Genomic DNA, 72,089 nt, shown 5'->3' with positions numbered 1-72,089 from the left:
TGGATAGCATTGCAGAACTACTTATACATATGTAAGCGGGTGCGTTCTGGTTAACAATATTAATAATTTACGTATTAAAATTGTAAACATAAAAAGTAAAAGGCTTTATATGGTTTTTCATACGCACTATGGAGGTGGTGGCATGGCAGGAAAAAAATATATGAACAGATAACCTACTCCATGAATATGTGAAAGTTACTTTAGCACAAGTATCTACAACTACTAACTTGGAGGTTTGGTCGTGGGGTTTATAAGTCCGTGAAGTTCATGCTTTCAAAAAGCTCAAAGTTTTGATTGAACGAGGATCGAATTATTATGCAAAGTTAATACAACAATACAAAGAAGAAAACAATACAAAGAAGACATCATACGAAGTGGAACTTTTCTACTATAGAACACAGACACCTGACGTTACATATTTTTCTCACAATAAAAAATATTTACGTCCATCAATTATGATTCCCTCTATTTCTTACGGAATTGATTATTTAAGAAATGAACTCAATGTCTACCCAAGTTATACTCGTATAACCTGGGTTGGGGCAATTTACGCTTTATAATCCGCGAAGCGGATTATAAAAAAGCGTAAATTGCTCCAACCCAGGTTATACGAGTATAACTTAGGTAGATATTGAGTTCATTCCTTATAATTTAATTTTCTGGAATTTGCTGTACAAATTGAGTCCGTTTTAGCAAAATTGTAACTTTATCAATAAAAAGTAAAATGATTTTTTCACCTTAATTAACTGAAGAAAATACTTTATTTAGGCAAGTAGGCCTATATTTAACGTCATCTGTCAATTTTTTACTTTAAAAATAAGTACTGGTACCAAGATTTCTATCATGCGAATTCATCTATTTTTCCAAAATAAAGATATTCTAAAGAGTTAAAACCCATAATAATGCCAAATCTTTAAAGAAAATTGACAATGGGTTACTCTAGATGCGGTAGAACCATTAGTGTTATTCAGGATCCGCCAGGCAATGCCATATTTTTTCCCAGATCAATTGTCTACGTCGGTGCACCACTTGTATTCTCTGTGTGTATGATTGAAATATTTTTCAAATTTGATAAGACTTAAATCACTCAAAACTTTGAACATTTCTAATAGATTTGTTAGCACTAGCTAGAACCCCCAGTGTCCATAGTGCTTGGATTAGCTGGTTAGTGACCCATACGCATGTGCACAAAAGCGCACACCATGCAGTTATGTTACAAAGCTAGCTAGCATACTACAGAGGGTGTTTAAGGATCAGAGGGTGCATATACTACATAATCACAGGCAGTGCATAGAAAAATTGCAATGAGAGAGAGAGAGAGAGAGAGAGAGGAAGGAGAGAGAGAGAGAGAGAGAGCGAGCGTCGGAAACAAAGAAAAAGAAAAGAGGAGTGAGCACCCCATTTTCATTTATTTAAATTTAAATTAGTAAACTATCAAACTTTATTTAACTTTACACAATCCTTTTTTAACGTATATTTTTTCTTTGCTTCCGACGTCCAAATGAAATATCATTACACAACTGTACAGTATGGTGGAAATAAAATGGAGGTATTTATAAACATGCATATTACATCTGCTATATACTAGTATACCGTTATACAACAGCGACATAGGATAAATATTGCATGTGAAAGCATTACATACGTACATGCATTACAGGAAAGCTTGCATTTGTGCAAATGATGATGTGTTTTTTTTTAATGCCTGTGTGCAGAGAAATTACCGAGTATAGAAATATATACTCTATAAAAAAACATCCCATAAATGAAAATTGTACTTTTCCTATATCTGTACGATGACAATACGTGTGCTATTTCATTGATCTCTGATCTCTTAAACTCTGATCACTGAATATATCTGTATGAAATAAGGTTGTGAAAAATGACGTCACAGCGGCTTGAAAACTCTCCACTTGCACACTAAAAATGCACCTCTTAGCTGGAGCTGAAACACGGGTGCGGATCATGGATCTTCAAACTTCGAAGTCCGATTTCTTTATTTTGTACTTTCCAGTTCGATTTCCTCTTGTGACATTTATTTGTATGGGTAAAAAAGAACGTTTTACAACAAATTAAAAGTACGTGTGGTTATTAATAAAGACTGTATGTCTTATATTACTTACAAGGCGCAAGGTTTGCTTTAGATTTAGAAAGTTCGGGAAAACAATGTACCCGTGACGTAGTATTTTACAACGTGACGTCGATGAGTGGTAGTCTGCATGAGGAAGGTGCTGTAAGTTCTAGTGTTTACATCGTGGCGTTTGTCTGGTCATTTCGCGATTTAAAAACATTGTTACGATTGTGAAAACAAGTGTTGCTGTTTGCTGTCGTCTTGCGGAATACGCATCGGTATGTATTCGGTTGCCGGGGTGTCATTTCTTTGGCCGAAGTCTTTATTTAATGGGGGCTGAAACCGTGCGTTGTTGACAATGTGTACCCTAGATTTTAGACCTCGGAAGGAAAATGTTGCGATAGCAGTGGAGTCGTAGCTTTAATTTAATGACGACATTCGAGGGATTACGGATTATTACCGTTTGACTGCAGAAAAATACGGAATTAAGCGAGAAAATACGACGCATGCGCAGATGGGTTAGTTGCTGCCAGGCAGCAAAAATTGACTAACCCCCCTGAGACACCCTCATATACAATAGCATGACACTAGAAACACTGCATAAATAGCAAATTATTAAAGAAATAACAACTTCGACTGAAAAAGAACAATAAAAATATGAAATTAAAACATGAACTTAACCAAATAAACAGATTAGCCATTATTTATCTTTAATTACTTGTATGAAGCATCCTGTATATACATTCACCCAGTTACTTGGTTAGACAGCATGTACTACAGTGAAAACTGAAATTTTACAGCAAAACTAAGTAAGTGATCAGGTACTACACCTGATATCAAAATTTACTTAAATTCCAGGATTTATAATTATTCCAAGTTCAAATAATTCCCTGTTAACCCTTACATGTATACCCTCCCCCTATCTTTTGATTTTCATAAAAAGCAATAGTTTGAAATATTTTACGGTACCTAATATTATGAAACTTGTGGCAATTTCCTTGAGTTATTTCTCACAATATTTGGAATAATCATCATTGATGCTAAGAATTGCTCCTTTTTGGTCAATTGGATGATTTGTAGCATTTTTATTTAAAAATAGACATGCCGTCCTGCATGTGGTTTCTTGTTTCCATGAAAAAGGAAGCTAACAATCATATTTAGTGATTATCTTAATATCTATTCTGATTTCAGTCTCCTTTAATTAAACCATGCTAAAACAGTAAAACCTACAAGTGTGATGCCTGCCTTAAATTTAAAAAAAATCAAACACACCATGCAGGGTAGCTGGAAACCAATAAGAATTTCATGAAAAATGTTCAAACTTTGCATGCGGTTCTACATTTTTGATGCATATATACAATAAAAGGGTAAAGGCATGAGACACATATTTTTTTCAATGTGAAAGCCATGGGACATGTCAATTTTTTTAATGGATATTTTAATTTGTTCAGGTCCCATCATTGTGATAAATTTTGCCTGGTCCCTCAGTACCCTGTGTGTGTTACAGTGTTATAACTGCAGTAGCTTTCCACACACTTTACATGCAATATACCGTATATATCTGTGTGTGTATGTCAAGAATATATATTATGTATATATTATGTATGTTTTTCTACATGTACATGTACTTACTTGTATATGTTCATATAAAAAACCAGTTTTTTCTTAATTTTTCTTAAACAAATGGATTTAATAAATTATAATTTAAATTATAATAAAAATATTTACCTGTTGTATCATCTCATCCAGTTTAAGATTTTCTGTCCAAAATGACTTGATTTTAGCCAATGAAGGTACATTTTTTACACAACACTCTCTCAAAATATAGAGAATAAATGAGAGTGTTTCGTCACTCTGAAAATGTAGGGAAAAAGTGTTTTAAAACAAAATGTCCGATATAAATGTCAATATTGAACGAGAGAGAGAGGAGAGAGAGAGAGAGAGAGAGAGAGAGAGAGAATACTTACAACTCGGTGAGTTTTAGAGCTGTGTAAAACACTTAAAAGAAAATGCAACTTAGATTCGAATGGAAACCAGTCGGATGGCTCGGACTCTTGGTCGTTCGTAATCCTTGTATCGATTTCTTCATCATCGTCATCGTCCAAAACTTCGTGTTGCATTTGCTTTGAATTGTTTCCCTTTGTTTCATCAGAATCTGAAGTGACGCTGTGATCTTCAATATAATCACAACAAGATGGGCCATCGCTGTCTATAGCATAGTCTGTAGAATCAGAACTTGTCAGATCAACATCGGCCTGTGATCGCTGATCCTGATAAATATCGCTAACTGAGAGAGTTTCCTCGTGATTTGTTAAATCTAAACAATCTCTGTGTTTTTTTGTTTCACAGTGTCGCTTGTAGTTATTAAATCGGTCAGTGGAAAAATCGCAGCATTCACAAATGAAACGTTCTTTTTTCTTGAATTTTGTCCGATACATATTTGACAGCTCATCGACGTCAATCTACTCCTTGAAAAATATTAACCCTTATCTGAATATTTGAAACGTTTTAAAGAGTAAGATTCTCGTTGCACGAGATTTGCAGACGACAACTAGGTCAAGCAGACAATACTGTCAACATTAAGAAAGGGAGAGTGGAAGTGTCAAATTAAAGATATGTATGAGGTATGTATATACTATTTATAAAAAAAACATCAAAAAATTCATCAGCAGGATAATCAAATTCATAGTTTTAGCTGTTGTTTTACGCTGAAGGAATATGCATGCCTTTGTTTACTGCATAAGCTCCGCCCATAGGGAAAATCCAAGTTAAAAATAAACGATATATATAGGATCTATTAATTTATCAAAAAGCAATAGTGAAAAACACCCATACTCAATTTAGTATTTTCAACACACACGTAAAACTTAATATGTTTTACGGTGCTACCGTTCTGGCGAGCGCAGCAAGAATTACACATACATGTACCTTGCATCAACGAACGTCAAAGAATTTTTGAGAGATTATTTCTCTACAATAAGGCCTAGAAAAAAAAGTTGCGTGTTTAGGGTAGCCCTACCTAACCTACAAAAATTCCCCGATCCTACCATTTTTAGATGTCTGTTTTTATCAGATTGTGATTTTTATATCATTTCTATTAAAAACCCATTTTTAAATATGACACAAACAAACACTCTTAGGATTCATGCATAAAAAATATGATAAAAAAAAAAACCGACCTACCTAACCTTATTTTTTCATCAGTGTTACCCTAAACACACAAATTTTTTTTATAGGCCTAAGTAAACCGGGGCAAAAATACTAATTTTAATGGTCATGATACATTCAGCGCAACCCCCTATCCCTCTCCAGAGAGAGAGAGAGAGAGAGAGAGAGAGAGAGAGAGAGAGAGAGAGAGAGAGAGAGAGAGAGAGAGAGAGAGAGAGCCTGGTCCCTGTTTGTAGGTGTGTAATTTCCCACTTTTAAATTCAATGGTTTGACTATATGCAATATTTACATAAATTTTTTAACTGTTTATTTTTTCTCTTTATTCCTTTTTATTTAGTTCAAAATATCCTATTGAATTTTCCTCCCTACTCATATACTTACCTGCGTACTGTACATCATACATGCATGCGCAATTAGCTTAAAAATGAATCGATATGACAGTAAAGTATGGCTCTTGCTAGTATATATTTAAATAATCTCTATATTAAAAAAAGAACAAATCATATGTCAATAAGACAGGTATCGCAGTCTATACTGAAATAGCTAAGACACGCATTACAGATGTTTGATCCACCTCTAAATTTATCGCGGGAAATATAGCGCGAGAGCACTGTGACGTCATTCATAACTTTGTTCGTCTTTGTTTACATATATTGACTCAATACGAAGTTATGGAAGCAAGTAACAAATCTCTTGAGTCTCGCCAAAGCATATGCGGTACTCTAAACGTGTCTTCAAACCTTAAGACACCGTAAATTGCGAGTTAAAAATCGGCCATTTTTGGCATAGCACCACGGGTGAAAACATTAGAGAGCATTATGGGACGTAGACAAAAAATTTTGTTTGATGAACTGTAGGTTTAGCTCGTTCTTTTTCCCGCGCACACTGGTTCTTAGAGCTCGCTTCGCTAGCCGGCGCTGCGCGCCGGCGAGCTGCGCTCGCTATTACTACTGAACATATATTTGGTTTTAAGTATAATATGTAAACGGTGTGACCGTTGGACCGAGCGCAGATTTAACACAATGTAGTTTGATTTTTGTATGATAAAACGCACACAGTAGGATCCGCCTGCCTACTCATACCATTTGTCAAAGTTAAACTAAACGTCGCGTGCTCAGTCTTCATTATGACGTCATATTTCAGACGTAAAAAGTTTTGTCTTCGGAAATAGCCAAAGAGAGAGACGTGATTCCAAATTTTTTTTTTATTTCTTCTTTTATTGTTCATCAATTTAATTCATATGAATGCCGCTGTAATAAAATTGCATACTTTGTTCAGTATCTAAAAGAACAGTTCCTTGACGTTAATGTTTTTATTTTCCATCTGATAATTTGATAAGACATACATAGAACAAGTCGTGTTTCTTGATTGAAGCACTACTAAAACTTATCTGGTTTCCTTTTTAATTTCTTTTAATTCAAATTAACTTCTATTGAAACACAGGAACTTATTTAATCGAGTTTAGGGGCAATAAACATCGATAAGTACCAGTCAATCAATGATCGAACTAACTTTTTAAAAACAAAATGGCTGCCAATATGGCGGCGCCCAGGGCTGGAAGAAATTTTTTTTGGCCTTAGTACCCCTGATTCATCTTTCATTTTTCACTGATTTTCTTATACATACGTGTTACCATAAATCCGCGCTTCGCGAGGCGGGCTTCGCCCGCCTCTCGCTGCGCTCGGTATTATTAAAATTATAGGATAGCCAAAAAAAAATAGAGAACAGCGAGACAATGTTTTCGGACTCGGAGCCCCCGAGCCCAAGACTATTAAGCAGACATTCGGGTGCCTCGAATTCCTGCCATGGCTGTGTTGAAAACACAAAACTTCTGAAACAAGTCTGTATGTATATATATTTATATTAAAAAAGAATTACGGATAATTTTTTTCTCTCTATCCCCCCTCTCTCTCTCTCTCTCTCTCTCTCTCTCTCTCTCTCTCTCTCTCTCTCTCTGTGTCTGTACGTGCGCATAACTCTAAATATTTCATTCATCATGCATGGAAAATATCTCCTTTTTTCTGAAAATAGTTTGATTCAAAATTGTTGTTTTCAATGAATTTGATTTGTTTTTTTAATTTATTATAGTACAGGAATTAAAAGAACTAAAAGAGGAACTGTCTAAGAACACAAATAAGCAAAGTCCAAACACTACTGGATTTACTGTAGAGAAATCACCCATAGAGGTATATCTCTCTCTCTCTCTCTCTCTCTCTCTCTCTCTCTCTCTCTCTCTCTCTCTCTCTGTTTTTCTCTCTCTCTCTCATATAGTCTATGATCAAAACAAATTGAATTAATAATTTCTTCATACTCATTATTTATCAAAGGCCCCTCTTGTTGAACACCTGAAGAAAAAGTTCCCTATCATGCTATTCCCAGTCAATCCAGACACAGAATTAAAAGTAAGTTAATGAAAAGTAAATTAAGCAGGCAATTATATTAAGTAATCAGCTGATAGGCATGTCTGATAAATAACACAAATTATCAATTTCTATGAAATGTATTAGTTAATTATTGTTTTATTTGTGCATGAATAAATTACTTAAAGTGAGTACTCTGCACTACATTTACTATAATCTTTATTACTACAGGCTAAAGTGACAGTACTTCTTCAAAAGAACGGGGTAACCGCTGATCTTCCTGTAGTTCTCAGAAGTGTTCGAAAGTATGCGGCAAGAAAGTTCGTTGACTTCAGGGCACAGACCAAATCCAAGGTCAACATTTAAATTTATTTTACATCATTTTAGTTTTTAGCCCATATTGAATAAATGCAAAAGGGATCACTTTTATGAACAAAATTTGAATTCTTAAGGGTTCTCAAATTTGTTCAGACAAATGGCCACATTCCAAGGAATGATAATCATAATAAGAAACAGTGATGTTGTGGATCATCTGCAATAAAAATATAATTAGTAATGAAGACATGTTATAAAAGTGTGTTATGCTTGTATTTCTGTAGAACCATAAGCTTGTATAGTAATGATTATTATGTCATGAATATGATGTCTAAGCTGCTGAGAAGTTCATACAAACAAATTGGCTTGATGGTGTGTTGTAAGACATTTTCATAAATAGATTTGGTTTTTTTTAGTTGCTTTCAGAAAAATTAGATGTGGGGGCAATGCAGTTGGCAGAACTGGCCAGGACCATCTTTTCCAAGTTCACAGATGCTGTGAACTTGGAAATTATCAAGATGACCATCATTTTGGTAATTATTATTTATTTATGTTATTTACTATATACACTGTATTAATATATGTCTGATCACCAAAATTGCTGTACCTTGATCAAATTGACTACGACATCCAACATTAAAATGCATGAACCAAAAAACACAATGTATGTATACTTGTTAAATATATTGATTTTTTAAAATCTATTTTCAGCGCTCCTTCTGCCATGAGAAGAAGCTCCTTAAAAAACTCAGAGGTCGGGAACCAGTCTCCTTGGATTTCTGGGTTGAATTGAAAGAGCACAAGGAAAGGATAGACTCAGATGAAGATCCTCTTAAATGGGAGAAACTCCAAGCCCGAGAGGAAAAGCGGATTGAGAGATATGAGAAGCTTTAGATGTATGTACAATACACAGTACAAAATATTACATCCTGTTTCATGATTATGATATCATATTAGTATCTTGATATATATTATAATTATCCGTTTGAATTTTAGGTGCACGAGGTTGACTTTGAGAGTGAAGATGATCATGACTGAGAGTGAAGGAGAACAATTTTTTATTAAATTTTACGTAGGAAAAATAAAATTTATACATATAAGATGACATTTGTTTTTTGTTTTGATTATACATTTTGATGGGATGTAAAATGCTTTCTTTAACCATGATAAAATTGAAACCAAATTAATTAATTTTTTTACAAAGAAATCATTGGAGAGGCTAAAAAAAATTCTAAGGTATGAAAAGCATGCCGGTGCATGTGTACTAGTTTACATATGTGAAATTCACGTGAATTTCACGTGAAGAATTTCACGTGAATTTCGTGTGAGTGCTCTTTTCACGTGAAATTCACGTGAATACACAGGCAATTGTGCCTCACGTGAAATTCACGTTAATTTCACGTGAGGCACAATTGCCTGTGTATCCTGAAGATGTGGATGTTTTCAGCTTTGGTCTTCTGAAAGCTAAACAAGGTTCCTTAGAAGTGAAAATAAACAATGGGAATCTTACTGAAGCTTGTAAGCACCATTTCAACTCCTACTTGGCTCAACATATTTCAAAGGTTGTACAGAGAAACAGTTCAGTCACGGAAAACGCCATTATAAACACATCTGAAGGGTACATATGCCATTCAAAGCTTGAAATTGACTCGTTTGATAAAAGGGTCAGCGAATTTTCCGCCGTTCAACTTGGGTATCCATTCTGGTGCTATACAGACAACAACACAGCTGTGGTGGTAGAGAAGTCATATGTAAACTACATAGTTATCTTTAATATGTAAACGGTGTGACCGTTGGACCGAGCGCAGATTTAACACAGTGCAGTTTGATTTTTGTAGAACAAAATTTATTTGAAACGCACACAGTAGCATACATGCCAACTATCCCGATTTTTGCGGGATTCTCCCGATTTCACGTCGTCAAAAATACAAATCCCGATATCCCGATCGGGATTGTCAAAATACCCCGAAATCCCGATTCTGAAAAAATCCAACCCGTTTTACGACAATAAGTCCCGATTTCCATCTAAAATTTCAAATCCCGCGCTGCTTGTCTACGCTAACCAATCCAAAAGCGGGATTATGACCGCCATTGCTGTTCACCTGTATCGCGTGTGTGTATATCGGGATGTGTGAATTGGTGTAATTACCTGTACGCTACCTGTGTCTGGGTGCTTGCAAACCTAATGAGGAGCATGTTTTGATAGTAATTAATCGGGAAGTATCGGGATGGATAGCGAAATGTCACACTTTTTACACAAACTTCGACAAGAATGGGGTTACACCACCAAAGAAAACGAAACTTTCATCCCAATATCGGGAGGCAGATTCCCGATTTTCGTGATGACTATCGGGATCGTAATTGGATGACAACCATGTATATTGCCGTGCAATAGGTATGTTTAACTTATATATAGTACAACTAAATATATCTATTGACAGGGTACATTCTATTGTGTACACATGACACAAGGAGAGATTGATAGCTAAATTAATACATTATCTACAAGAAGAATATTGTAGATATGGTAAACTTTATGATTAACAATTGTTTTTTATTTTGAGGGATTTTAGGGTAGACCATGGTGGAATGAATGATGTTACAAAGAACACGAAAACAGCCATCCATCAAGCCACCTGCTGCTACCAACTTGTTTGTGAAATCAAAATTGGAGCAAGATGAAGGTAACTAAATTTTTTAATAAGCTAGTATATAAAATTTCTAAAGAATTTTAAGCCAGGAAACAATTATAAATACTTTCTTTCACTTTCTTTAGCAACTTGACCCATAAATGCTTTTTAATATTTAATTTAATTAATTATTCATTTTATTTTGTAGATGTCACAAGAGCAGAGGTCCTGTTTGCCAACTGCGTTGCAGAATTAAGTGCTTTTTGAACTGCTAAACCATACTATTTATTGTTTGTGGAGATTTTAAAGATTGATTTAATATATGAAAATAAAGTTATGAACTTTATTTATGATTTCATATGAAAGAGGAGATTGTTTGATAAACACATTAGGATAATGATAAATAGATAAAGAAACAGATGAATTTCTAAGAGTTCAATTGTTTATACAAAGCAATTACACGACAAAATGCCGCGAAATTTCCTTCAAGGAAAATGTCGTCGCGCGTAAAATCCCCCATGGAGATTTTCAAAAGTTGGCATGTATGCAGTAGGATCCGTCCGGTTGCCTTCTCAAATCATTAGCTAAAGTTTAAGTAAACGTCGCGTGCTCAGTCTACATTATGACGTCATGTTTCAGACGTAAAACGTACACGTTTTGTCTTCGGAAATAGCCGAAGAGAGTGACGTTATTCCGAATTTTTTTTTTAAATTTCTTCTTTCATTGAGTATCAATTTGATTCATATAAATAACGCGATAACAAAATTGAATACTTTATTCAGTATCTAAAAGATCAGTTAATGTTTTTATTTTCCATCTGATAATTTGATAAGACATACATAGAACTAGTCGAGTTTCTTGATTGAAGCACTATTGAAACTTATCTGGTTTCCTTTTTAATTTCTTTTAATTCAAATTACCTTCTATTGAAACACTGGAACTTATTTAATCGAGTTTAGGGGCAACAAACTTCGATAAGTACTGATCAATCAATGATCGAACTAACTTTTTAAAAACAAAATGGCTGCCAAGATGGCGGCGCCCAGGGCTGGAAGAAATTTTTTTTGGCCTTAGTACCCCTGATTCAACTTTCATTTTTCACTGATTTTCTTATATATACGTGTTACCATTAATCCTCGCTTCGCGAGGCGGGCTTCGCCCGCCTCTCGCTGCGCTCGGTATAATATTTTTTATCTATTGCTTCTATCCACTTGCAATAGAATCTGCATTTTATATAGAAGATAGGAAAATGGTTCAAGGTTCTTATTATATGTCCGAGTCTCCTTAAAGTCCATCTGTTGCTTATAAGCGAATTCTTTTCGCGGGAAATAATAAGTACGTGGCAACGGTGCGTATAATAATATTTGTAACAGTCCTAACAAGTGTCATTTATGAAATAAAATCTTATGTTTATAATGATTGTAACTGTTTATTAAAGTCATCAAATGATAATCAAAGTTTTCAGCATGCTGAAAATATCTATAGCAATTGCATAGTATGTATAGCGTTAGGATTATTTCATTTTCTGGTGGTCAATATTTGTGTTCTGCTGAATTCTAATGGAACTTTGGATGACTTCATTTTTTTTTACTTCACTAATTTTATTAATTGTGGAATGTTTTTGAAGACAGTGGAAGTCTCCATATTTTTATCAGAAGATGAAAAACAGAGAAAACAAGACGAAGAACAAAGTGATCAAACAAAACACATGGTATCGTTCAAAATTCGAAAATTATCCCTCATTCTTTCTTATTCCTTTTGGTCCAAAATATTTTTTATTAATAGTGTCGGTCAATATGAAGATAAAAATTGCAAATGTTACAAATGTTTTTATGAAATATGTAAAAATTATATTATATTTCTATCTACAACCAATACTCTGTTTTCCAATTAATATAGGCCTTGTGTTATGCAGTACGTTTTGTCCTTTAGTTTCTAATGTATATGTATTCTTTGTCAAACGTTTTTTTATTATCAAATGTATCAGAAAATGTACTTGTGAAGTTAATGAGCAAAACGAAATCAACGGAATTGAAGATAGAAGCGCAGAATTGGGGAACAATGACAATGAAGAAGATAATGGGAGAGGAGAAATTGAGGAAAATAGTTTTTCGAAAAAGAATGATTGTAGACGTAAAAATAAATGTTGTATTTGTTGTCAGTTTATTTATCACATATCGTTCATTGCTATTCTTACTTTGATTTACATGTACTCATTCAATATTTTCTTCTATGGTTTGAGCTATGTAATACAATTTTTTATTTTCACATTGTTTTTGGCGGTGCCTCATTTTCCAATTCAATTTTATATATACATCATTTTTTTCACATCTGTCGTTATATATATTTCTAGGTTTGTTTATCAATTTATAAAACTTTATAGAAGTCTTTTGGAGAAAACTCTTGAAATTCAAGAGCAAAACAGTATTCCAATCAAACATTTTGACCAAGTCGTTTCAAAACACTTCCCACTTTCTAACGAACTGTTTTACTTATTTGTGAAAATAATGCTCTCTCTCCTGTTTTTTGCTATCATATATGATACCATGCAAAATGTGGGTTATATAACATTTGGAGCACAGCCAGATTTGACTACCATAATCTCTCTAATTTTTTTGTTTGGGCCACCACGCCTTGTAGAGGCATTATTAATGACAGACTTTACAAGCCGTGTTCACATGAAGGAAAATGAAATCAAAGAAGAACTCGACCGGATTAAGGCCAAAAACGATACTGAAAATAAAACTTTTGAAAAAAAGTTTTTTACTGATGAGGAAAAAGAACATTCAAAGTGCGCAAAAGGTGTATTTAATTGGTTCCGAGCATTATATCCGGATGATTAAAAAAAATTGTCAATTAACAAACCAAAAGTACTTAAAGACCACTGTGAATACAAGCCAAGGTACTTCTTGTTGCGGTGGTTATGCATGTTTTTCTGTGGTTGTTGCAATTGTCCTTTAGACGATAAAGGATATTGTAAATGTTGTGCCATATTGGAAGAGTCAAAAAGTGACAATGTAGAAGTAACCTGGTTAAAAATGCAATGTGTCTGCATTGAAAATGAAGAAACTAAAGTACAAAAACTAAAAAAAGACTCTGAAGAAACTTTTCCTAAAAAGCTTTTTGAAACTGAAGATGAAGACGAATTGAATACTGAAGCTAAAAACAAAAGTGACGAAAAAGATAGAGAAACCACTGAAGCTAAAGAAGTTGTGGAACTTGATGACATAAACCATGAATTTCCTAGCAATGAAAATGAAGACCATTTAATCTCATCTTACTACGAAGAAGAAGACACACGTCTTTGAGCAATGTCAGTGTTCTGTATAAAGGAAACTTACTGACCCCCAAAAATGAAACGTTTGATCATATATTATCTTTGGAAACCTTATAACTTGCATATATGATACATATTAAGAAATCGTTTTAAGTCAATGAGACGAAGAAGGGGAGCTTGTCCTGTACCTTTTGCGTCATTCCTAGCAATGAGAACAGTTAAGCTCGTATGACAAAAAAAAAATTCTAAGTGGTTCTTATTGTTATCCCAACAATGCTAAGTATGTGTATAATAAAAGATATTGCAGTAGTCTTCCCTGTCAAATAATCCATATTTCAATGAAAAAAAAATGTACAAAATTTTACAAGATCTTTAAAAACAAACGACACAAAAGGGTACCGCGTTATTTCGGCTTGTAATAAAATTCATTCCTGAAGTCGAGGCGGCAATGATTGTATTTGGACTTTGACATCTCTCTAGATAAAGGCCGTAATGTTTTGGCAAATCAAAAATTAATCTGTGTTCGTTTTGTTAACATATATTTTTGAAATTTGCTTAATGTTTACAATCGATGCATAACTTTTGAAAAAACTTTATCATTCGGAGGAAAAAACCAAACGGTTCCCTCTCCTAAACATTCCCATGATTCAGATTGTTTTGGGATTTTTTAGTATGCCCATTAAAAATATCATTTTTTTTTACTTTGAATATTTCTAACTTTGAAAAGAGACCGATTCTGCTGGTGTAAATGAGTGAGAGTCTATAATTTTCTAAGATAATTGGTTTGTATGGCATATTTATTGATACTGTAATAGGTAAAAAATCGGACCATGCAGCTTAAATACCGGTCTTATCATCACCATACTTTCGATGCAGGTATTCTTTGAAGTACAATTTTAAATTTATGCTGGTCCCGGTCCTATCTTTGACAAACTTGGATAGATAATGCATAGTGTGATAGTTATGCACTTAAACACTTAAAATACTATATCCAGGACATACGTTTCGGATGTTGGAGGAGAAAAATATTTTTGAAATACGTAAAAAGTTCCAGGCTTTATCTTGGTAAATACAAGTTATATCGTGTTCACTCTTGCATTGTTGATGTAAGCCTGTCTACGAAGTATATTACTCGCTTTAAACACGGAGTTAGATACTTGATATTATTTAAATGCTAGAGCAGAAAAATGTTGCCGAGCGGTTAAAAGTGGGTTTGAGTCTTGGAGTTGGTTGTAGAATAAATTAAATAATGGTCATTATCTATCCTGATGTTCATAGAAATCAAACGTTTGATGTGTAATATAGTAGTACGTGTAGCTTCAGATTACCCGAAAGCAAATTTCTTCTGGCAGCAGGTATTACTATTAACGGCCGCCGGAAAATATTTTTTGTTGTCGATATTGAAATGAAATAAATATGATGAAGTGTTCTGTTTACGTTTGCGTCAATTTGTTTGATTTTGATATATGGTTATGGTGTTCTTATACAGGTGATGCCTCATTTCAGTGAGCTTTGTTTTCTTTGACTTCATATGTTTAAATCATGACAAATTGCTACTTATTTTCAATCAATTTTGTAAACTTGTTAATGTCTATGTGCTTTGAAAATAAATATTTAAGAAAAGTTTTCAAATCTATACTTGTATTGGATTTTGATTTAATCATGCCCATGTCCTCTTTACAAATAAGCAATTAACTATAAAATCGTTAAAATGAAAAACAAAACTGAAATTGCTTTAAAATACAATGTACCATATTTTCCTAGTTTGTTATCCGATTATGAATAGCAATTGTTTTTAAGAACAAAAAGAAAATTTCAAATCAATATGATAAAGAACATGTACAAAAAAGAGCAGTATGAAATAATATAGGATCATTTCAAAGTCCAGTAATATATATTGTAACGAAAATATTGTCTAAATAATTTATTAAAACCTGGCATAAAAAAAAACTTTTACGCATTCTGCAGGTGGGCCCTGTATGCCGGGGTTCTAGGATGGGTAGTTAACGAAAACTATATCAATACAGAAATATCTTCAAAAACTAATAGATATGTACTTTTCTTGAAGTTCTTTTAGGTGTGTTTTTTAACGAAGATATGGAAACCCTAAAGGTAACAGATTCCGATTCTAACACCCGCTTTTATATTTTGGCATATGAGAGGGAGATCTCCAATTGCAAAAATGTAACGGAAAAAATAAAAGCAAGCCTGGATATGGTCTTCAACCTCTAAATTTGTACGTTGCATCACGTTGAGCTACGCCCCTTTTACCTAAGAATTTAAATAGTTAATAACCTCTAACATAATTATCAATTATGTTAGCGAAGATTACATGTATAGTTTAAAAGTCATTGATGACCATTTTTCTAATCGGCTTCGTCCGAATTGGGCATCCTGTGAATTTACCTATTTACACTCACGTTACGCTTTCTATGCGATGACAGCTTTGTGTAAATTTTTAATTTCATATTTTGATGCATTTCTCTTTAAATTCAATTTTTTATACAGTCACATAATTATTCAATCATGTTTTGCCTAACATGCGTAAGAATTCATTCGGAATAATCTAGCATCGTCTACTAAAAGTAAAGTTAAGCTTGTTTGGAAAACAAAAATGCTATTTAAAGCATTATATCATAATAACATTTCATGATGCTGACACAGGCACGAAGCATCAGGGGGTGCCAGGGGGGGCCTGCCCCCCCCCCCCCCACTTTTTCTCGTAGCAACAAATTTTTTAAAATTTACATACAGAAAATTGAATTATCATGGAGTTGCCCCCCCCCCCCCCCCCCCACTTTGTTGAGGCTGTGTAAAAAATTGATATGAAGATAAGGAAATGAGGAGTTAAAATGAAGTTATATACTACGCCAGCCCCCCCCCCCCCCACCCCACGGATTAGGATTATGAAGATTTTGGAAAAGTTTATATTTTCCTTTGGGTTTTTTTTTTGGCTTGTCCGGATGAGTGTGCCCCCCCCCCCCCCCCCCCCACTTTTAAAAACGATGCTACGTGCCTGTGACAGTTAATATCAAATGCCAATTGTTCCTTAAAAAGATATCTATTTACCGATATCTTTACGATCTCCAATCGGAATACCTCGGATGTCTCACATACTTAACAATCGTTGAGTGTGCGATTCATTCGAGATGATCTGGTTAAGGACACAGAACACAATTTTTTTCCCTCTTATTCCTTTATAAAACAAAAAATCATATAAAATACTCCGACGGCTCAAATCTAAATTTGGCATAATAACAGACAAACATTAGTCCAACAACATGTCCAGAGTACAGGAAAATCAATTGAGAGGGGGCTGAGATATGGCCCCTTCAATACCCCCTACCCTGCAATATCCACTTTCACTTCGGAATATTTGTAAACAAATAGTGGTAAGTGACCGAGATAGGTAAAGTTAGCTACTAGTAACTGGCTACTAGTAACTGGCTACGAGAACTAAGAAAAGCTAGTTTCTAGTAACTGGCTACGAGATTAAATAAAAGTTAGCTACTAGTAACTGGCTACTAGTAACTGGCTAATAGAAGTAAGAAAAGCTAGCTACTAGTAACTGTCTACGAGATGAAAGAAACTTGGCTTCTAGTTACTTCTTACTGTCAATGTAAGAACACATACCAAGGATTTTTATTTGTGTTCTTAAGATGTACATTGCACTATATCACTGCCAATTGTCAATAATATAGATTGTACAATGTATATATAGATTGAAGATATATGTCAGGCATGCTAATATCAACATTCTGTCAAGTCAGCCACATTACACTACGATACAATTACTCAGATATCTCTCTTTATGTACTCAGCTACTTGTGCATTTCGTTACAAATATCTTTATTTTTTGTCTGTTTTGTAAATATATCTCAAGTAGCTGTATATATAGACTGAAGATATATGCCAGACATGCTAATATCAACATTCTGTCAAGTCATCCACATAATATTACGACACAATTACTCAGATATCTCTCTTTATGTAGTCAGCTACTTGTGCATTTCGTTACAAATATCTTTATTTTTTGTCTGTTTTGTCTATATATCTCAAGTAGCTGTACATATAGATTAAAGATATATGCCAGACATGCTGATATCAACATTCTGTCAAGTCATCCACATAATATTACGGCACAATTACTCAGATATCTCTCTTTATGTAGTCAGCTACTTGTGCATTTCGTTACAAATATCTTTATTTTTTGTGTGTTTTGTCTATATATCTCAAGTAGCTGAATATATAGATTGAAGATATATGCCGGAATGCTAATATCAACATTCTGTCAAGTCATCCACATAATATTACAACACAATTACTCAGATATCTCTCTTTATGTCGTCACCTACTTGTGCATTTCGTTACAAATATCTTTATCTTTTTGCTGCATGTTTTGTTTATATATCTCAAGTAGCTGTACACATATATTGAAGACATATGCCAGACATGCTAATACCAACATTCTGTCAAGTCATCCACAAAATATTACGATACAATTACTCAGATATCTCTCTTTATATAGTAAGCTACTTGTGCATTTCGTTACAAATATCTTTATTTTTTGTTTGTTTTGTAAATATATCTCAAGTAGCTGTATATATAGACTGAAGATATATGCCAGGCATGCTAATATCAACATTCTGTCAAGTCATCCACATAATATTACGACACAATTACTCAGATATCTCTCTTTATGTAGTCAGCTACTTGTGCATTTCGTTATAAATATCTTTATTTTTTGTCTGTTTTGTCTATATATCTCAAGTAGCTGTACATATAGATTAAAGATATATGCCAGACATGCTGATATCAACATTCTGTCAAGTCATCCACATAATATTACGGCACAATTACTCAGATATCTCTCTTTATGTAGTCAGCTACTTGTGCATTTCGTTACAAATATCTTTATTTTTTGTCTGTTTTGTCTATATATCTCAAGTAGCTGTACATATATATTGAAGACATATGCCAGACATGCTAATACCAACATTCTGTCAAGTCATCCACAAAATATTACGATACAATTACTCAGATATCTCTCTTTATATAGTCACCTACTTGTGCATTTCGTTACAAATATCTTTATTTTTTGTCTGTTTTGTCTATATATCTCAAGTAGCTGTACATATAGATTAAAGATATATGCCGGAATGCTGATATCAACATTCTGTCAAGTCATCCACATAATATTACGGCACAATTACTCAGATATCTCTCTTTATGTAGTCACCTACTTGTGCATTTCGTTACAAATATCTTTATTTTTTGTCTGTTTTGTCTATATATCTCAAGTAGCTGAATATATAGATTGAAGATATATGCCGGAATGCTAATATCAACATTCTGTCAAGTCATCCACATAATATTACGACATAATATCTCAGATATCTCTCTTTATGTAGTCCGCTACTTGTGCATTTTTTTACAAATATCCTCATTTTTTGGCGGTTTTGTTAATATATCTCAAGTAGCTGTATATTTAAATTGAAGATATATGCCATACTTGCTAAATTAACATTCCTTCAAGTCATCCACATAATATTACGACACAGGTACTCAGATATCTCTTTTTATGTAGTCCGCTACTTGTGCATTTTGTTACAAATATCTTTATTTCTCCCCATACGTTTTTCGTGTGCACGTAAAAAGATGAAGTGAATGAAAGAAAATAACCAGTGAAATTTAAATTATAAGTAAATTTTGCCCCCCCCCCCCCCACCCATCCCCTTACAGATAAGATTTTTACAATCTTTATGATTTTAATTTTTTTTGTTTGTTCTTCAATATTTAAATTAAAAACTAGATATCTTTAATCTTTAATCTTTATGTACAGAAACTTGAGTAACATGGAAAGTGTTAAAAATGAAGATATTTGTAAAGAAATGCAGTAGTAGCTGACGAGATTATGAGTGATATCTGAGTAGTTGTGCCGTAATATCATGTGGATGACCTAATAGAATGTTGAAATAAGCAAGACTGGTTAATATGAGCAGTCTATACATAAAGCTACTTGAAAAATGTTGACAAAATCCTAAAAAAAAACAGAAATATTTTAACAAAATGTTTTAGAAGCTGATGAGATTTAAAGGGATATCTAAGTAATTGTGTCATAATATCATGTTGGTGACCTTAAAGAATGTTTAAATCAGCCACACTAGTAGATATCTTCATTTTTTTACACAGCTACTTGAGGTTTATCAACTAAACTGTTGAAAATGGAAGTTTTTATAACAAAATGCACTTGTAGCTGATGAGATTGAGAAAGATATATAAGTAATTATGTCGTAATATCATGTGAATGTCCTAATATAATATTAAAATGAACATGACTTGTATATATCAGCATTCTATATACAGCTACTTGAGATATATTGACAAAACCGCCAAAAAATAAAGAAATTTGTAACAAAATGCACAAGTAGCTGACCACATAAATGGAAATATCTGAGTAATTGTGTCGTAATATAATGTGGATGACTTGAAACAATGTTGATATAAGGATATTTGTAACAAAATGCGCAAGTAGCTGACCATATAAAGAGCGATATCTGAGTAATTGTGTCGTAATATTATGTGGATGACTTGAAAGAATGTTTATAATAGCATATCTGGCACATATCTTCAATCTAAATATACAGCTACTTGCAATATATTGACAAAACCGTTAAAAAATAACGATATTTGAAACAAAATGCACAAGTAGCTGACTACATAAAGAGAGATATCTGAGTAATGGTGTCTTGATATTATGTAGATGACTTGAAGGAATGTTGATAATAGCATGTCTGGCATATATCTTCAGTTTAAATATACAGCTACTTGAGATATATTGACAAAACTGCCAAAATATGAGGATATTTGTCATAAAATGTGCAAGTAGCTGACCACATTAAGAGCGATATCTGAGTAATAATGTCGTAATATTATGTGGATGAATTGAAGGAATGTTGATAATAGCATATCTGGCACATATCTTCAATCTAAATATACAGCTACTTGCAATATATTGACAAAACCGTCAAAATGTAAGATATTTGTAACAAAATTCGCAAGTAGCTGACCACATAAAGAGCGATATCTGAGTAATTGTGTCGTAATATTATGTGGATGACTTGAAGGAATGTTGATAATAGCAAGTCATGCATATATCTTCAGTTTAAATATACAGCTACTTGCAATATATTGACAACCCCGCCAAAAAATAAAAATATTTGTAACAAAATGCACAAATAGCTGACTACATAAAGAGAGATATCTGAGTAATTGTGTCGTAATATTAAGTGGATGACTTGAATAAATGTTGATAATAGCATGTCTGGCATATTTCTTTAATTTAAATATACAGCTACTTGAGATATATTGACAACCCCGCCACAAAATAAAGATATTTGTAACAAAATGCACAAATAGCTGACTACATAAAGAGAGATATCTGAGTAATTGTGTCGTAATATTATGTGGATGGCTTGAAGTAATGTTGATAATAGCATATCTGGCATATTTCTTCAATTTAAATATACAGCTACTTAAGATATATTGACAAAACCGCCAAAATATACGGATATTTGTAACAAAATGCACAAGCAGCTGACTACATACAGAGGGATATCTGAGTAATTGTGTCGTAATATTATGTGAATGACTTGATAGAATGTTGATATTAGCATGTCTGGCATATATCTTCTATTTAAATATACAGCTACTTGAGATATATTGACAAAACCGCTAAAAAACAGACAAAAAATAAAGATATTTGTAACGAAATTCAGAAGTAGCTGACTACATACAGAGGGATATCTGAGTAATTGTGTCGTAATGTTATGTGGATGACTTGACATAATGTTGATATTAGCAAGTCTGGCATATATCTTCAATTTATATATACAGCTACTTGAGATATATTGACAATTGACAGTGATATAGTGCAATGTACATCTTAAGAACACAAATAAAAATCCTAGGTATGTGTTCTCACATGGACAGTAAGAAGTAACTAGAAGCCAAGTTTCTTTCATCTCGTAGCCAGTTACTAGTAGCTAGCTTCTCTTACTTCTCGAAGCCAGTTACTAGTAGCCAGTTACGAGTAGCCAACTTTGATTTTATCTCGTAGCCAGTTACTAGTAGCTAGGTTTTCTTACTTCTCGTAGCCAGTTACTAGTAGCCAGTTACTAGTAGCTAACTTTACCTATCTATGTGACCATATAATCTCCGCCCATGTGCTCATTGGATGGAATCCCGATCCCGATAAACGTGTCTATCGTATAAAGGAGGATAAAGTTTTGAACCGACACACGAGCACAATGGATGAAAATCTGAATTTTGCTAAACATAATTGCCGTTACTATGGACTTTTAAAATAGAAAAAGAAAAATTGTGTGTGTGTGTGATTTTCTATTTCCAAAGCAACAAAACACCCTGTTTGTAAAACAAAGGAAGTACCAATAAAAATTTTGAGATCTCTCTCTCTCTCTCTTTCTCTCTCTCTCTCTCTCCGCTGATTATGAATTTAAGGAACAAAATATGCTCCCGCAATCGAATGTTGAATCAGATGTGGATATTATAAAAACTATGAAGAATTATTAGTAACTTTGAGGTCACAAAATCTTACCAAAATCAATAGCATCAAAACGTACGTTTTTTCAACGCTTTATACAACCATTCCCCATGGCAAATTAAAATCTAGGCTTTTTTATATCACTCGCTGTGGCCTTCAACTCAACATTCAGGTATATTGACGACGTATTGTCAATTAACAATTGTTATTTCCATACTTACGTCGACTCGATATATCCCAGTGAACTTGAAATGAAAGATACCACATAGTCTGCGTCATCAGTTTCATATTTGGATATTTTACTGGACATGGACATTGATGGTAACCTAACAACAAAACTTTATGATAAATGCGATGACTTCAATTTTTCTATAGTGGCGATACAATATTTTTGTTATTGAAATTTTTATATGATATATTCCTTAATTATATCAATAAATACAATACCGCTCGCATAATTTTGTGTGCAATAGACATACAGCTTTTTTATAGCTCCACGGCCCGTCAACCTGAATGACCTGTAGAGCTACAGTTCTACAGCTACTTTATAAAGCGGCGACAGAATGCTGAGGGACAGTTATGACGTAAAACATCGACAACTGGAGATCGCTGAAATACAGGATAATCCAAAGTGCCTGAATAATGTTTTCGAGACCTTTTAATAAAGCTTGATGTCGAGTTGATGTAAAGTTACTCTTAATGCATGTCCTCTCTGTAGTGTAAGAAGTCCCCTGTGATTGGACTACACTGATAAAGTGTATTTTCCCTAAGAAAAGAGATATAACTTCGGTACAAAATAATTCCAAAATAACAGAAAACCGTTTGACTAGATTCATTTTTTAGACCACTTTGTGTTGTTTTTTCATAAAGGCATGTAAAAAATACTGTTGTTGATGAAAACAAAATAAAGTGGACAGAATTACATGCAGTTAAGTTCCCATGCAGAATGTTCAGAAATGGAAAACCGGTATCCTGTTATTCACTGAAACATGCATTACTTATAGTTCAGGATTTATTCAGAAATTCAAAAGTCTGACTGTTAACTCACAATTAATACAGACACCAAGCATACAAGGGATGAAAACTGAGCCGATTTTAATTTTTTTAATTAAGGTCTTCCGTTTCCAACTGAAGACCTTATAGTGATTGTAGATTTTTCTTTCTTTCTTTCTTTCTTATTCTTCTTTTTTCCCCTTTTTTGTCCATAAGATTTCTCAAAAATAGCTGGATAGATATTCTTTAAATTTTCAGGACTGATAGAGAATGATATTATCTCGAGTTTTTTTTTCATTTTTTCAAAATTCGTTTCCGGTCGTCCGATTCCTGTCCCGAGACGACAATCGCAACTTCTCGGGCCTTTCCGGCAGGCTCGGAAAAACACTTTGAATGTATTAAAATTACCGGATGTTACAATTTTATACAAAATGGAGTCGCTACCCATTAACATAAGTATCGGCTAGAAAGCCTTATGAGTCGCTTCTGTGTTATATTTTAGGGTAAATCATTTACTTTAATGAAGTCTAGCTTACATCTCAACAGATCGTAAAATGTGTTGTATTTATATCATATTTTATAAAAAGGGGGGTTGTCATGGACGCCTAAGTAATACATTCGAGGTGTTTTCCCGAGCCCCCCGGAAAGGCCCGAGAAGTTGCGATTGCCGCGACGGAAAGCTTGTCACCTCGGAATCACAAAAATGATAAATGCTTGAGCATCTAGACTTTGTAGGATCAAGCTGTAGATGTGTTTAAACAATTTTGTTTTGTTGGTCGTAACTTCCGGTCGTCACCGAAAGCACCTCAAAAAATATTTATTTTACGTTTTTAATTTTTTTTTACACAGAATTAATATATTAGTATAAATCCTTACATATGTCATATATGCGGTGTTAAATAAACAAAAACATTCTACTTCCGGTGAGATCTCTCAACTATCTCAGGTAGCTTTTTCAAAACAAATTTTGTACCCGCGAGATCTCAGAAAATGTAAGTGATCAAGACACGAAACTTTCATTGATAATAGACATTTGATTGAAGATATGTTTAAACGGTTTCATTTTGTCGACCGTCACTTCCGGCTCACCGGAAGAGTTCAAACAAATCAAGCAGTTTATCAGTAATTATAGTTTTAGTTACCTCGATAAGCAATAATGTACGATAGGCAAATATACAAGAAATATCAAATTCAGTTGTCATTGAGCACTTCCGTTTGTCTGTTTCCTGTCCTGCGACAAAAAACCTTGTCTCCACGAGATCTCAAAAACGGTAAACACTTGAACATCCAAACTTTATGGGATGATAGATCTATCTTTGTTAATGTGTTTAAACTATTTGTTTTGTTCGTCGTAACTTCCGGTCGACACCGGTCGTAATTTGTTCGTATTTAAATCATATTGCATAGAATGAATATATCAGTATAAATCCTTACATATGTCATCACTGCAGTGTTAAATAAACAAAATCATTCCACTCCCGGTGAGATATCTCAAATATCTCAGGTGACTTTTGGGGGGAAAATTTGTCTCTACGAGATATCAAAACCTGTAAGTGATCAAGACACAAAAGTTTTTGTAGATGATAGAAATTTGAATGAAGATATGTTTAACTGGTCTTATTATTTTGTCTTCCGTCACTTCCAGTCCTCACTGGAAGGGTTCAAGCAAGCAAATCATATGGTGAGTAAGTTTTACTTTTTTTCTTTGACTGTTTTACTTTGATTTATAAAGAGTCATGTACATTTAAATAATTATACGTTTGTCCGTTCCATGTCCCATAACAAAAAACCCTGTTTCCATGAGATCCCAAAGACGGTAAAAACTTGAACATCTAAACTTTGTGGAATGATAGACCTATGTTTGTAGATATATTAAAACTATCTTGTTTTGTTCGTCATTACTTCCAGTCGGTACAGAAATTACCTCAAAAATTGATTTTTTACGATTTTTTTTTAAATTTTACATGGCATGAATTCAGTTGTGTAGAACCTTTAATAAGTCATCTATACAATGTTAATATATATATATATATATATATATATATATATATATATATATATATATATATATATATATATATATATATATATATATATATATATATCCGGTGAGTTATCTCAAATATCTCAGGTAGTAATCTTTTAACAAATTTTGTACCCGCAAAATCTCAGAAAATGTTAGTGTAAGACCCGAAACTTATATCGATAATAGACATAAGATTGAAGATGTGTCTAACAAGATTCATATTTGTTTTTACCGTCGTTATTTTTTGTCGTGACAGAAAGTAGCCCAAACGTTGGAGTTTTGTTTTTTTTTTTTTTGGGGGGGGGGTTGTTGGTTGTTGGTTGTTTTTTTTGTTTTGGTTTTTTTTTGCATTTTTGTTGTTAAAAAAGCAAGTAAGCTTTAGGAATTTCCTTCACAGTGTATATCATATCCATTATTTTTGCTTCATGAAAGATGCAATTTTCTTACAGATCAATAAATATTTATAAGAACGGAAGACCTTTTTGTTGCTATAGCAACAAGAGTCTAGTTTTTTTAAAAATGTATTTATCTGGGCCCCAGGAGGGATTCATAGTTTAACAAAAAATATATACACGTAGGGAAATGTTTTCAAATCGTCTTCTCAATAAATACAAGTTACTTTTAGTTATTGTACTATGTATAAGCATCCTCATATCGTTATATTCACAACAAGGTCACATGCGGTGATCTTCTTCAACTGTTTGTAATTATGCATAGTTCATTACCGTCTTCCTTGGAAGACGGTATAAAGAGTTGAAATAATTTACAGTCTCCGGGTTGTGCACGTCCTTTCCTTTGTGATTGGTAGAAAATACATGATGTGAAAATTTACATTTATTAATTGGTTGAAATATTGTTCGGCGCAAGGGAGATAATTTTCTGATGATCTTTTTTATGTACGACTTAACAAATTTCGTAGATTTCAAATCTTAAAAAGTGAGAAAACGAAAAAGCAATACAAAATTGCTATGAATGAAATTCAGCTTTTGGTTTTCAGGTCCAACTTGTTGAAAGTTTGTTCTTAAGACGGTAAGCTTTTTTTAAAAAAAGCTAAACTTGTTTTACTTGGTACGTTTAGGCCTAGGATGATAAAATTGGTCAGTTGAAGCATTTTAGATCTTAGAATATGATGTTAAAAAAAGTAGGTTTCTTTATATGTTTTGTTTAATATATTGTTAAATCTTGGAATATATGGAGTTTCATATTCAGGGTGGAATAATACATCATCACAAAATTACTTACCTCTGATCGAAGAGACATTTCGTTTTATTAAAAGGATTTTATCGACGGCAAAATTTAACTTACTCCAAAGCCAAATTGATAAAGTGTCTACATCCCGAGTTCGAGTCCGGCAGAATCTTAGGACCTACATAAGTCCTGCTAAAGTATGTCTTATACCGTAACATAAAGCAAACTTAGCAATGTCTTAGCTAAGTCATGCTTATGTTAAAAGTAAAAACGTATTTTGCATTTCTTTTGTCGAATTTGAATGTATTGGTAATCATATTTTTATAGATACATGTGCATGACATCTTTGATATCAGATGGGGGTAGATAGAAATGTACGGACACAAAATTCAAGGTGGCACGAGTATACATACACGTATCTATTTTTTTTAAAAGCTCAAAGCGATGGATCTCGGGCAAGATATTCAGTCTATTGATGTTGCTTCTTTATTTTGACGAATATTCACTATTTTAGTCGGTCTCTTACACGGCTTGATGCCGTTAGAACTTGATATAATTATATAGTGGATTTTTTTTATCTTTTGTTCTACATCTGACCTCACCAATAAGGCAGTTCACATACTCCGAGTATAATTTCTTCATTAAGTCAAAATATTAAATTGAGTCAATCGTCGTCTTTAAAATCGCTGAGGGTTTTTCTGTCTTCGAACGTCCTTATTTAATTTCTCAAGTTTCGCGAGTTTATTGTATATATGTTGTTACTTATTGTAAACCGACCATTACGTGTTTACAACCTATATTCAGCAGCCCACTTGAATACTATGGAAGTATGTATGGAAAATGTTATCGATCATTACGACCACTGTTAATATTTATATCGATCAAATCAAAATTTTTATATTGGTGAATATTAAGATATTGATTCTGTGTAAATATCATAAATGTGATTAATACTCTGTACTCATATGCTGAATTGAAATAATAAACAATATAACTTCTAAATGTGTGAAAACAATACTTAAGACATACTTAAGTCACCTCTACCGGCCGCCTTAGTTTTGGGTAAATTGTCCTAGCTAAGCTCTCTTCTAGTTACAGTCTAAGAATAGACATAAGTCCTACTTAAGCACAGTCTTAGACTTAAGTACTCTTTATGTAACGAGCCCCTGGTGCCTTCTTTTCTGTAATACCTTTGTGTGCAGTTGTGTTGCTCTATCAGACAATGATTCCTGCATCGAAAATTCACTCTCACTTAAACCTGAACAAAAGAATTTTGCTTACCTCGTGCAAAACGGATATTATATTCCTGAATTCAATATTTAATCAATCTTCTTCCGATTTATTTTCCCACGAGGAAAAATTAAAGCGATGGATACGGATAGCAGAACAGCAAGCATGTTCACGAAAGTTTCTTAAGATATGACCTAAGTGTGTTCCAATAATATGACTTAGGAAAAAAAATTAGGAACATCCTAAGATCAACTTAAGACACGTCTTAAGATGTAGCTCGACGGTAACTTGGGAACGTCTTAAGTTATGATATCCTAACCTTCTTCAATCATTCTTATTTTTTACATTTATTCATAAAAATCGAATTTGAGAGACTTGTGCAGGTATAAATCATCAAAAATGGTGCCAGAGAAAATTGTACGTGTCAGTAGTTAACACAATAGGCCTAAAACTAGTAATTTTAACGTATACATTTTTTAAAATTTACATTTACTTAAATATATATCAGTGAACAATAAGAGTTAAAAATACAAAAAACAAAAAACAAACAAACAAACAAGATAAAACAAAACAAAAATAAACAAAATAAACAAAATTCAGCACCCCCACAAATCCAAATAACTGGGTTTTTTTCGATGAAAATATTATCAGGACAGAATTGGCTTACAGGCAAATAGTTATTTTAACAACACTTGTCCATTCTTTGAGTATAATTTAATTCTGGTTGTAACGTGCTTTATGATTGGCTAAAAAATTATTTTATATTGTATAAAGAATGTTGCCTACGTCATAGTAAGACTAACGTCAAAAACGTTTCAATACGTCTGACGTTACGTTTGAATTTTGTACAATTTTACGTCATTTTCAAGGTCAAATGACCGTTTTTATTTACAATGAAGAGTAAAAAAATTAAATTATAAGCAATGAATTCAATATTTAATATGTAAACGGTGTGACCGTTGGACCGAGCGCAGATTTAACACAAGTACTAGTGCAGTTTGATTTTTGTAGAATAAAATTTATTTGAAATACACACAGTAGGATCCGCCTGGTTGCCTTCTCAAAGCATTAGCCAAAGTTTAACGAAACGTCGCGTGCTCAGTCTACATTATGACGTCATGTTTCAAACGTAATACACGTTTTATCTTCGGAAATAGCCGAAGAGAGTAACGTTATTCTTAACTGTTTTTTATTTCTTCTTTCATTGTTTATCAATTTAATTCATATAAATGCTGCGGTAATAGATTGAATTTAATACTTTATTCAGTATCTAAAAGACCAGTTCCTATATATTAATGTTTTTATTTTCCATCTGATAATTTGGTAAGACATACATAGAACTATAGTCTGTCCCAAGTTATTGCTTCCATCAATTTTTTATGATTTTTGATAAAAATATACATACCTGTGAAAGAAATACAATTGAAAACAATGAAAGGGAATATATCCAAGATATCTTCATTGAACAATTATCCCTTTTCACTCTTAAAATTTCATAGGAACGGAAACAATTTTCTTACGGAGATTTATAATGGGAAATGTTTACATCTTTTCTCCATTCGGAATACACTCGGAATACATCGCGCAATTTTTTAACGTTATCATCCGGGCTTATTAATGGCTGATGCAATGCAAATTCTCCGTAGACTTTCAATTTTGGGATGTGTATTGAAACCTGAAGCGGTAGAGGGGGCGTTTCAAAACAGATAATCTGGACATTTTTCATATTAGTGGATGAACGTAGTTTGAGCACAAAGGTATTTACTATTATTGAAATATCAAGCAAATAGTGGTGGAAGCAAAAACTCGGGACAGAGTATAGTCGTGTTTCTTGACTGAAGCACTATTGAAACTTATACCGTGTCCTCTTTTATTTCTTTTGATTCAAATTACCTTCTATTTAAATACTGGAACATTTTAATCGAGTTTAGGGGCAATAAACATCGATAAGTACTAGTCAATCAATGATCGAACTTACTTTTAAAAAAACAAAATGGCTGCCAATATGGCGGCGCCCAGGGCTGGAAGAAATTTTTTTTGGCCTTAGTACCCCTGATTCAACTTTCATTTTTCACTGATTTTCTCATATATACGTGTTACCATTAATCCTCGCTTCGCGAGGCGGGCTTCGCCCGCCTCTCGCTGCGCTCGGTAATATGTCTAGAAAATTTAAATACAGTTTGTTCAACATTACGATTATTTCAAAGATTATTTTTCCAGAATAAAATAAGAAAAATTCGAACGATCACGCATGGCTTAAATAAACCGATGTTTTACTTTTCAGCCAAAGAAATTTGAATAATCTTATTCAAAAGTAATCAAAACAATGAATGAAACTTTATGACGTTTTAATATAATGCGGGGCTTTTCGCGTCAAATCGACTTATTGACGTTTAGCGCACCTGTGGGCATGTTCACGAAGCTATCTTAAGACTAAGATATGTCTCAGACATCACTTAGGACACGTCTTAGTCCTAAGTCAATTTCTTGAAGCCGTCCTATTTTAGGACATGTCTTAAAAAATATCTTAACTTTAAGACATCCTAACAGGTGTCTTAACTAGTAAAAATTGCCGTCGCCTATTACAACATACATACACTGCGGTACCGAGTTCTGTCTCCACTCCAACATCAATACCCCCAGGAATTCCGTCAATGGGCGTTTCCCCAATTATACCTATCACCGACTCCTCAAGAGGCGTCAGATCAGCCGGCGGCGGTCCTCCTCCAGTCTTTTTTAGCTCTCTTCTTTGTTTTGCTGCTTTTTTCTTTGTTTCTTTCTGACATGTATGTTGTCCATTTCTTTCGTATCTCATCCACATTCCTGGCATGTCCGGAGGAGTTGCAGGAATTGACTTTTTCGCAAATTGCCTCCCATACTCGCTTTTTTGTGTTGTTTGTTGTTACCGTCGAAAGTTTCGAAAACAAGACTCCTTTGCATTTCTCCACTTCTTTGAGAATGATTTGAATTTCAGCCTCAGAACAAAAAAGTTAGTATTTCTTTTTCTTGATGACATGGCTATGGTTCACGCAGTCTAATACAAGATATGAGGGTCTTTCTTTTTTTTCTTTTTTTTTTAAATGTTTTCATATGTTTGTTCACTTATGTATATATGTTAAACCTATGGATCGTATGGTTCTTGGTACGTAATAAACAATACAATACTCGCTTAACATGTATAATGTAATGAATAGGCACTGGACAGAACTGGACGCACGGATGATTTAAGACTGGCGCGAATGAAAACCAATTACCAAAATCATTGGCTGATCATTGATATAAAAACATAAACAAGGAACACGTGCTTTTACAAGTGTATGTTGACTGCTGTGTGAACCATTCATTTACATACATTAGCTTTTCCTAAAAGTATTTATTTACATGTTAAAAGAACAATAATGTAGTGAATGTTTCACAAGAAATCTCTCTCTCTCTCTCTCTCTCTCTCTCTCTCTCTCTCTCTCTCTCTCTCTCTCTCTCTCTCTCTCTCTCTCTCTCTCTCTCTCTCTCTAACAAGATCGGGTGGGAAAGGGATGGGGAAGAATATGAAGTTCGGTAGTTTTCGTAAAGTTGAAATGGACATAAAGGAATCATATATGTACATGTATTATTCTTTTAACACCCCCTCCCCCGCTTCGTTACAACGCTTATACCGTAAATCAATAACGACCAAATGCTCAACACACTGCACAGTTTATATAATACTTATGTGAAAATATAAATACTTTATTAAGACGATTTTATTTACTCTATTTATGATATATGTACCCATATTATGTTTTCTGATTGAAAAAATACATTCCAAAGTATAGAACAGTATTTTGTATCATCGTTTTGAACTGTTTTTCTTGTAAGGATACATACAAACTGAAATTAAGATGTCCTAAACTAGGACACGTCTGAGATAGCTTCGAGAAACATCCTAAGATATGTCTCAGATTGGTCATAAGATTCGTCTTAAGATATGTCTTAGGACATGTCTTAAGACGAATCTTAAGATACTTTCGTGAACATGCCCACTGTTTAACTCATCGTATTCTAAATAGATTTTTTTTTTTAAATATATTTAATAATAAAAGTAAATTTGAAATGAAAAACGCAAATGTTTATCTGATATATATGTACCTTTTTATTGGGTTTTGAAAATTTAACTTTGAAAAGAAAATATCGTTCAATCGTTTTTCTTATCAACGCATTTTTCTTGTACTTAATGATCATTTATCAAATTGTTCATATAAAGCCGTTAAACAAGAGCTTGGACTGTGAGCAATTTGACTCCAGTTTGATGAAGGCGGAATATACTCATAGTTATCTGATATGAATGCATTAAACGCAACGACACTTGTCTGACTTAATCTAGGGGTGCATATCTTATTTAATAAAACAGCGTCAACATTTGTAAGAAAAAACAAAAAAGAACTTTCAGATTTTGAAAGTCTATGAATCACGGCTGCTACATGTAATCGATCGCATGCATAACCAACGATTATGTACAGAAAACAAAAGATATCTATTTCCGGTTGTGATTAAGCCACGAACATTTAATTTTACATACAAAGATGGTTAGTTGACTTGATGCAGGCAATTAATACAGATAGAAGAATATATTACTATGGGTAATTCTTTTTGTATAATGTTACATACATGTAAAATGCACGAAGTTGATTTTTGTTCTGTAGCGAGGGTATAGTGCGAACATGAAGTTACAATATCATGTTCACCGGATGAAATTCGTATTTTTTTCATTCTAACCTTAATTTGTAATGTTTTTCATAATTTCTCAATAGCGAACAATATCGGACTTTGATTTATGTTTTATTTAGCTAAAAAAAAAAAACAAGGTACGACAAATGACGTCAAGTTGATTATGCAAGCACTTCTTAATTAGTTATAAAAGAATTTAGATTATGCATAAAATAAGAAAGAAAAGTTGAAATGTTTGATGTCATAAATATATAAAAACGTGCGAATAAATAATGAGTTTTTCGTAGCGATTCAGATAAAATGGCTATCATTATTTGACAGCTTGTTTTGCTGAGCAAACTATAGTTCGTTACATCCCACCGAAAATCAAGGCACTTGTAAAATGGCGCAAATAAATATTGTCATTGCGTGCTAATAGTTTTTTTTTCTTCAATTTTTAAAACTGAGCAACTCGATCAAAAAAGTTATACACATGAAAATAATAACAGGATTGACGCAAGCTACAACAGCAATGAGTTGAATTAAATTTAAAATAAGAAACAATAACGATAGCATGAAAGTGGTGTTTTGTTTAGCTAACCATTTATACGTATATACATGTACAGTAAGTACAATGTACATGTATACTACCCAACACTAAAACACCTTCGCAATGAATGACAATAGTTACATATACAGTGCATGATAAATCGATATAGCTACATGGAATTAATTACATGAAAAAAATCTTTTCGGAATGAAGAAGAATCGGATAAACAACCTGTACTTGACTTAAAGTTCAGTGATCTGTACACACGTACTTTTTGTTGTGATAATGAAAAATATGGGGTTCGGCTTCCAACATTATATTTTTTAATGACTAAGTCCTATCCAAAATTTATGAGGCATATTTCTGTAAAGGCGGGTGATAATTTTTCCATATTCTAAAACATCAACAGCTCCCCCCCCCCCCCCAAAAAAAAAAAACCAAAACAAAACAAACAAACAAACAAAACAAGGTAAAATAACACTACATTGCATTTAGAGATGTACTTGATTAATGCCGAAATGGTTTTCAACCATAAACGCTATAAAGTATACACAGTCAAATGTAATACGTTTACAGTCACCCATTCATCCTTGAAAATTGGATACTGTGGGCGTAGTGCCTTGGAAAAAATCAAGGTGTTCGTGATTGCATTGAATTTGATTTTCTTCGTATTATAAAATTGCCATGTACAAATTTGGATATTAATGAAACTCAATTTTTGTAAAGGACAGTAGGAATTTAATTATTCTTTCTATTCTTGAAATTGGATAAAAACATTTATTTACCCTAACATTAAGTTCAACCGATCAAAAGTTAACCGACAATTACTGCACACAGTTCAGGTCGCATTTTCATAGTTCTGTACAAGAGAACTATGGAATTTTTTCCTGCAAATCTCAGCACTTTCAGTGGGTGCTCTTCATTGCCAAATTTACTCTCACACAAAGAACGACGATAATAAAAATAAATCGATTAATTATTTTGGTGAAATACGGTTATGTATAATTTTGAATATTTTTCCAAACAAATATCTAAACCTTTCAAGCAGACACTATTATATTTTAGATTTTTGATTTTAAAATCTCTCATTCCGTAAAAGAATTTTGAGCCTAGTTTTAGGGTTATTCTGTAAGTCAAAATTCATCTTTACAAAAGATAATCTGTAATTGTAAATATTTCGAGAGTGTAGGATTTAGGAGTGTAGGGCTTGTGTCTTAAAAACGACTACGTACATTGCGTGCACATGCGTGCGCCTTTCTTTTATATAATCTTACTTTGAAACAAGTTTTTCAGCCAATCAGACTATGGTTTTTTCTATCACTTCTCACAGAGAATTTGTCAAGAGCCTCCAAGCTACACACAGTCCCTAAAGATTCAGCAGAGTTGCAAGCTTTTCATGATCCCATTTGTGGTTATATGCATTCATAAACGAGTAGCAAATTTCGAGTTTAAAATTTAATCTGCGACCGGATAACATCTCCTAGGCTACTCATTGACAAACACACTGAAGAGAGGAAAGTTTTTCCGCTATTCGAATCGATATAAATGGCGTTCATCATAAAACTTGTGTACATGGAATTCATTTTTAATCCAATTTCGCAATCGGTTGTGGTAGCGCCATGTCACTAATTTCTATCTCGGTAATTTTACATCCCTATGAAACTGGCAATCCCATTCAAACGGATATACTATAGTCTTTCCCTAGTTATTGCTTCAATCACTTTTTAATGATTTTCAATAAAAATACACATACCTGTGAAAGAAATACAGTTGAAATCGATAAAAGGGAATATATCCAAGATATCTTCATGGAACAATTATCATTTTTCACTCGAGCTCATAAAAGTTCACAGGAACGAAAACAAACTTATACGGAGATTTATAATGGGAATGTTTACATCTTTTCTCAATTCGGAAGTACTCTGGATACCTCACGCAATTTTTCAGCGTTATCATCCGCGCTTATTAATGGTTGATGCAATGCAAAATCCCCGTAGACTTTCTATTTTTGGACGTGTATTGAAACCTGAAGCGGTAGAGAGGGCGTTTCAAAACAGATAATCTGGACATTTTTAATATTAGTGGATGAACATAGTTTGAGCACAAAGGTATTTATCATTATCGAAATATCAAGCAAAAAGTGGTGGAAGCAAAAACTCGGGACAGAGTTATAAAAGTTCATATATTCTGTGACTAGTAAACAATATTAAGATTATTAATAGGGCGACTTTCCGGAAAAAAAAAGGTCAGAAGATAACATATGCATGTTGTTGAAATATTGCTCTAGATCTCTCAAGAGAGACAGAGAGAGTTAAGTATCGGATATAATCAATTTATGTTAACACGTACAGAACAGTCAAAATAATCTACCACCTAGAAAAACACTTGATTTAACTTGATCTCGATCTTAACACTAGTTGTCATGAGAGAATTTAATCTTTTAGAATGATTTCAAAATTATGTATGCATTTTACGTTCCAGTTAATTAACTTTAAAGATTTTGAATTATTTTCTCAAGGAACCCGACATGAATGAAATTAATAAATGACAAAGTTCTTAAAATAAATACAATTTTACGTGTGTTAATAATTGAATGGCAAATAGCTATTTGAAAAAGGGTTTTTATTTTTTTTAAAGGTGATAACTGATATAAGTACATGTAGATAATTATTTCAACAATAAAATGCTTTCTTTGGTGATTCATGTGGGATATGAAGGTGGCTACATTGCAGAAAGAATACATAATTTTTTATTGCAATGATCGCTACCTTCATAACCCGCATGAATCATCTAAGAAAGCATTTTACTGTCTATATTTTACATCTTTCTTTTAAAAATAGTTATAATAAATTAATTGTAAAGATTGCAATAAGTAAGGTCCACTATATTACTGTTAATGTACATCAATAAGTTAGCTAAAAAAAATGGCCAAAGCGTCTCTCATGGGAATTTGAGTCTAACATCATCATGATAATTCCGTGCAGTCCGTGATTTCTCTTAGGTCGCTGTAGGTTTTGACCAATCCATAAACGGAGCGTGAATATTAAAAGTCCTGTCAGTTTCAGTCGATGTAGGTTCGACCAATCGATAAACGGGGCGCGTAGATTTCAGTTTGGCTGTTTCTATAGAGCTATGAATTAACTATACGTTTCCGTAAGAAATAGAAGAAGGAATTATACTCGGAAGGTGTAAATATGAAAATGAATGTTTAGGAAATTGTGACGCGTGTAAAACATTAGCATTACACTTAAAGAATGTATGTTGGTAAAAGATTGACAGGGATCAACTCATATAACATTTTCAAAACCATAATTTTTTATCTGTGAAACAGAATATGATGGTATCATGCTAGAATTCTACTCTGTCAAATTGTTTGGATCACCATGTCACATAAAAAACACAACTCACATTTTTTATTCATATTTTTTCACTGTATTCGGCAAATACTTGTATGACAAATAACTATATTTTGAGATTTCTAGTTAGAAAATAGACATAAATATTGTAATTAAGTGATAAGTGATATGCATTTTTCTGTGCTGTAAATTACATTTGTTTGGGTGGGCGGGGCATGACGCCAAACAGCAGAATATACGAGCACGCACATGTAATTATGGCGTCACTTACGTAAAATGACGTCATTTTAAACCGCTTCGTGTGTCTATTTGTTTCCTCAATTATTATTCTAACCTGATTTTCAGTGCAAACTATTTCATTTTTAAAGTAGTTGATCTTTATTTCATTTATTCAATACTGCTATGAGCAAGAACTCGTTTGTATCATAAACAAAGCATTCGTGTAACATGGAATCATTTGTGTCGCAAATTTATTTTCCTAAAATATTACATGTAGGACATATGTACATATAATATTTTTTTTATTGTTAATCTATGAAAAAAAATCATATATAATCCACAAAAACTGCATTATATAATATTTTCAATGTGCAAAACTTTCATTACTGTTATCTTTATAAAATATCTTATGTTTAAATCGGCCAAAAATCGGCCCCGTGGCACTCTACGCAACTGTGTGATCGGCCCAAAATCGGCCCTGTGGCACAGAAGTGTTAATGTACACTGTAGATATTAAAAATAAACCAATAATTTTCAATTGTCAAACAGAGACAGTATTTAGATGTTTGTCAGAAATGCTGGAATTGTAGAAAATATTCCTTTATTCTACCGGTCTTAAGAAAAAGCTTCACAACAGCCCCAATATCCCCCAAAACATTATTTTATAGCCTTAGGATGGTCTTAGGTCAAGGTTAGTGATGTCCTAAAGTGAGAAAAAAGTTATGGCTTTTCCTAGATTTAGGAGAGCTTCGAGAAACAGACTTAAGACTAAGATGAATCCTAAGATGTACTTAGGACGCACCATAGTCCTAAGACAGCTTCGTGAACATGTCTGCTGGTTTATTTGTAAAAGATACGCTAAAGATTCCCGTTTGGTCGCGGAGTTTTGTGTTATGCCGCGAAAGAATTAAATTCATTCACAAATCTTACGGATTATTTTGTTGAAAATTGTGCTTTTGTTCGCAAAAAAATTGCTACAAAACTTAGTTTAAAGGAATTTCGTGGATATTTGCTCTATTCAGTTCATTCAAGGTTTTTAGTAAAACGATTCCTTGTGTTTCTTTCGGTTTTAAAGATTGATAAAGATTGATAAAACAAGATTTTTACTTACTGTATGTATGTAAATTCACACCGTTTTAATTATTTTAAAAGATATGTTTGCATTGCTTAATTTTAAAACAAAATTTTTGACGGTTTGATTGCGTGCGCGCAGATCGAATTTAAACTTAATCCTTAAATGCAGCGACTTGTCTGTCGAAAATTTATAATGATTTTGGCTTTTAACTCGGTTGAAACTGTGGATATTTAAAATTAGAAATTGTACATAACTGCTGCAGATTTTAGTGATGTAAACGTAAATTGTGAACTTTGAAACACTATTATTTATTACTTGTATTTATTTTTGAGAAAAATCAATTAAATTAACAGAACCGTGTGTTTATCTTTATGACAATGCAATTGTCAAACAAAAAGCGCCTACGGTAACCATGGTTACCTCAATAAAATGTTCACTAAAGGAATAAACAGCAAGTGAAAAAGGGATATGAACTTGGTTGGTCACGCGATCAAATCCTGCGAAGCCCGAGGATCAAAACTTTATTCTATATAAAAACATGTCGTTTTATAAAGTATAATAAATTAAAAGTTTTGATTACCATGATGTTCTCTAAAGTCACCAACAATAAAAAAGACCACCACTAAACGAAACTTCTCGGGTTTTTCCGACAAAAGAAAAAAAAGCAGATCTCTACCGCAAAAATATGAGAAGGTATCAATTTAGACAAAACTAGACAACATTGAGATGGTGACCATCTTAAAGGACCCCGCTTAAATTGCGGACAATATAATGAAAAGTATTTCAGAGAATTTTTCTTTGACCTTGCCCTATAACTTAGAAAATTTCCACCTGGTAATAAACTTTTAATTCAATCTCATTACCCCTAACATACAGACATGTTTGTTCAACCTGAGCAAACGGGAAATAATCTACGGTCAAAAACTAACTATAAAGAGATCCGCTATGACCTTCACATTGACTTGGTTTGATTATAAAGTCACTGCACACAATTAACTCAACAAATCTGTTAATGTGAAGTAGGAGCCAAATAGGGCCAAGTGAAGAGTATATATATATATATATATATATATATATATATATATATATATATATATATATATATATATATATATATATATATATATATATATATATACTGGGAAGTATGGGCCAGATTAGCCAACGGGAGACATGATACGCTCTGAATAAGTATTTCTCATAATTCTGCTATGACCTTCACATTTGACCGTGAAACCTTGAAGGTCACTGTTCAACCGTTACTCAAAAGCTCCGTTTATGTGAAGTATGAGCCAAATACGGTTAAGTGAAAAATATAATATATGTTTCACTTAACCCTATTTGGCTCATACCCACATGTACAGTATTTTGGAAAATCAACACAATACATTCTCACATGTCTTTAAAAGATTAATATCAGATGAAAACATGAAATGTTTGTACAGTTGTTGATCCAATCAATTACTATGAGACAGAGTTTAATGTTATATGCAAATTAAGGTGAAATAACAAAAGAAAATAATTTATTATGAGAAATCATGAGAAAAATATCTGTGATATATGGGAAAATTTATCGTATGTAAAAAAATCATGGGATATATCCCATTTTCTTTATTATGTGGGATTTTTTGTCCTATATGGGAGAATTAATCCCATCTTTTAACAATGGTGGGATTTTTTCTCCCACATGGGACAATTTATTCCACAGTACTTTTTCTCCCATGGGATTTTTGTGGGATTGTAGATGGGATGAAAAATCCCACCATTCTTCCATGGGATTTTAATATTTGAGAGACAATTATAAGAAAACTAGAGCAATGTGTACGTTCATGTTGACATGATAGGATTAGATTAAAATGTCCCACCAAAATATATAAACAAAAGTAAGTTATATCCAACGGAAAGGGTAGCTAAAAGCCCGGACTTTGTCATGTCCGGACTTAAATGTCGCACTGTTATATGTGCTCTGTAAAATAGAACTTTTGCATGATCAAATATGACATTGACCCTTATCTTTCAAACATCATTCAAGGTCACTGCACACTTTTTGACCATAGGTAATTTTTGAGTGAAGTTTAAGCCAGATTGGACCAAGGGGAGAAGAAATATACTCCAGATAAGGATTTTTCATATAAATCTACTATGCCTTCAGCTTCGACCTAGAAGCATGGTTAAAGGTCACTGCACTCTCTGTGGGTGAAGTATGAGCCAGATTGGGGCAGAGGGAGAGAAGATATGCTCTGGACAAGAGATCTCGGACGGACAGACGGACGGACAGACAGACTGATCACTATAGGGCGCCCGCAGTGCGGCGCCCTAATTACTGCAACGTTCAATGCTAAAAATATTTTTTTGCAGCAGATCTACTTTTCAACGTCATATACTAGTAATGCGAGTGGGGTAATGCTTAATCGAGTGAATAGTCGCATTGACTATGATCCATTATCTAAATAAAGGTTCTAAAGAGTGTCTATTTAAAATCATTGCTCAAACAAATCAAACTTCGCCATACATGCACTTCAAAATGTTTAAAGATCAAACCAATAAGGAGGCGCCACCTCTTTTTTTTTTTTTTTTACTTTCAAGCATTTTTGATAATAGAAAATGTTCCTTATGATTCTTTCAGGTTTATTTTTTTACTCTCAAGCATTTATGATTATAGAAAATGTTCTTTATGATTCTTTCAGATTACTCGAATAGTTATTTTACATTTACCGCCTTCTCATAACTAATGTCCATAAGATATTTTCATACTTGCAAACAATAGCGTCAGAACTCTTCGGCCGTTTATTAGCTGAATAATATATCAATATGATATAATACCGTCTAAATCGACTCAAAATGCATAATCTCTGCAATAATTCAAGAATCAAAATATTTTGAAATGTTACATATTTCACTCAACCCGTACTTGCAGAAGTCTCTGTCTAGTTAGCAAACACTGAAAACCCTTTTAAAAACCGAATTACAACCCGCTGTAAAAGCTTGAAAAAAGCTAGTGGGGATCATGTCTTAACATAATTGAAATTTAAACGTTAACCACTCGCGTTTGATAATTATATCATTTGTAGTAGAGTTCTTTTATATAGAATAATAAAAAAAATCTAGGCCTATGTATTTTGATTTTATCACTATTCTACAACAAAGTTTTGTATTTCAGTGATATATGCCAGGGTACTCAAATAGCTTTTAATAACTTTTAAAAGTCTTTGACAATAAATAAATAATAAAGTTAGCTATGTACACTGTTTAAAAACCTGTATTGAATAAGAAGTATATTAAAAACACCTTATATTGAAGGAACATTGTCAAAATTTTTGTCAATTTTTTTTTTCATTTTCTATATTGTTTACAATGCTTTTGTAATGCAATTAATGAAAAAATTGATTTACAGTTACATTGTATTTATCGTTTAAAGACATGAGCTGGTGTGTAATACTCCTCTCACCAAATAATGCAATCACAGCTTTTGCAAAATTGTTTTGTTCTAATGATTTAACTTTTCTTGCAGGGTTTTCACCAGTACAATTTCCTTGATTTTCTGTATATCATTACATATATACAGTGGTCATTGTTTGTCAGCTAATTCCTGCATTGTGGATTCTTTATCGATTAAACGCGAGAAAACTTTATTTAATGACATGATGGAAAACGGAAAAAATATTGTATTTATGAGTTTAAATTTTAATCACTCGTACATGAATACTTTCCTACAGAACAAAAAATTAGAAAGATGGGTATGGGTTGCCAATGACTACCGATATATTTTGAGTTATCCTGAAGATGTGGATGTTTTCAGTTTTGGTCTGCTGAAGGCAAAACAAGATTCGTTAGAAATAAAAATAAACATATTGAATATAACAGAAGAATGTGAGCGTCAATTTGACTCTTACATTGCTCAATATATTTCAGAAATTTTACATAATAGTACAAAACCCGACTTTAGAATAGACGCATCCAAAGGATACATGTATATATGCCATTCCAAAGTTAAAGACGTCGTTGGAGAATACATAAGTAATATATCTGCCGTCAATATCGGATATCCATTCTTGTGCTACACCGACAACAGTACATCTATTGTAGAAAAATCGTATGTAAACCACATTGTTATCTTCATTGTATTATTTACCTACTGTTTTTATCCACTTGCAATGGAAATGGCATTTTGTATAGAAGACAGAAAAATGCGCCAAGGATTTTATTATATGTCCGAGTCTCCATATGGTCCATCTGTATTTTGTAAAAGAATTCTTTTCGCAGGCAATAATAATTACATTTATCGCTATATACGGTAAATGCCATTTATCGAAGAAGAATAAATCAAGCGGCATAACTCTAATAATTTTAGTAACCAATATTTTATCCAAGCGCGATAACTCTAAATCAATAGGCGCGGGTACTTAAATGTCAATAATGTAATGACGTCATTATTGCGCGTGCAATTATCGATCCGTTAGACGCTGCCGATATCGAACAGACGACGGACGTGTAGATTGACAGAGAAGTAATTCTAAAGTTTGTATGTTGTAAGGAATTTGGTATGTACCGTTAACCAGTTTATAAATTTGATGAGGCGTTGGAAGCGATTTGGGCGTTTCCATCACCCCAGAAAAAGGGGATAATGTATCAAATTGTACTTTATAGAAAATAGTTTGTCTATAAGTCTTCGAATTCAAAAAGTTATATTAAAAAATTAGTTATGTGCAAATACAGATTTTTAATATATATACCAATTTAGCTTTTTGCTCTACATAACATATTATAAAAATAGTATAATCGATAGGTCAGAATAAAAAAAAAAAAAAAAAAAAAAAAAAAACCAAACAAATAAATAACAAAGAATATGAATAATATATAAATTATTAACGGTGTGGTATATTGATGCAATAACCACTTCTTTTTTGTAATTAATGACGTATATAGATGTATATATATATATATATATATATATATATATATATATATATATATATATATATATTTTAAAAGATTGAATAGCCTAATTTATACGTGTAAAATTAACATAATTATTGGCAAACGTTTTTAGTATGATGTTACGGTCAAAAAGGAAATCAAAATCCCCATATGCCAGGCCAACACGTGCACCGGCCGCCGCCAGAAAAGCAGTGTCAGTCAGTAATAGCAACCGCCAGACACCTGATGATGCTGACCCCCAGGCAGTAGCAAAGGCAACGGAATCATTGAATTTGGATACCCACTCTGATGGCAGTGGTCCAGCGTTACATCAACCACTCATACTTGGACCTTCATCGTCAATGGCAGCCCATTCATCAGGTACAATAAACGCTATTGACAATTGTACCGATGCTTTGTGTAACGGCATGCAAATGTTCAACACGCCAAATTCATTATGTAGTGTAACAGATGCACTGGGTACCCATGTACCTCAGATTGTTAGACAATCTATTTACAACAATGAATTTGTCCACATGCATAAAATGTTACCCCTCAAACCTCATGACGAACCCCAACAACAATTAGCTTTTGTCAATGGTAAATTGGTTATCCAGCCAAAACACAAAGAAATTAAAATTACTTCTGTTGAAACCTGGACAAATGCATTTCTCGTGTTCAGCAGCATTTATCTGACCAAGTTCCCTGAACACACCTAAGCTATCCTCAAATATATGAACACCATTCGCACAGCTGGCCAACGTTCGCCTAATTTGAACTGGTTAAATTATGACATACAGTTCCGATTAAAACGCTCTCGAAATCACACGGTAGATTGGGGTTCTATCGATGCTGAGCTTTGGCTTCTTTACGTAGCGCAAGGTTCCTTCCTCACAAGCCCGCAAATGACAAATTTTTCGAATAAATCGGCCAAATGCTATGAATTTAATTACAAAGGTTCGTGCGGCCGACCTTACTGTAATTATCACCACGTGTGTCTAAAATGCAACAACAACCACCCTTCTATTTACTGCAGGGTTAACAACAACCAATCCATTCGCCAAGAGAGAGGGAAACCCCCAGCATTCGACCATATGCGACAATTCCCTTATAGAGGTCAAGGCCGTGGGCAGTCAACAGGCAACGCAAGACCTATGGGACATGGCTCCAACCCCGGTCAAACTTAATGTCTTAAAATCAATGCTTACTAATTATCCAGATCAAAATACAGCTCATGAATTACTAAACGGGTTTGAATACGGTTTCAACATTCATTATTCTGGTACACGAGAATTTCACGTTTCAAAAAACATGAAATCTGCAGAAACTCACGCTGATGAGCTTCATTTAAAAATCTATCAAGAAATTTCACTGGGGAGAATAGCTGGTCCATTTTACACTAGACCTATTTCTAATATTAGATGTAGCCCTATTGGTCTAGTTCCTAAAAAACAAGGGGGGTGGCGCATGATTTGTAATTTGTCAGCACCACAGGGCAACAGTGTTAACGATTTTATAGACCCCAGTCTCTGTTCAGTACATTATACATCATTTGATACTACTATAAGTATGGTTCAAAAACTTGGTCCTGGGGCTTTATTAGGCAAAAAAGACATAACGAGTGCTTTCAGACTACTTCCGATTCGACCCGAAGATTTTTCATTGCTCGGCTTTTATTTTGACAATAAGTATTATATTGATAAATGTTTACCTTTCGGTTGCTCTATTGCATGTGCCACTTTTGAAAAATTTTCAACAGCTTTGCACTGGATAGTGGAAAATCAATCCACACACAACACATTAGTCCATTACCTGGATGATTTTTTGTTCGCTGGCCCAGCTAATACTTGTATATGTCAAAACCTTATGGGATCATTTGATACAATATGTAAAGAACTTGGGGTCCCGCTGTCAGAGGAAAAAACAGAAGGCCCCTCTACATACATTACATTTCTTGGTCTAGGTATCAATACTATTAACCAAACCATATTTATTCCAAAGGACAAGGTGGACACCCTTAAATCAATGATTCATAATGTATATACGCGAAGGAAAGTTACATTAAAAGTTATGCAATCATTAGTGGGGTCACTAGCATTTGTTACGAAGGCAATACCTGCAGGTAGGGCGTTTTGTAGACGATTTTACGACAGTCTTTCGCAGGGATACAAAAAACATCACTACATTACAATATCAAAAGCTCTACGAGACGATATGGAGGTCTGGTTAAAATTCCTTTCCGAATTTAATGGTACCACACTATTTCCCGATATGCACTGGTCAAATGGGGACACATTGCACATATCCTCTGACAGCTCTGGCTCTTTTGGGTGCGGGGCAATTTTCGGTTCACATTGGGCCTATCTTCAATGGCCATTAGACTGGTCATCCGAAGATCGTAGAGACTTGACCTACCTGGAGTTAGTGCCAGTAGCGCTGGCAATTCAAATTTGGGGTAGCAAATTGCAGTCTAAGAAAATTATAATGCACATTGATAACATCGCAGTAGTTCAGATAATTAATCAAAAAACATCAAAGTCATCAAGAGTTATGTCCCTTCTTAGACCTCTATTGCTTCAGCTCCTCAGGTTCAACATTCAAATTAGATGTGTGCACATACCAGGTCCTTCAAATACTATAGCTGATGCTATATCTCGTTTTCAGTGGCAAAAGTTCAGAAATCTGGCCCCATATGCGGATTACTATCCATGCCAAATTCCATCGGAATTTTGGAACCATTTGAAAAGGAAGTAGAAAAACTACTCGACGCATCAGTTGCTCCAAACACTCAAACTGTTTATCAGAAAGGCATTGACTTATTCATGCAATTTAGAGGGCTGTATAACATCCAAGACATTTGGCCTCCATCTGTTGACCAAATTATCAACTTTATAGCATTTTTATCATCTAAAAGCATATCATATTCAACTGCCAAAACCTACTTAGCGGGCATTAGTTTTAGTTTGAAGTTAAGCAATCTTCCTGATCCATGTCAATTTTTCATTGTAAAAAAACTACTACTCGGTTTTAAGCAACTCAAACATAAAAAGGATACTAGAAGTCCAATAACTTTCCCACTGTTAAAAAAAATCGTAGCTTCTTTACAACATGTTTGTAGTAATTATTACGAACAGATCCTTTTTTCCACTGCGTATACACTTGCATACTTTGCCTTACTAAGGGTAGGTGAGATAACCAGTACGCGTGGGAATTCCTGCAATTCAGCACTGTCTTTGCACAACGTATCCATATCAACGTCATGCATCACCATTATATTAGATAAAACTAAAACAGACCAAATAGGGAAGGGTATAACAATTCAAATTAACTCGACAAACGAAAATAAAATGCTTTTTGACAATATGCGAGCATTTTTAAAACAACGTCCAACAAGCACCGATACATTGCAATTTTTGTGCCATATTGATGGTTCACCCTTAACTTACTATCAATTTAACCAAGTTTTGAAAAAATCACTGTCATTTTTGAGGCTTGACGTTACAACATTTAAGTCCCATTCATTTAGAATAGGCGCAGCCACATATTTATACATGCAAGGGGCGCCAGAGCAGGAAATTAAAGCTAAGGGTCGGTGGCATTCTAATGCTTTTCAATCATATATACGTCCTAATACAGTAGTATTGTAATATCAAAGTCTTTACTAAAGATAAATAAGTTTACAGGCTCTTCACACATCTGGATAGTAGGATCTTCAATCATAAGGAGGGCCCAGGATTACTGCAATCAGTCAGCAATTGGTTCAAATTTGTCTCTGGAATCCTTAAATGTCACCGTGAATTGGTCTGGAAGGGGCGGACTAAAATGGGAAGAACTTGACGATCATATCTCACTACTGCTTCAGGAGCATGGCACCCCACCTCGTGTATTGATCATTCACTGCGGTGGTAACAGTATTGGGCTTGTGTCACTTAAAAAACTTCAGTTACAAATGAAATCACTCATGGGTTATTTACACCAAAAAATGTCAAACACTTTGCTGGTATGGTCAAACATACTTCCCCGAAAATATTGGCTGCACATGATATCAAGCATAGCAGCAGAGCAGGCCAGAATACGAATAAATAGCTCCTTGGGGTCATTTGTTTGTAAAAAGCTCAACGGGGCACTAATACGTCATCCAGATATTGATATCAACCAGCCGAAGTTATTCCAAGATTATGTTCATTTATCGAAACTTGGTAATTTCTTATTTACAAATACCATAAAAACTGCCCTCGTTAAGTTCCTGACAACAAAACAAAATGTCTACCCGTGCATTTAATTCGGCGGTATCTGTTTATGGTCGTCCAAAACTTTGTTTAATTTGAACAAACCTACTGCCCCCTATCAACCCGTTTCAACTTCTCTATCCATTCCCTACTTATATGCACGTGTATTGGAGACAGTGTGCATCCTCATAATGTGTTGGTTTGCTAATTCAAAATATTATTGCTATTCGTCTTGATTGAAAAAGACTTGAAGTGTTTGTGTCGTTGTTACTTATCTTGCAGTATTTAATTGAATTGATTTGATTATATTGTTTATTGCGTTGCATTAAAAGGCATGATGTCTTGTTCGCCAAATCACCGCCTTTTGATTGGCGGATGGATCGCGGTACCCGTGCCTCGCGTCCCGCAATCCACTTGGCAGAATTTTGCAACAAGCCATCGCTGGCAACTTCTGTTCACCGTCCAGGGTTGCCAGCAATACATGGCTCCTTGTTATCTTCATATATAATGACTAAATTTCAGCGCCAAATGCCATATTGAGGATCGGCGCTTATCCATTGTAATTTTATAAAACTTATGAATCATATGTACATGTTGAAATATTGAAATCATAATAAAGCCATGACAGATACCGCCAACACTGTAGTCGTTTCTTCTTTCAAGATAATTACATTTATCGCTATATACGGTAAATGCCATTTATCGAAGAAGAATAAATCAAGCGGCATAACTCTAATAATTTTAGTAACCAATATTTTATCCAAGCGCGATAACTCTAAATCAATAGGCGCGGGTACTTAAATGTCAATAATGTAATGACGTCATTATTGCGCGTGCAATTATCGATCCGTTAGACGCTGCCGATATCGAACACCCTCCCACCCACACCATTATCATTATTAGTAAAGGATAAACATAGTAAAATAGGTTTTTTAGTCCATTGAAGAATAGTTATAAATTATTTTCCCTTCATCATTAATTATACTGTCTTGTTAACCTTGCCTCATTTGTTTCTCTTCTTCTGCTTTCTTTTTATTGTTCGTTACAGTTATAATCCAATCAACGTCATGGCTTTACTTTGGTCCTGCTGAACATCAAGCTGGTCGGCCAGACTGCAGAATTTTGCAACAAGCCATCGCTGGCAACTTCTGTTCACCGTCCAGGGTTGCCAGCAATACATGGCTCCTTGTTATCTTCATATATAATGACTAAATTTCAGCGCCAAATGCCATATTGAGGATCGGCGCTTATCCATTGTAATTTTATAAAACTTATGAATCATATGTACATGTTGAAATATTGAAATCATAATAAAGCCATGACAGATACCGCCAACACTGTAGTCGTTTATTCTTTCAAGATAAATACCTCGCAACATAGCGTGTAATATTGATCGTAACAGTCTTAACAACTTTAGTTTACTATATAAAATCAGAAGTGCACGATCTTTGTAAATGCCTGTTAAAGTCTTTTGAGTTTTATGCACGCTGAAAACATCTATATTAACTCACCGGAACTTGTATTTTGGGGAGCTGTGCATTTCGTGATATTAAACGTATGCGTTTTGGTGAATTCAGATGGTATTCTTGATGATTTCGTAATTTTTGACATCTCAAATATTTTCAACCATGGCACGATTCTTAAAACCGTGAGAGTGTCTGTATTTTTATCAGTAAACGACGAAACGCAGAACCAACAACAACAGGAGAACGGTCAACAAGATGACCAAGATGAGGAAGAATCGCCCTTTATCAACAGAGAAAGCGTGAAAACAAAGCATTTAGTTTCGCACAAAATTCGAAAAAATATTTCTTATCTTATCTTTTTCCTTTTGGTCAAAGATTTTTTTTCTGAATAGTGTCCGTCGTAGAGATAACCAGTGCATTGTTCTTCTGCAGTCTGTGGTGTGTTTTCCTGTTAATGTCATCCTAGTGTTCGGTAGTACGTTTTGTCCGGTAGTATTCACTGTTTATGTGTTTTTTGTTAAATATTTGAATGTATTAATTGGCAAACTTATTTGTAAAATATCTAAATGTTGTAAAATATCCAAATGCTGTAAAATATTCAAATTGTGTAAAAGGTCAAATTGCTGTAAAAGATCAAAATGCTGTGAAAGATCATGTAAAAGATCAAAATGCCGTAATGCAGGAAAGAAACCCAGCAAAGCACTTGATGCATTTTTACAAACTGTATCTCACGTCATTACTATTTCCTATCTATTTTTGACATACAGGAACACATTCAATATATTCTTTTATGGTATGAGCTATGTTATACAGTTTTTTATATTTACTCTTTTTTTGGCAGTGCCTTATTTTTCTATTCAATCTTATATTTATATTATTTTTTTAACATCTGTAATAATTTATATCTCTAGACTCGTATTTCAATTTATAGACCTGTATAAAAGCCTTTTAGAGAAAATTTTTGACATACAAGATAAAACCAGCATACGGATCGAACATTTCGACGAAATCGTAGAAAAACACTTTCCTCTATCTAACGAAATATTTTACTTATTTGTGAAGATTATGTTTTCCTGTCTATTTTTCGCCATTATTTATGATACCATGCAGACGGTTGGCTACATCAGATTCGGAGCACAGTCGGACTTGACAACTGTCATTTCCCTTATTTTCTTATTTGAACCACCACGTCTTGAAGAGGCATTATTGATGACAGATTTTACAAGTCGTGTTCACATGAAAGAAAAAGAAATAAAAGAGGATCTTGAAAAAACTATGGAAAGAAATACTGAAGAGAATGAAACTATCAAACCAATATACCCTCCATTTTTTACAGAGAGGGAAAGGAGACTTTGTTGCATAGAGTGGTTGATAAGCCAGTGGAGAAACGTAAGACCTGGTAATTCAAACGTAGCGATCAAACATTCAGAATACCGTACGAGCAGTTGTTGTAAATATTATCCAAGGTTATTCTGGTTGCGGTGGTTCTGCATGTTTTGCTGTGGTTGTTGCAACTGTATATTCGATGGTAAAGGATATTGTGAACATTGTGTTATATTGAAAACGGGTTTCAGATCACCTGAGAATTCCACTGATGAAGATGAAGAGTCAAAAAATGGCAATGTTCAAATTACTACCTTGAAAATACCATGTGTTTGCATTGAACAGGAATTAACGGAAATTGAAAACAATGACGGGGATGACAATACAGAAGAATCACGCTTTTGAGCGGACCTATATTGGCCTCGATAAGGAATGTTTACCGACTTTAAGACCCCCACTAATAATACTTTTTGCAAAGTCGTTTTTGAAACCATATATCTTTCATTATTATCATTTTATATACCGGTATGTTCTCTAAATTTTAATATATTTTTTATATTTAGTAATGTTTTATAAATTGCATCATAATTTTAACGACTGTAAAACGTCTGAAGATTTAAGAAATGAAAGCGCTTACATTTTGCAATTAGTGTTGCTTTTTTTTCTTTTTTTAGTGTGTGTGTGTGTGTGTGTGTGTGTGTGTGTGTGTGTGTGTGTGTTTTCTATAATTCTTTTTATGTAGTGTTGTTTCAATTTTTTATACATGTACATGTATATGCATTTCTATTAAAAGTTTACTTACCTTTATGTACTTGAATTTTCTATCATCATCGCAAAGAAAGCATTTAATTTATTTTTTTTTTTTTTTTTTGCATCTTTCGTTTAATAGATTGTTTCACTTATTGTAAAAAGTAAGTTAATCACTGTTAATGTACATCCGTACGTTAACTTAAAAAAAACAGTCAAATCGTCTCCTATGGAATTTCTTTAGAGATGTAGGTTGGCACCTGAAATGCTAGTAATGTCAATCACCCCAAAACCACTTGGATATAAAGATTAGGACCTAAAATGTCCATTTATTTTATTTGTGACCCATGTTACATGCCATTTTTGGAAATTTTGGGTCCCAAACGGAAAAGATAAATTTTCTGAAATATTTGCTAAAATTTGGCATGGAAATTGATTATTTAAAGAAATCAAACAAATATTTATAGTTTGAACTATTATTTAATTATGATTTTAATATAGTACAATACAGTATAAAGTTGAACACATGTATTGACTATAAAAGTAATATCTAAGTCAAAGTTTTAAAAATCTTGCTTTACTGGTGGCTTCAAATGCCAGTATATAATGAACACAACAACAGATGTTCCAAAATTTTGAAGTAATCAAATTATAACGCAAAAACAAAAAATATTAGTGATGTCATCTTTCCAAAACTTTGCAGACAAATAGACATACATTTAAAGTCTCATTTAAAAGTAAAAAAAAAAGTAGGGCTCAAAAATTTGAGATATTGTATGGAATAAGCTAATTTTAGGTCAAAAGTTAAGTGAATTTTTTCTTAACATCTATGAAATATAAGCTAAATATGCCAAAATATATCGATAGAAATATCAAAATATTGTTCAAATATTTTTTAGAATACCATGAATATATTGTAATACACAAAATATCTAGAAGTTTGGTCTCCGCTGCAAATTAGGAAGCTAAAGTAACAGTACTCTAAAACTTTTGAGTTATGAATTTTGTTCATTTCCTTCTAAAAAACCTTCCGCCACAAATAATAGTCCCCTTCTAAGCTATGAAAAAAGGCAATTTTGTTTGAAAAATTTTATTTTAAGTTTTTTTGGCATTATAAAATATAAATATACTTTTAGAATTAATATGTGATGCAGAATTTTCAGACTAAAGGTGACCCAAAATGGCTACCCAAATCCCGAGGAGCGAACCTCTTAAACTAAAAGTTTCCGTAAGAAATAGAGGAAATAATACTCGGTAGATGTAAATATTTACTGTGGTTTCATTAATATTCAGGGGTATCAATTTTTGTGAATAAAGTGAAAATCACAGTTTCAAGGATACGTAAATTCGTGGCCAATGACCCTATCAATACAAATTATTAGTAGAAATTGAACTTCAATGAACATTTAATTTCATGGATAAACTTAACAACGAAATCCACGAACATTGGCGTTCAACGAATATTGATGAAACCATAGTACTTGTAAAATAGAACGTCAATCTTGCACTTTCTGGGGCCCCTAGACTGAAAACATATTTATACAATTTATAGATTTTAAGTATTCAGGTGAGAGCTATATACAAGTTTTATCATATTCGGACATGAATATCGTACCATACACATGAGCTTTTTTTTTCCTTTGAGAGTAAATATCTTATTAAACAAAGGAAACATAAATCGCTGCATGACTCATCTGTTTAGCAAGCACATAGTTAAAAATGAAGTTTAGATCATTACTAGCATGTGTCAATTCTCATTTAACAAAGTCTCTGTTAAACTGTGTCTTTCTTCATTTTATCTCCAAACGCGTTATTCCACTGCCAACGGGCCGACCACGTTTTCGCGTCGACATCTTGTGTACGTTCTAAAATTAGCTTGTCACATCACGTGCTTATGAATATTTTAAAGTTGGGCGTTACTGACCGACCCGATCATTAAATACATTATTTAGAATTTATATTTAATACTTTTAAATGCGTATGATTTAAACTGTAAAATTTGCAAAAAGTTTAAAACTTTTGTAGCTTAAGGGAAAAACACAAACATTTCTTTCTTTTAAAATTTCCATTTAAACGGTATATATACCTTTAAGGAATAAACATTCATTCTATGATTTGTATGGTGTTATCATCACAGTCGGGAAAGTGATCAAATCCAATAAAGCCTGAAGGGTTGTATAAAAGATTTAATAAACACTTCTCAAATCTGCTTCCCTAATCTTGACTAAATCTGGAGTATATCGTGTAAAGAAGAAAGAGGAGGTATAACAGTTCCGAAATTATAAACCCCTTTATTCCTCAAAGGCATACATACCATTTAAGATCAAAACTGTTAAAAAAAATTATTTTTCAAACAAACAAAGCAGCAGTTTACCTTTAATATTATGAAAATGCTTTAAAGCTACGTTACGTTTAAATGTGTTTTTATCACAAAATAAACCTTACTTTAGAACCCCATCTATTTAAGCCAAAAATTGTACAGTTTTTTACTCTATCTTTGCAACTTTTGGGGCGCGCTTGATTTTCCAAAAAGGTGTACACCGGGTACACTTTTGTAAATCAAGTGCAGTGGTGTAGCGTTTTAGTGTACACCGGGTGTACACTTTTGTACACCGAGTCAGGGGCATGTGTTGTTGGGTGTAGGACTGAAACCATTATGGCGGACGAATGTTATGATTGGAAACTTAACAAATGATTTTAAGTAGTATATCGGATTAGAAGTTGCAAGTAAATTGTCTTTTGTATGAAAGCCATTTAATTTGAAATGTGTTTATTTTATTGCATTCAAATAAAAAAAAGCCTTGGATTGTTGCTGAACATCAAATTTCCTGTTAAAACAGCATCCTTTTCCGCCATATATTTTCTTATCTTCCCTACACCATGTACACTAAACCCTTTAAGTGCACTTGATATACAATACAAAATGTTTACACCGGTGTGCACTGGTGCACACCAAGTTAAGCTAAATCAAGCGCGCCCGTGAAGAAGGTATTGAAATTGAAACTAAAAATGATATCAAGTAAAAGATGATTCAGAACATGATGAAGGAAAAACTACAGTGAATGCTCGCACCTCAGACATTGTCATTGAAAACAACCTGAAAATTTAAATTATACTTCGAGAAAATCTTTCATTATTACCGGTAATCTATTTATAAGTTAGAACTTGTTAGTTAGAGAGGAATGAAGGGGTTTATAATTTCGGAACTGTTATACCTCCTCTCTCTTCTTTACACGATATACACCAGATTTAGTCAAGATTAGGGAAGCAGATTTGAGAAGTGTTCATTAAATCTTTTATACAATGCTTCGGTCTTTTTTGGATTTGCAAGTACAAAGTTTAATCTTCATTTTACTGTCAATTGCAATTCAGTTGTAATTTTTAATATCATGATGCCATACATTTTGAAAATTGGAATAATAAACTATTTTTAACACTTTATAAAGTCTCTTGCATAGATCAGTTTTGCAGAAAAATAGCGAAAAGAGAACCAATGCATGTAAGTGAAACAGAGGAACAAAAACCCTTAAATTGATTTAATAAAGGTTGTAATAACAAATATCATTTTGCAGACAATTTTATGCAATGAACACAAACACCAGTATGTCATACATGTAGATAATAGACAGGATCACTAAAGGACCTTATACACAGGGTCCCATTTGTTCCACCAAATCCAAATGAATTAGTTAAAGCTGTCCTTACATCAGCATTCCATTTCCGGGACACCAATAGGACATAATTGAGTTCCACTCCAGTGTCTGGTTGGTGCAGATTGAGAGTGGGCGGGGCTCCTTCTGAGTGACAGGATAAAACAGTAATGGCTGCTTCCACACATCCTGCTGCCCCAGCATATGTCCCAGGGCCCCCTTTGTTGAGGACACTAAAGGTTTATAATCATACTTCTTAAATATCCTCCAAATTGTTTGACTCTCAGCTTTGTCACCTAACGGAGAGGAAGTAGCGTGGGGCATTGATGTACCCAATGTCTTGAAAATTAACCCCACCATCATAATTGGCTTCCATCATCCACATGTATGTACCCTGTTCATCTGCTCTCGGGGCAGTCATGTGGTGGGCATCACCTGATAAACCGTAATCTAACACAACACTTCAGCATAGATGGATGCCCCACGGTTAATGGCATGAGGCATTTCTTCCAGAATCAAGATTCCTGCTCCCTTTGACATCACAAACCCATCTCTTTCTTAAGCTTTGTCAAGCGAACGAGAAGCTTCAGCAAGGCAGTTATTGAACTTAATACTCTCAATCCAGGAAAAATGTCTTGTTAGATATGCCACTAAACATATTACGTTGTGCTTGAACATATATAGTACATACAATATAAAAAAACTAAATTTCAGTCAATCATATCTTCCAAACATCAAGACCCATGTTTAAAATTATGTTTGTGACTTTATGGGATTTCAAACACAGCTTACTATTTTTCATTCAACACATAAGGGGGAGGAACTTACTTGGGCTATTTAGCTTGGCGTAAAAATGTGTCAATAAATTAATAACACATTCCAACTAACATAATTCAATGCATTGATCTTTCTGAGCAATACCTTGTGAATCTTGCTACAGTCGGGGGAGGGGGGCTTTCCTCTGCACTGTCTGCTACCATCACATTACCACCCCCCCCCCCCCCCAAAAAAAAAAAATTGTATAAACCTGAATGCGTCCCCCACAGCATGAAGTCAGTCGTAAATGCAGTGGACACGGCATGGTTAGGACTTTAACCCCCCCCCCCCCCCCCAAAAAAAAAAATAGTGACGGTGAAAAATTGGGACCATGTGTGTCAATTCATATATAAAGAGTAGAAAGTATTAAATTCAGCACTCCAATTAATAATCCTTCAATACATTGTCAACTTTAACATTAGATTACTCCGTTTATACCAGGTATTATATATAAATATTTGAATTTGTTTACATTTGCATGCAATCATATCAAAATGAATTGGCATGAAGATATGATTCACTTCTCTCTATCCTTTGTTGAACAATCGGTCAGCTGTTGCCACACCTTATTAAGGTCAGACGACTCGTTCTTAAAATTTTGATTCAACTTTTTCAAGGAATTCGTTATTGATTTACTACTACTTTGACAAGCTTTCTTGCAAAAAATTAGATACCTTACCAGGCATTTGTGCAAAAATGCTCGAGTATGCAATTTCCTATTTTATCTTCTTGAAAATTCATTTGAATTGCTGACATAAAAAATTAATAAATAAATATACAGCACAAGTTCACTATATTGGAGCTCCACCTCGGCTGGCGCCGGGGCTTGAACTCCCGACCTCTGGAACCTACGCTGCAGTAGAGAGCGTCCACCGCTCTAACACATCGGCTCTAGATATATAATACTATTGAAATAAAATTTTAATCATTCAAAAAATGATTATAAATAATAATAGTTTTATTGGATCTCTTTATTACGAGGAGATACAAAAAAAATACTCGAGTAACGTGTCGTCTGACATTAAAGCTAAACAAAAAATGAACACAACGTGAGCTGCTTGTAACACTTTATTGAATAAATCATAGTTTGGTATACTAGTATATGAAGATGATTAATCATTAAAGATTCACACAAGAGATAAAATTGAGGTAATCTTTCAAACGATGATTCAGTTTAAGAAGAGTATTTGAAGAATACATATTTTACACAAAACCAATTCTATAAAACAAGCTAAATGTCACATTATAAAACTACATTGCATGATCACTATTATCTCTACATTTTTGTTTTTACCTTGCTTTGTTCAGTAGTATCCGTTCTTTCTAGTTGATCTTGTGTGCAAGATTTCCAGTTGGCATCAGTAAAAGCAGTCAGTGTATAAAGATCTAACCAGGGATGGGGTAATGGTAATTTGTAATGGTAATTGAGTGTAATTAATTACAAATTTTGAGGTAATTGAAAGTAATGTGTAATTGGCCAATTTTTCAATTACATGTAATGGTAATTTAATTAATTACTTTAAAAAAGGCATGTAATTCCAATTACTTTTCAATTACTTTCAATTACACACTGATGTACATATAAATATGAAGCTGTCCACTGCCCATTGTTCCCAACACTATCAATGGTACAAGATCAAGTTAGGAAGAGTAGTTAAAAAGCATTAAACTATTATTATATATATCATACTAAATATTTTTCAGAATGAATTTTTATCAGTGATTCAATATTTAATCATAAGTTTCCCAAATTTAATTAAGTACATGTATTTGATGATTTGCTTGATCTCTTTTTTTTAAATACTTATTTCCCTTCTTATTAGAAAAATAAGTGTGTCAATTATCATCGAGTTAGATTAAAACATCTCTGTTTAATTTACGAACAAAATCAGTGTTAAATAAACTATCAAGTCATGCAGCCTAAAATGCATAGAGCTCAAATGCATGGCTTCCAAGTTTTTGATGCCTAACATGTCCACAGGGTGTGTTCCCTTATTGCAAACATTTGATAATTAGGTAGAGGACAACAGGTGTGAATTGTGTTTTGATAACAATTATAGTCTGCCCTCTACCTGAGATTAACCTGTACTTTGGCACTGTATTTACAATGAAAAAAAATAGCATATAAAAATGCAAAGGAGAAAGTTTTCATTTAATAGTTTTGCATGCAGGAAATACTTGAGTTGACATGATAGGTGTAGGTTAGGGGATATGACTTTCAAATGTTTATTGAATATTAAGGTGGTATGAGACACCTCCATATTGTGACTACCGGTACCTGCGTTTTGAAATAAACAATAAAACCAAATTTATATTTTTTCTTTCCAAAAATTGTTACTTATCAAAGTAGTTAGCAAATTCTCAAAAAGTTAATTCTCAAAGTATTTTGATAATGATGAACCTTTATTCACATTATAGACATACGTCCTTAGATGTTCATGTGTTGTAAATAATTCATAGTTTTATTAAATTTTTATGAATTTCAAAATGTAATTTGTAATTTAATTAATTACATTTGAAAACTCTTGTAATGGTAATGGTAATTTAATTGAAGAATTTAAGCAAGTAATTGTAATTTAATTAATTACTTTCCATTGTAATTGACCCCATCCCTGGATCTAACAAATTAATAATTATCTGACAAATGGACATTATTATCTTGTAAGTTAACATAATTATCTGACAGAAAAAACCCAAAAAGGACACTTATTTGAAGAAAATTTATCATTCATATTATAAGTCGACTCGACACATAATGATGCTGACTTGTCAAATGCGACATCGTCTTGTCAAAAATTGATATCGACTTGGTAATTAATGATGTCGACTTAAATGATCCATATGTCGACTTGTTAGAAAATATGATTTCAACTGAGTAGTCGACATAACTATTTAACATGTTAACATAATTTTGAAAAGTCGACATCAAGATCTGAGAAGTGGTGACAAAAATATGTCACCAAAATTTTGTACACCTTTTTTCTTTAAAATATGGCTAAATTGGCCCGAAAACTATAAAATCGGATCAAGCAGCTTTGGAAACATCCATCTATATAAATATTAACTCAATCAAACTTTGAATCCCTTGTGTTGTTATGTCAAGGGGTAACGGTTTAAATAACTGAGAATCATAAATGTGCTTAAATATATAAGTTATAGTTTAGATTATAACATTAGATTTTTTTTAATAATTTTTTTCTATGTAGATATATCCGATCCATCCCCGCCCAATTGTGCCCCCAACCACCCCCTCCCCCCCCCCCCCCCGGTTTATGATTTGAACAAACCGGAGTCCTGATAATTACAGCTTTTCTGGCCTATTGGTTTTTAAAATGAGCTTTTTTAAAAAAAAAATCCCTATACATTCTTTTGTAAAAATTCGACACCCTTTTCCATTGTGGCTCAACCCTACTCCCACTGTCATGATTTAAGCAAACTTGAAACTCCCTTAGCTAAGGTTGAACCACACAAATAACGTATTTTATGGCCTACCGGTTTTTCAAAAGATCTTCAAACTTTAAGGTATTTTCTATACGTGAAATTTAACCCATACCCCCTTCCCCATTGCTGCTTAAGCCTTTCCCCGTGGATCATGATTTGAACAAACTTGAATTTGCACTTGTGAGGATGGTTTACCACAAGAAACAGCTTTTGTGGCGTGCTGGTCTTTGAAAAAAAAAAATTAAATTCACTAAATTCCAATGTAAAAAATTTCGCCCAACCCTACCCCGGGGGTCATGATTTGAACAAACCTGAATCTACACTACCTGAGGATGCTTTCAACAAGTTAACGCTTATCTGGGTTATTTGTTTTCAGAACAAGATTTTATCAAGAGTTTTCACTTAAAATTTCTAGGTAAATATCCCCCCACCTCATAGTGGTCCAACCTTATCGCTTGGTATCATGATTTGAAATAACTTAAATATACACTACCTGGGGATAATTTTACGCAAGTAACAACTTTTCAAATCAATTGGTTTTTTAGAAGATTTTTGAAAGCTATCAATATTTTTTTATTTTAGTTATAAATACATGTATCTCTCCGTGAGATAAGGCGTTGTCCTTTGTTTTAATTATGCTGGATCTTTTACCCCAAGTAATTTGTTTTCGCCAAGATTGATTAAAATTCACCCCAACGTATGTTGGTTGAAGAAACATGCATATGATCGTCCGATACTGGTGTCTGACATTGCGAAGCAGTCTCAAGAATTACTAAAAAACAACGATAACTATAAAAATTCGACTATTTTTAGTCTATGAACCTCGCTTGATCATCAAACGTTGAACTACAGTTTGATTTTTACAGGCGACCGATGACATCAACAATCTTCCTCATTGCCAAATCCACCTGGTCGCCGCTTTTTTTTTTACCGATAGAGGGTCATGTTTTAACGTAATCCACATACGGTTGGTCATCCATCAGCCGATTTGTCAAAATCGCCCTCCAAAGAACAGTCAACCCTCGTATCACCATGTGAAATACTCACCTTGGACATGACACCTTTTCCCATGTCACTAGCGATGAGAGACTTTGATCTGGACACTCTAAATTGACACTCAGTTTATCTAAGTAATCCGTTAATTGAAGTAACTCTTTATATTGTCGTGAAATATTATGTAAACATTACAAGGTACATGTATAAGGCAATAAGCCTTACCTTAGGTTAAACAAACAAGAACATGCATGGTGGATCACACAATACAAGGACAAATAGATGGATGTGAACTGGTGGGTTGAAGGAACACTAACACTTAGCTCCAGGTAAAAGGGTTAGGTTCGACCAGGGTCAGTGGTCATTTGCTTATTAAGCGGGTACTTGTATTTACATAACAATGTACATTTCATTACATACCTTCCCATTTTACATAAAAAGGCCTTTAACAATACAGAAATGTACAATTAGATCGGTAACTGAACAGCAGAAAAACAATTCTGCAGAAAGATAATATATAAGATAACTTAAACTGTCACAGAATAATATATCCTACAACATGAATGTGGCTGGTAACTTAATTGCAGTTCATCAATTCTGCAGGGACTATTAAGTTAATGGCTTAATCTTGTATAGACGATGAACATTTCTTACTGTTTCCCACAACAGGTACTTTATAGTTACTTTCAGTCTGGACGCAACTTGAGAGGCGACATCTATTATGAATACAGGGATGTTTATATATCCTCCACCGGGTTTCATGTAAGGCGAATCAGGGTTAAGGAAAACACGGTTTACAGGGACAGTTCTTAGGCCAGAAATCACACTAAAGCTCTCTACAGCACCTGTAAATCCAAAGTACACATTAGAGAAACGATCAATCCACAGCTTAACAAGTTCCTGATTTCCCGTGAAACAATGAAGATGAATAGGCTGGTCCGGATCACACATCCTCTGAAGTATATGTATACATCGGAAGTGAACATCCATTCCAATCCTATCTGAAGATATCCCACGCAGGTGAATCACCAAATCTTTGTCCTTTGCGAATAAGGGTTAGCACCTGTCGGAAAGCTTCTTCTTGGCGTCTCCAGAGTTTGACGGGAACAGTAAGGTCAAGACCAACAAGTTCAACAACGTACGGGGAACACAACACATTCTTCATATGGAGTAGAGTCTTAGAAGTCATCTCTTGGAAGTGTTTAGGATGCACACCCACAGCAACTCCCCAATGACTAACCGAACTGTCTCTGGATGGAAGCGGGTTCACTATAGACAATTACACCACCCGTGACCTCCACATCCAGTCGAGGATGGCCAATTCGTGATTCGGTATGTCGAAGTACATCCTCTACCGACTTTCCAGACCACCTTCTCCATATACGATTACAAGTGCGGTGAAGGTGAAAATGACAATAAAAGGTTTCATTTTGTATAGATTCATTGGCGTTTCTGTCATATGGCATATATTTACAGACTGGCTCTATTGAAGAGTTCACAACAGTGCCTTGACTCGCATATATACAAATGCGCCCCTCTTCCATAGATAACTCCACGGTTGACACTTGTATTCGCGTACCTTTCACATCAGAAACGGAATGACTGTCTCCTGTAACACGCCCATGCACGCAAAACTCACGCTGCTCAGGTTGCAAAGCTGACATCAGCACAACTTAACATCACCAGTGGGTTAATACAGCCGCTGAGTTGAATGGAGCCACAGTAAAACCTTTTGAAGGTTCTTCTAAGTTCTGCTGGTTACATAATCTCATAATCGACTGTATCTGGATGAAAAGTAGTTTCCTGGGGAATCTGATGTATTTGGTTGACGTAATCCACTGCTGTTAACACAAGCATCATGTCCAAGAACAATCGTAACCAAAGACTCCAGCGCTGTGAACTGTAGGTTGCATAGCTTAACTCTTCCATAGAGCGATTTGGTCTCTCGTCACTGAATATCGGTGGGACTGTTGAATATGAAGCTTGATCTTCCTATTTTTAACGATGCAGCCAGGAAATGGACACCACTGAAAGTTCACACGAGGTCTTAGAACTGTCCTTGAATTTCAGGGGATATACGAGCACGCTTGTCAGCAGTCTTGGAACAGTCATTCTGCTTGACATGTCGCAAGGGTAATCTTCGCTTCTTTGATACAACTGCGGGTGAAGACTCACTGCTCCCAACACACTCGTCCTCCTCCGTAAGAACCTTCATCGGTACACGAGTTACGGGTGACCCCGCTACTTCATGATCAATGGAGACGGGACAGTCAGTGTTAGCAATCTCCATCACAGACTCCTCGGTGTAAGAAGGCATTTTTATGCGCAACATCCAGGATTGGATTGTTTCGAAGACAAATGCAACACACATACCGAATGGAGACGATGAAGCAGTCGTGGCAGTAGAACGTGCTCTTCCTCTTGAATTGGAGCTTCGGAAAAGTGATTGGAGATTGTCTCATCCCATCTTTCAGTGCACAGAATGGTACGCGATTCATTCCTAATCTTCTCAATCAAGCGAACATCATATTCATCTCGTGCTATGCGGTATTGATCAAGGATAGCATCAAACATGTCTCTGTGAAAAGTCCCATCACGCAACTGGGCCAAGTCATGCACGAGACGAGTTGGCTCAATCAGTCTTTCTGAAGTAGTGCTTCTTCTCACATAGTTCAGGTAATGCTTTTCTCTCTCCTGGCGTAGAGATGAATTTTTTGGAGCTGGCTGATACCTATTGTAGCGTGGCATAGTAGATATATACTATATACTAAATACAAAAACACAGCACATATAGTGCAGTTAAAGTAAATCCACCCTCCTGTGACGTCATACATTTTACATAAACAATGAATTCATTAAAATTCTTGCAAGTAGATTTGTAATTTCTATGTTATCATAGGTGCACATCAAAAACTCAAATCATTGTTTACTTGGAGATATCTAATAAGCGTTTTTCATTTTTATATTCGACATAATTCAATAATGACAAAGGGAAATAACTCTTTTCTACTTTTCTCTAAGTGATATATCTAAATGCTATAATGTAAACGAGTTTTCTTTTTTTAAAATTAATTTTAGTTTTCTGGCATAGTAAGCAATAAAATTTAAATAGACAAACAAGTATCCATCCACTTATATTTAATTTTTAAACAAAAAAAGTGTGATTTTCAGATGAAAATTGCAGCCTTTGGTTTTTATTACCTGACATCTTAAATATTATGGATACATATATATTTTATTTATTTTTGGATGAAATTTAAGTCCAATAAGTTAAAAAAAGTTAAGTTTTTAACTTTGAACCCGTGATTTTATATGTACGGAGTTACCTTAAAATATATTAAACTACTAGGTATGTATATAAATGGGCAAAAAGATCAGTAGATAATTTCACAAAAAATCTTAAGGTTTTGTGTAATATTTCAACTTAAGAATATCTTACGAGAAATCTTAAGTGCTTTTCACAAACGCATTCGTAACAAGTTTCACTTAAGAATTTACTTACCAGTTATCCCTTCCCTAGCAACCACTTGAATTAACTTGATAATTCTTATAAAACAGGAGAAACATATAAATTAACCAACATTCTCATAAAAAAAGATGCAAAACTAAAATTATATACTATTTACATCGAGTGAAATTAATGTGATGTAGTAGAAATCAAAACATGACGTCACAATCACAGTATGTGTTTAGTGTGACGTAGGAAAATCTTACGAGAAAAATTAGCCGTTAAATTTTTTGGAGATTTATTTCAATATTTGTGTATTATTTTTCAACAATAACTGCTATATAATGCGAAATAACGGTATAATGCGCTATAAAACATTGAATTTTGCTGTTTTTCTTGTATATTTTACATACTTCGATTATTATTTACAGTTTTGAAATACTTACGAGAGGGTATGAGCTATCGTAAAGTCATGACAAATTTTACACGTAAGAATCTCATAAGATGTTTTGTGAAAATGAATAAAAACTTAAGTTTTCACTTACGATAAAATCAATCGTAAGATTTTTTGTGAAAAGGGCTACAGGACCTCCCTCAGTAACTAATACATATTAAATATGACATTGATATGAGACATGACCCTGGTCTTCAAAGTTTGTCCTTAAAGGGTACCTGCAGCCCAGCCGATGTTAAACATATGTTAAAGAGTTTATTAACCAAAATGTAATGCAAAAAACCGCATCGACATCGATGCAAAAATATCGGAGTAACGCCGCTTCAAAGTGGCTATTTTTACCTGCTTTGGGAAATCTAATCAAGAGAAAACAGAATTAGGCGATAACGAGGCTTCAGCGGAAGTGACGTCACGAGGTCAACAGGAGGGAAATTTCTTTACAAAGCTATACAAATTAAATTCGATTTTTCAGCCAAGATGATTGATATAGGTCTGATGTTTTGAAGTATCTAATTATTATAAGTACTGTAGATTTAGAAATTTAATTTGTATCCCTAATTATTTTATTACACTAAGATTTCTTTTTAAAGGATTTTAAAATTTGCTATTCTTGTCGCCTTTTTACCGATGGATACGATATCTTAAAACGCTTGTATAGTCAGATTTCTGTTTATTATTCATTTTTTGATTACATAATATCCTTTCACACACGAGTGATCCGAGACAATGACACAGGTAAACAGGTAAACTAACGAAGCCACTGCTCCAGACACGTGCGTGTATCTGGGGAATGTATACACATGGTACACAAGTCTGGTGAACAAAGAGAGGGTTTCACACCTCTAGACTGGTAAATTGATTTGTGTATAATTAGCTACTCAATTGTTAAAAAATAAATTAGACTGTGTAAATTCAAGCATTCGTCATCTTCGCTAGCCAAGGGTTTTCGGTCCACTTTGCTCCCCATAAACCCTTGGCGGATTTCATTACGAAAACTCGGTGATGTGGTGGCGCTATCTAGCGAGCAATTTGAGTTGCGCCCCTTGCATATTTACATTTTAATCGAATTAAACAACAGGTTATATACACTCTACGGCATTAATACAACTTGAAAACATGTTGACTACCAAATATCGGAACATAATTAACGGTGCTATTAAATACAAATTAAGTTATAAATTAGGGAAAGCACGGAATGTTTTATTCATAGTGTTTTGTAAGGACCTGTACCAGGAATGAAAAAGTCGCCGATTTATATGAAAGCTTTCATGCCATAACACCAGGTATCGTTGTCGTGAATATTGCGGACTAAAGAAATTAAATAAAACAGAGCTCACTGAACCTTTAAAAGCAATAACCATAAGCAGGAACGTATATACTAACGGGATAGGCAACTTCTACATTCGCCATGTTTACTTCCCATGCTATCACGCGAGCCTTGACAAGTTTGTAGAACTATGGTCAATCCCAGTAAAATATATAGGTTTTTCAAACGATCTGGTTAGATCATCGTTAGGGAGGCACTGTACTCGAGAACTTGTGTCTCAATTTGTTAAAAGCACCGAATGTTTTACCAAAGATCACACATGTGTTTTCTTTTAAAGTTTATATTTACAAGCACTGCGATTGGATCAGCTACTCGCAGCTGCAGCCAATCAAAAAACAGATCTTGTCACCGGGTTTTCGAAATGAAATCCGCCAAGGGTTTATGGGGAGCAAAGTGGACCGAAAACCCTTGGCTAGCGAAGATGGCATTCGTAAGCTAATACATGTGTATAGTCCGTCAATCAGTGAATCATGCATGAGACTATCAAATAGTAACACTAAAATTCGAACTAATTGCCTTTATCGTTACTTATCTTATCACTTAAATAATGACCAAATTTACAATTCAGCAATTTTTGTTATGTGATCAAGTAATTATTTCGGAAGTAATTACGTTGGTCTTAATATCTTATTTCATAAAGTACAACTTTCTTTCGAGCGCTATGGTCAGCAATTAAACGCTTTAACTCCATATAGCTTAAATTGTTATACTGACAACGAATCATTATGAAATCTGAATAAACTTGAACATTTTGTCAAAAGATGTAAATAAATGTAGTATGAAATTCCATTATCGTATTTTTTAAAGAATACGAGACAGACTTAATCATGCAGCCATCTTGGACTTTCGCCTTGATCTGTTTATAGTCCCATGTTTGTTTGTTAAGGAATGCATACTATTTTGATTGTTATTGGTCCAATATCTATATTATTGAATAATCGGGCGACATCATTTGTAATTTTATGCCTTATACATGTACGAGGAATAGATCCCGCGTTACCTTTTACGAAATACAGTGTATGTATTTATAATTTATCAATATTATTAATCAGTTAATAATATCAGGTAAAAATCATTCGAAAGAATGACAATATTGTAACAATTGCCACTTTACCTGGAAAGAAGAGAGTAAAGATAGAAATAAATTCGTTTATTTGGTTGGGTACCAGATACTGACTTCTAATGTAAACAGTACTTACATAAGAGTAACTACGGTAATTCACAAATCAACATTTAAGTATCCTGTGGCTTATAAGGGTAAATACGGTAATCTCCCAAAAATCATTTCTACAGCATTTTAGGTATGTAACAATCTCATGAACATGAATGAATATATAAAGAATGTTATTCTCTATTTGACAGATAAGTAATAAGTCTAAATTCCAGTTGAAAATGATAAAAAGAACACCAAAAATACCAACGACGGGAACATGCACCGCACATGTGCTTGGCCAAACCCAGTAACACCCCAATTAAACAATATTATTGTGTGATACCACAAAAGATGAATATAAACATTATACGCTGGATCTTAGATATACTTCTGCAACATTACAAATACATTACAAGTCTCAAAATATGTAATAATTACCTGGAAAGAAGAGAGTGAAGATAGAAATAAATTCGTTTATTTGGTTGGGTACCAGATACTGACTTCTAATGTAAAAGAGTTCCAATAACAGAGGACCAGTCAAAGCGTTACCATAAATTGGAGTTACCTCTCTTTGCTTGTACATAAAAAATGGTACCCCCCTTATCCTATGCTAACACTCGCCCCCTGAACGACAAATGTCGACCCGACATTTTACAAAAACAAAACAAAATACAACTTGACTAGATAAGAAAAAGCAGGATGTCAATACCAATGTATGACATCAAAGTAAGTATACATGATTAAACCTATTGGTTTCGAACAACATTGATAACCACTTGACCGTACTCGACTATATGTTTGTCTATACTATAAGTATAGTTATGATCCAAAAACCTACATATATTTCAAAATGAAGTAACAATTTTCACACACAGCTGGCCAAGCATTAGTGCTCCTTAACAAAATGTTAAGTAGTAGATACTAGGATTTTCATACAGTGGTTCCAACGTTTAAAAAAAATGACTAGCATTTGACAGTCATACCACACATTTATCCAACTTGTCAAACAACAATACATTTACATATAACTACTGGTGCACATGATACCTTACTGTAACCATGACTAAACTTAGTGGCATAACTGGCTATATATATACATGTGTTGTAACTTTACATGTGTAAGAACATGAACACCATCACAAGTGTCTGTAAGGAGAGTACATTGGCAACACATGTATTATAAACATCAATGCATTCTAAAGAAAAGTCCTTAGTCACAATTTACACAAACACTGGGTCAAACGACACTAGGCGTAGATATGCATTGACACTGTTCTGTACTGCACGGAATGTTGGTTGACCTAGCTTGTCGTAGGTTAGCAGTCTTGGGGGCCGGATGGTACGAGTAGGGCGAGCTGTAGCGGTGTCCTCATCATCTTCTGAATCATCATTCTCTGAAATGGAGACGAACTCTTCACTGGAAAGTCCTTGTGAATTTCCAGTCAATACAGACGTCTGTGAGGAATCCTCTGTAACATCTGCGGGTGCCTCCTGCTGTGTGTTTGATACAAACTCTTTGGCTCTAGGATCAAGCCTTGGGTCACTGCTTGTGGTTTCAGATTGATACCCCCAGCACACTTCTTCTGTATCTGAGGAGTCACTGCACAACTCTTTCTTTAACTGTTGTGTTGCCCTTCGTCTAGATTTAGACTTTGGTTTTGGTTGCTGTTTTGCAAGTACAGGTAGGTCATTACATGGTAGTAGCAGGTTACGGTGAAGTCGACGTAGCCGTCCTCCGTTTCCCTCCGTTTTGACTTCATAGACTGGCGAATCTCCTAGTCGTCGCACAACTATGTGAACTTCAGGTTCCCAATACGATCTCAGCTTCCCTGGACCACCACGTTCCAGCAGATTCCTCACGAGGACACGGTCCCCCTTAACTAAGGCAGCACTTTGGAGCTTCCGGTCATATCGGTCCTTTGCACGATGTCCAGCCTTTCCTGCTGATTTAGCTGCTATTCGATAAGCTTCCTCTAAACCCTTTTTCCACTCAGTAACATAGTCGCACTTCTTTCCTGACATCTGATCGTCAAGTCCGAAGATAAGGTCTATTGGTAATCATGGATGACGACCAAAGATGAGGTAGAAAGGTGAGTATCCTGTGCTAGTGTTTCTTGTACAGTTATAAGCATGAGTCATCTTGCTGAGATGTTTCTTCCAATTCCGCTTGTGATCTTTGGGTAGGGTTCTCAACATCCAAAGAAGTGTACGGTTCATCCTCTCCGTTTGGCCATTCCCCTGTGGATGGTATGGGGTGGTTCGAGAATGTTTCACACCTGTTAGTGCCTGCAGTCTCGAGAAGAAGCTATTCTCGAATTCCCGTCCTTGGTCATGATGCAATTTATCAGGAAATCCGAACCACGTAAAGAAATCGTTGAACATTTTCTCTGCGGCAGTGCGCCCAGATTTATTTTTGGTGGGGTAGGCAGCGGCAAACCGTGTGAAATGGTCAACCACGACCAGGATATACTCGTAACCACCACTGCACGGTTCTAAATGCAAAAAGTCAATCGACACCATCTCAAAAGGGTAAGTTGTTACTATGGGGTAAAGGGGTGCAACAGGCTTAATGTTTGGCCGTCTATACTTGATACATGGACACTTCTTCTGAATAAATTCCCCGATGTCCCATGCCATCCTCGGCCAATAAAATCTCTCTTGAGCCAGTGCCAGAACTCGGTCAGACCCTAATTGTCCCATCTTGGCATGCAGTTCATTATAAACATAATCTCTGAGTTCAGGTGGGAGAACAATTTGATATCTGGTCTCACCGGTCGACAGCTTCACAAGGCGTTTAAGTAGCCCCTGCTCGTCTACCAAAAGCTTTTTCCAGCTACGTAAAAGTTGTCTAACTTGCAGAGGGTAAAGTTTCTTTTCCTTGGCACCGGGTTGGTTCCCCTTCTTCACCAGCTTGATTACCAATGATATAGTTTCATCCTCCTCCTGCGCTGTCCGCAGAGCTTCACGGCTGACCTTGTCCCCCTCCGGTACATTCGTAACACTTTCAACAGAATCTGGTGTGGGACAAACTGGTGAAACAAATCCTTGCAGTTTATTACCGGTGCGAGCCTCCACCATTCTGACGGTAGCCTCTACCTCGTCCTTCGTTGATTCCATAGTGCACTCTGTCTGGAGAGTCGCAAAATCTAATGACATACGGCTCAGACCATCAGCATCTCTATTCTTAGGCCCTGGCTTATACTTCACAGAAAAATTGAAGTCTGCCAATTCACTTATCCACCGAAGTCGAATGACATCTAGTCTAGGCGTAGTAAGGACATAACATAAAGGGTTGTTGTCGCTGTATACCGTAAAGTGTGGTGCATAATACAAGTAGTCTCGGAAAGGATCGGCTATCGCCCACTTCATGGCTAGAAACTCCAACTTCCCTGAGTGCATGTGGTAGTTCTTCTCTGCCGGTGAAAGCGTTCTGGACGCATATGCAACCACTCGTGGTACCCCTAAATCATCCCTCTGGTAAAGTATGGCTCCAAGTCCTTCCCCGGATGCATCCTCATGCAGATCAAATGGTTTATCAAAAAGTGGATAAGCCATGACTGGTGGATTTGTGAGGGCATCTACAAGGTCACTTAACACATCCTGGTGGGCCTTAGTCCAATTTATCCTTGCTTGAAAAGATATTTGCCCATTCTTCTTAACTTTAGCCTGTGTCTTGTTCTTTGGATGCTTCACCAAGTCATACAAAATTCGTGCACGGCGTGCAAAATCTGGGATATACTTTCTGTAGAACCCTAAAAATCCAAGCAGTTTTCTTATTTCTCCAATTGAGGCAGGTCTCCTCTCCTTTAGTTCCAAGACTGCTCTTTTGTCTTCAGGATCCATCGTATACCCATTGCCCGTGGCCAAATGTCCCAAGTATCTCATTTCCTGTTTAAACAGGTGACATTTCGACGGCTTCAGTTTAACCCCCTTCTCCCGGAAACGTTGGAAAACCTGTTGTAAATGGGACAAATGATCCGTGACAGTTGCCGAGTAAACCAAGGTGTCATCCAGATAAGGCAAGCAGAACCGATCCCTTATGCCTTCCAAACAGTCGTTCATAAAGGTTTGAAAAGCTGCTGGAGCTCCCGACAGACTGAACGGAATTCGCTCCCATTCATACAGCCCCCAAGGAGTTATGAAAGCTGTAAACTTCTTGCTGTCTTCCGACATCACCCCCTGATGGTACATTTGTAAGCCTTCCCTTGGTCAAGTAGAGAGAACCATTTGCTGCCCCCAAGGCTGTCAAGTGCATCCTGGATTTTTGGGAGGGGCCGACTATCAGCTACTGACTTTTGGTTTATCTTCCTGTAGTCCACACAGAGACGTAGACTACCGTCCTTCTTCCTCACACATACCACGGACTGGCAAAGGCGGACTTCGACTTCCGGATGAACCCTTTTGACAATAGATTTTGAATATAGTCTTTCACCTCACTATACAAAGCATTCGGAATAGATCGGTAGGTTTGTCGCACTGGGGTAGGGTCTTGCATACTTATGTCCATCCTCAAATCTGGTGCAAATCGATGTCAGCCTCATCACGTGAAAATATATCAGAATACTCAAAAAGCAGCTGCTTCACTTTTTGCTGATCTTCAGTATTTAACTTGTCTGTGGGTAAAAGAACAGGTGGATCCCACTTCCCATTGTTTGTACTTTGTGTGTCCATGGTCTCCGCACTCAAAATATTGACAGAATTTACGTTCACAGATGAAGACACCGCTTCTAGAGTGCCCAAGTAAGTATTTTTCTTTAAAATCACAACAGAGTTCGTCTGGTTCTTTACTGAGACGCTAACAAAAATCATTGACCGATTATGATTGCCACTCACAGTAAGTAATGTTTCACTCATCACCAATCCACTGTCCTCTGTAACTGAAGGGGTGAACAATCCCTTCCACTGACCTCCATGGTTCCTCTTGATTCTCACATAGGCACGTATAATCCGGGAACTTTTTGGCGGTATTTCCTGTGCTGATGACTTGCTGTATACATCATGTTCTGTCTTCGTCTCTCGTAGCATCTGTGTTATTAGGTTGACTGTCCTAGGACTCACCTCCAGCAGTGCCTCCGTCAGGGCCTTGTTTACACCTTCATTTGAACTGACGTAATGACAGATAACATTATAGCCAATGATTGGTCGGACTAAAGCTGTAGAGCTGGACACAAGGAATGGAACTCTTAGGGAAGTAGAACTATGACCTAACTGGAACTCCAGTCCGTCCATCCTTCAAAGGGAATCTCATTGTTGCTAGCCGAGGTGAGTATCAAGTCACTGGACACTAAATCACTAACAGGGCGCACATCGGAGTCTGGACACCGAGTCCGGAGGAATTGACTAGACACAATGGGAACTTGTGTCCCGGTGTCCCACAAGGCTTGTACAGGTACTTTGTCTAAGTAACAAGTCACAATACATTTACTACCGATCAGATTAATTAGTTTTGATTTCACATGAGGATAAATAGTTTCTTTTGCACTTTCTGGTCTCGCAAAGTCAGAGTGAGAAATACTCGAAACACACTGGGAGCTTTTTAACTTCGGAGTCACTGTCTGCTCCCTCGGCGTGACCCCCTTCCGTTTCCCGACCTCCTCCTTTGCTTGCAGCCTGCTTTGTAGTGGTCTTCACTCCCACAGACCCAGCAATGGGTGCAGGAGAACCCAGTGTTGGACTGACGACATGCCTCACAACCCATCTGAAATCTGTCATCTGTTTCTGAGGAACTCTTAGATGCTCTCGGACTCTGCCTCTTGATCTCTGCAATCTCCGCACGTAGCTCCTGAAGTTCTGCCCAAAGAATGCCCTCTTTCACATCTGACTTCTGCTTTGATTCTTTCTTGGGTGAATTTGGGACTGCCTCTGTAACTGCGTTCACCTTGGCTTTAACTAATCGCCCCTTCCTCTCTTTCTCCCTGGCCACAATGGTACTGAACTGTTGGATTAATTCGTCGTCTTCAACCTTGGAATCCAGGATGGGTTTTACTTCTCGCCGAAGTGTTTCGTCATGCAGCCCCAAATACAAGGTATGCTGGAACACAGGTACCACTAATTTTTCATCATACTGCGCATCTGCACCCTCCTCCTTGGAAATGAACAGTACTTTCTGCTTCAGGCTTAACAGCTTCAGTAGGAAGTCTTGCGGTTCATCCCTGCCCTGTGTTGAGTTAGTCAACTGCGTATAAGGTTCTGTGGCGGACTTCTCCTCATAGTGGGACCTAAGGATCTTTCTTAATGATGAAAGCGACAGGTTCTCACGCCCTTCGAGGTAGCTTCTTAAAGGTAAACTTGGAGAAATTGCTATGGTGACCCCATCAATAATGTCTGCTTCACTGTAGGACTTGCGGAGCCCTGCTTCGATCTGTCTCACTCAACTTACAAACGAAAGTCTGGTTGGCCGGTCTGATATTTCACCACTAAT

The 72,089-nt window shown here is 34.7% G+C and overlaps 4 protein-coding genes, 1 long non-coding RNA gene and 3 pseudogenes across 7 annotated transcripts in view; 4 read left to right on the top strand and 4 right to left on the bottom strand.

Moving 5' to 3' along the window:
- LOC128187626 (uncharacterized) overlaps positions 1–4,932 on the bottom strand; it is a 9,454-nt gene extending 4,522 nt beyond the window's left edge. Inside the window, exons 1-2 of the mRNA XM_052858035.1 lie at positions 4,039–4,932; positions 3,800–3,925 (exon numbers count right to left, since the gene is read on the bottom strand). Coding sequence (XP_052713995.1) covers positions 3,800–3,925; positions 4,039–4,509 — 597 coding nt within the window. The 5' untranslated portion in view covers positions 4,510–4,932. The remainder of the gene's footprint in view (positions 1–3,799; positions 3,926–4,038) is intronic.
- Positions 4,933–6,962: 2,030 nt separating this feature from the next.
- LOC128189247 (uncharacterized) lies at positions 6,963–9,196 on the top strand. 2 transcript variants are annotated; one of them, XM_052860785.1, is made up of 7 exons: positions 6,963–7,083; positions 7,328–7,425; positions 7,567–7,641; positions 7,831–7,953; positions 8,331–8,447; positions 8,626–8,810; positions 8,911–9,196. In XM_052860785.1, exons 1-6 carry the CDS (start codon positions 6,975–6,977, stop codon positions 8,806–8,808), a joined length of 705 nt encoding a protein of 234 aa, XP_052716745.1. In that variant the 5' UTR covers positions 6,963–6,974; the 3' UTR covers positions 8,809–8,810; positions 8,911–9,196. The 2 variants fall into 2 exon arrangements, with proteins under 2 accessions (XP_052716745.1, XP_052716744.1); XM_052860784.1 differs by having other exon boundaries at positions 6,975–7,083; positions 8,626–9,196.
- Positions 9,197–9,778: 582 nt separating this feature from the next.
- Positions 9,779–10,890, top strand: LOC128189250 (uncharacterized). Its single transcript, XR_008244220.1, has 3 exons — positions 9,779–10,309; positions 10,479–10,598; positions 10,753–10,890. It is a non-coding gene; the product is annotated as an uncharacterized LOC128189250 (long non-coding RNA).
- A 31,806-nt stretch (positions 10,891–42,696) lies between these two features.
- On the top strand, positions 42,697–48,190 carry LOC128190899 (uncharacterized). 2 transcript variants are annotated; one of them, XM_052863139.1, is made up of 2 exons: positions 42,697–43,002; positions 47,899–48,190. In XM_052863139.1, the coding sequence occupies exons 1-2, from the start codon at positions 42,756–42,758 to the stop codon at positions 48,060–48,062; spliced, it is 411 nt and encodes a 136-aa protein (XP_052719099.1). In that variant the 5' UTR covers positions 42,697–42,755; the 3' UTR covers positions 48,063–48,190. The 2 variants fall into 2 exon arrangements, with proteins under 2 accessions (XP_052719099.1, XP_052719097.1); XM_052863137.1 differs by lacking the exon at positions 47,899–48,190 and adding an exon at positions 46,305–47,110.
- Positions 48,191–48,330: 140 nt separating this feature from the next.
- LOC128190898 (uncharacterized) lies at positions 48,331–50,352 on the top strand (annotated as a pseudogene).
- A 3,322-nt stretch (positions 50,353–53,674) lies between these two features.
- Positions 53,675–55,016, bottom strand: LOC128187625 (3-oxoacyl-[acyl-carrier-protein] synthase, mitochondrial-like; annotated as a pseudogene).
- Positions 55,017–59,320: 4,304 nt separating this feature from the next.
- LOC128186779 (putative deoxyribonuclease TATDN2) lies at positions 59,321–60,545 on the bottom strand (annotated as a pseudogene).
- A 9,295-nt stretch (positions 60,546–69,840) lies between these two features.
- LOC128187624 (uncharacterized) lies at positions 69,841–70,897 on the bottom strand. Its single transcript, XM_052858034.1, has 2 exons — positions 70,233–70,897; positions 69,841–70,066 (listed from the first exon to the last, which is right to left on the bottom strand). The coding sequence occupies exons 1-2, from the start codon at positions 70,895–70,897 to the stop codon at positions 69,841–69,843; spliced, it is 891 nt and encodes a 296-aa protein (XP_052713994.1).
- Between the last annotated feature and the right edge of the window lie 1,192 nt (positions 70,898–72,089).

Source organism: Crassostrea angulata, chromosome 6 (genome assembly GCF_025612915.1).
Source record: "Crassostrea angulata isolate pt1a10 chromosome 6, ASM2561291v2, whole genome shotgun sequence".
NCBI lineage: Eukaryota > Metazoa > Mollusca > Bivalvia > Ostreida > Ostreidae > Magallana > Magallana angulata.
Note: the sequence above shows the minus strand (reverse complement) of the source record. Positions and strands in the feature narration are given on the sequence as shown.

Coding starts and splice junctions, on each gene's coding strand:
- LOC128189247 (XM_052860785.1), top strand. CDS start 6,975: ATGTTTTCGGACTCGGAGCCCCCGAGCCCAAGACTATTAAGCAGACAT. Junction 7,084..7,327: donor AAAACTTCTGAAACAAGTCT/GTATGTATATAT, acceptor AATTTATTATAG/TACAGGAATTAAAAGAACTA. Junction 8,448..8,625: donor TCAAGATGACCATCATTTTG/GTAATTATTATT, acceptor ATCTATTTTCAG/CGCTCCTTCTGCCATGAGAA.
- LOC128190899 (XM_052863137.1), top strand. CDS start 42,756: ATGATGTTACGGTCAAAAAGGAAATCAAAATCCCCATATGCCAGGCCA. Junction 43,003..46,304: donor AATGGCAGCCCATTCATCAG/GTACAATAAACG, acceptor ATAAGTTTACAG/GCTCTTCACACATCTGGATA.
- LOC128187624 (XM_052858034.1), bottom strand. CDS start 70,897: ATGGACGGACTGGAGTTCCAGTTAGGTCATAGTTCTACTTCCCTAAGA. Junction 70,067..70,232: donor GTGAAGCAGCTGCTTTTTGA/GTATTCTGATAT, acceptor TATTGTCAAAAG/GGTTCATCCGGAAGTCGAAG.